This window comes from Salvelinus namaycush, chromosome 39 (assembly GCF_016432855.1).
Source record: "Salvelinus namaycush isolate Seneca chromosome 39, SaNama_1.0, whole genome shotgun sequence".
NCBI classification, from domain to species: domain Eukaryota; kingdom Metazoa; phylum Chordata; class Actinopteri; order Salmoniformes; family Salmonidae; genus Salvelinus; species Salvelinus namaycush.
In genome coordinates, this window is record NC_052345.1 from 20,602,456 (window position 1) to 20,674,544 (window position 72,089).

The window sequence follows — 72,089 nt, forward strand, 5'->3', positions numbered from 1 at the left end:
TTATAGCTGTGATGAATGTGGGAAGAGTTATGTTACATCTAGCAGTCTTACTAAACACCGGAGAACACACACAGGAGAGAAATCTTATATCTGTGATGAATGTGGGAAGAGATTTGTTACATCTATCAGTCTGACTAAACACCAGAGAACACACACATGAGAGAAACCTTATAGCTGTGCTCAATGTGGGAAGAGTTTTACTCAGTCAACCGGCCTGATATCACACCGTAGAACACACACAGGAGAGAAATCTTATAGCTGTGCTCAATGTAGGCAGAGTTTTACTACGTCTAGCAAGTGGACTACAAACCATATAACACATACAGGAGAGAAATCTCAGCTATGATCAGTGTGACCAGAGATAATCTGATAAAATACCTCTGATCAAACATCAGAAAATACATACATGAAGGACAGAAAACTTATAGCTGTGGTCAATGTGGGAAGAGTTTTGGTCAATCTAGCGATCTGACAGTGCACCAGAGAACACACACAGGAGAGAAGCCTCATAGCTGTGACCAGAGATAATCTGATAAAAGATCTCTGATCAAATATCAGAAAATACATACACGGAGGAGTTGTTTCATGATATCAATTAATTAATGTCACAATGTAGAATGTTTTAACATTGTAGTAGGAGTGTTTTAATAATGTCACAATGTAGAACCCTAAATGTTTGTCCCCTGTTCTATTGATTTCAGCATGATATGGATATTAGCCTCAGGGGGAAAATCCAGGCTCTGAATTGAAAGAGTACTATTTATGAGATTTAACAAAAAGTGACTAACAAAAAGAGTTGTGTTACACTTACCACGTTGGTGACCCACTTGAATCAAAATGCAACACTTCAAAATGTAGCGAGCTGTTTTCTACAAGTTGTCCTCTAACCAGGGATGTACACATTATTCCCAGATTCCGTGTGGTTTTTGAGTTGTTAGTTTTAACAGGACGTGCAACCTCATCTCCCTCCTCTCGCACAAATGATTTTAGCGATGAGTGATGACAAATAAGTGTTGCGTTCCTTTGTTTAGCGACCCCTAAATTGAAATGCATCACTCCAAAATGTAGCTGCCTGTCTTCTGCAGGTTGTCCTCTAACCAGTGGGGTAAAAGATATCTCCCATTTCCATGTGTTTTGTTTATCACAAACAGTTTCTGCATATTGGTTATTGATTAAACTGTACAAACTGTGTTTTAACATTGGGCTATCCCACCTAGCAAAATGTAATTGAAAATACTATGAAAATAAGACCATGCAACCAAATATTTCGTATTTACATTTCATGTAACATTTAGTAATGATAATTATTTATGCAACCAACTGACAATTTTTGGTACAATTATATTGACATTGTTTCCCTGCTTTTAGAATATCAGGGTTCATTCTCAGATGTGCCAACCCAAATGTACTAGAGCATGACATTGGGGACTGGGTCCCGATCCAACAGCAGGCCTATCAAGTGAACCCTGAAAAGAGAGAGAAGCTCTGCAGTGAGGTGGAAAGTTACTACGGATATTGCAGGAGTTTCCTTTTGAAACCATTCATGTCTGTGGTAAGGACAACTTGGTTGCTGATTGTCTCAAGGGTGGGCAGTCAAAATGTTTAGTGTTTTGCGTTTAGGTAGTGAATTGCCATGGATCACAATTTATTTTGACGGCACGCTTTGTCGTATTGGAGATGAGTTTTGTTTGGGCTCGTTCCAAGGGGAGAGAGGTCTAGAAGCTAGTGAGTTTTAGGAAGACGAGAGTTCTAGAAGCTAGTGGGGGAAAACGTTTTTTTTCTTGTTTTTAATTGTTGACAGCCAGTAGACACCATGTTTATATTGGTGAAGGTGAAGCATTGTAGTTGATTATAATGTGAAATGGAAGTTGTTTTCTGTCGGTGGTAAGCATTCTCTTAAGTGGGAAGGTGTTACAGTCTTTGGTTTTTCCATTTATGTTTTGAGGTTGGACTTTATCAGCACGTCCAGCTCGTTAGCATGTAGGGAGAACTGATTGGTGTCACCTCGTTAGTCAGTATGTGTTACACCTGTGCTGGCTTGTCCATCTCGTTAGTGGGAAGGTGTTTCACCTGAGCTGGTCCAGGTTCTATTTAAGAGTGTCTGGCCCAGTGCTCCAGTTGTCTTGATAGATGTGGAGAGTTAACACCTTTAGTTGCTCTACCTTTTTGGTTTACTTCCTGTGTTTAAGTTTGGTGTGGGTTTTTCTTTTGTTTTCCTCTTCTTGGGCAGATTTAGTGGCTCTCATGGTGGGTGTCTTTTAGGTCCCAGTTGTTGTTGCTAGTCAACTTTCAGTGGACACTGAGAGAGCAAAACTGCAAGATTGTTATAATACTTTTATTGCATCAAATGGTTGTTTTATGCAACAGAATAGAGGGTTCTTAGAACTATTGTGTCTGTGTGTTCTACTGAGGATGGGCCTCTGGGAGATGACACTGACAGGAACTTTACAATGTCTTTTGGGTGATTTAAACCTAACGAGACCGCATTCCAGAGCATGAGTTAATGTTTCTGTTCTATATGGTACCAGGGAGAGATGACCTCAGGGCCAGACCCTGGTCTCTACACAAAGAGTACTGTTTTTACAGCAGATACTGTCTGCTGAGAATTATAAGTATCTTTCATACAAATATTAATCTTGTGACCCATTCTATACATCTGTTGTTTGTCATGTAGATTGAAAGGGGTGTATCTTCGCTATAAAAGACCTTTGTACTTTTGTCTCAGGGCTCTCAACGAATCATCTGGGGGTGATTCATCGACCAGCCATCATTATCGTAGAGCACTCAATTGATCCACTTTATATGTGTGCGTTGTATTGACCTGCTCCCTTATTATTAAGTGAATAAAGATTTATTTTAAGATTAACTCTGACTTGTGTGATAAGTTTGTTTCTCCTCATTTGATATTAAAGAAATTACCCCCCACATTTGGCGATGGGGGTGTGAATCTTGACTTGGTGACCGCTCCTGACGACCTGGGTAAATGGTGCACGAGGGATTTCTCAAACTTGGGATCTCAGGGAGACCACACTTCGGGAACAGAGCAGATGGACCCACCTTTGTTCTGAGAGGCAGCGAGCCGAGTGGATAACACATCTCGAACGTAGTTTTAAAAAAAGAGGTGAGCGAAACACGCAAAGTGTTGTTTTTAGAAAACCCTTGTAGGCTCTGAGTGTGTTTTCCTGTGTGTGTGGGGGGTTGGCACCTTGGAGGTGTAAACAGGGCCGAGGATGATCTGAGAGTTAGTCGACTCAACGACACCTATCATTGGTCGGTTGCGTGCGATCTAGAGTCGTCCTGACTGAATTGATCAGTGGGGATTGGTGCGGTCTGTAGGGGTGAGGGGCCAGGGTGACTGTGGGTTCTGTGTGAAACCTGGTACCTGGTTCAACTCTATTGGAAGAAGGACCTCATTCTGAAAAGTGTCTGTGACCCTCAGAAGGTGAATTACAATGTGCTGGCCAGTATGCCCTGGGTTCGGTCATTTAGCGTTAAATATCTAGAATGTGTGAACTAGTTAAGACCATTTATGATATAGTATAAGATAGTAAGGTGCACCTGTAATTGTTTTAAACCTGGACCCCATTTTAGAAGTATTGAAAGATGTAAATGTAAGAGTTACATTATCCTAGGAACTAACCATGAGATAAAAATGTGAAAATATTCCTGCAGGTTAAAATATTGTTGAAAAACAACTAATTGATTATGTATGTTTGGGAATAGCATTGTGTGACTGTGATATGAGAGTTGTGTGACTGCGTTATGAGAGTTGTGTGGCTGCGATATGAGAGTTGTGTGACTGCGTTATGAGAGTTGTGTGGCTGCGATATGAGAGTTGTGTGACTGTGATATGAGAGTTGTGTGACTGCGATATGAGAGTTGTGTGACTGTGATATGAGAGTTGTGTGACTGTGATATGAGAGTTGTGTGACTGTGATATGAGAGTTGTGTGACTGCGATATGAGAGTTGTGTGACTGCGATAGGAGAGTTGTGTGACTGCGATAGGAGAGTTGTGTGACTGAGTCTTACGCATATAGAAGTATGACTAGTCTACCTGTCCTGCGTGCAAATGTAGGCCTATAAATGTGCCCATTTGGGGATGTCTGATAGTATTTATGATTGTCTTAACGCACTAATGAGTTGTGGATTTTCTCAAAGCACATTTTTTTTCAACTCAAACAGCAAGTGATTGCCCCCCATCTATCGTCAGAGATCGTGCTGCTAGGTGACCTAAACTGGGACATGCTTAACACCCCGGCCGTCCTACAATCCAAGCTAGATGCCCTCAATCTCACACACATTATCAAGGAACCCACCAGGTACAACCCTAAATCCATAAACATGGGCACCCTCATAGATATTATCCTGACCAACTTGCCCTCCAAATACACCTCTGCTGTTTTCAATCAGGATCTCAGCGATCACTGCCTCATTGCCTGCATCCGTTATGGGTCCGCGGTCAAAAGACCACCCCTCATCACTGTCAAACGCTCTCTCAAACACTTCTGCAAGCAGGCCTTTTTAATCGACCTGGCCCGGGTATCTTGGAAGGATTTTGACCCCATCCCATCAGTAGAGGATGCCTGGTTGTTCTTTAAAAGTAATTTCCTCACCACCTTAAATAAGCATGCCCCTTCCAAAAAATGTGTATCTATGAACATATATTGCCCTTGGTTCACTCCAGACTTGACTGCCCTCGACCAGCACAAAAACATCCTGTGGCGTACTGCACGAGCACCAAATAGTCCCCGCGATATGCAACTTTTCAGAAAAGTCAGGAACCAATACACACAGTCAGTTAAGAAAGCAAAGGCTAGCTTTTTCAAACAGAAATTTGCATCCTGTATCACTAATTCCAAAAGTTTTGGGACACTGTGAAGTCCATGGAGAATAAGAGCACCTCATCCCAGCTGCCCACTGCACTGAGGCTAGGAAACACTGTCACCACCGATAACTCCACGATAATCCAGAATTTCAATAAGCATTTCTCTACGGCTGGCCATGCTTTCCTCCTGGCTACCCCAACCCCGGCCAACAGCGCCGCACCCCCCGCAGCTACTTGCCAAAGCCTCCCCAGCTTCTCCTTCACCCTGTGTCCCACTATAATTGAGAATTTCAATATGCAGTTTTCTACGGCTGGCCATGCTTTCCACCTGGCTACCCCTACCCCGGTCAACTGCCCGGCACCCTCAACAGCAACCCGCCAAAGCCCCCACCATTTCTCCTTTACCCAAATCCAGATAGCTGATGTTCTGAAAGAGCTGCAACATCTGGACCCCTACAAATCAGCCGGGCTAGACAATCTGGACCCTCTCTTTCTAAAATTATCTGCCGAAATTGTTGCAACCCCTATTACTAGTCTGTTCAACCTCTCTTTCGTATCGTCTGAGATTCCCAAAGATTGGAAAGCTGCCGCGGTCATCCCCCCCTTCAAAGGGGGAGACACTCTAGACCCAAACTGCTACAGACCTATATCTATTCTACCATGCCTTTCTAAGGTCTTCGAAAGCCAAGTTAACAAGCAGATTACCGACCATTTCGAATCCCACCGTACCTTTTCCGCTATGCAATCTGGTTTCAGAGCTGGTCATGGGTGCACCTCAGCCACACTCAAGGTACTAAACGATATCATAACCGCCATCGATAAAAGACAGTACTTTGCAGCCATCTTCATCGACCTGGCCAAGGCTTTCGACTCTGTCAATCACCGTATTCTAATCGGCAGACTCAACAGCCTTGGTTTCTCAAAAGACTGACTCGCCTGGTTCACCAACTAACAAACCTCCAACGAGCTTCAATGCCATACAACACTCCTTCTGTGGCCTCCAACTGCTCTTAAAAGCAAGTAAAACTAAATGCATGCTCTTCAACCGATCGCTGCCCGCACCCGCCCACCCGACTAGCATCACTACTCTGGACGGTTGTGACTTGGAATATGTGGACAACTACAAATACCTAGGTGTCTGGTGAGACTGTAAACTCTCCTTCCAGACTCACAGTAAGCATCTCCAATCCTAAATTTAATCTAGAATTGGCTTCCTATTTCGCAACAAAGCCTCCTTCACTCATGCTGCCAAACACCCTCGTAAAACGGATCGGCGATGTCATTTACAAAATAGCCTCCAACACTCTACTCAGCAAACTGGATGCAGTCTATCACAGTGCCATCCGTTTTGTCACTAAAGCCCCATATACCACCCACCACTGCGACCTGTATGCTCTTGTTGGCTGGCCCTCGCTAACTATTCGTCGCCAAAACCATTGGCTCCAGGTCATCTATAAGTCTTTGCTAGGTAAAGCCCCACCTTATCTCAGCTCACTGGTCACCATAGCAACACCCACCCGTAGCACACGCTCCAGCACGTATATCTCACAGTTCATCCCCAAAGCCAACACCTCCTTTGGCCGCCTTTCCTTCCAGTTCTCTGCTGCCAATGACTGGAACTAATTGCAAAAATCGCTGAAGTTGGAGACATATATCTCCCTCACTAACTTTAAGCGCCAGCTATCTGAGCAGCTTACCAATCGCTGGAGCTGTACACAGCCCATCTGTAAATAGCTCATCCAACTGCCTACCTCGTCCCCATGTTTTTATTAACTTTTTTTGCTCTTTTGCACACCAGTATTTATACTTGCACATCATCATCTGCACATCTATCACTCCCGTGTTAATTTGCTAAATTGTAATTACTTCGCTACTGTCGTGACGTTGTATTAGTTAATGTGACGACTGTTGCTCATCGAATGATTACAAGTTTCTAATTACGTGATTAACTGAATCAAGCAATTATTAACTCATTAACCTGGGGCACCATGGGAAAACTAGTTTTTATTGAGTTTCTATTTCCCAAATTAACTCAAAGAATATCAGAATATCGATTTTACCACAGCCGCTAATTAAACAGTTGCCTCTAACAATCTCGTTCTGAACGTCGTATAGCCCGGGATTCTGCACGGACCCGAGTCTCACTAATGAATTCGTACCACACCAATCTTAGTTGAATGTTTATTTACTAAAAAGCTAAAATGATGATAAAAGATACACATACACAAAAACACATTCTAGGCTATTGATTAGAACTTAGTATAACGGGCCAACACACTATGGCGCGTGTTACCCAAAATGGGGATTTAAAAGAGAGAGAAAGAGAGAAAGTACACGAGAGGAATATACATTTGGGTGAAATTGTCAGCTATGCTCATTCTAACCCTAGCCTTGCCCCAAACTGCCGCTGTTATGAGTCAGAATATAATGATGTTATTACTTGTGGATGGTCTCCGTGGATTTTCCCGCGTGGACCGTTCAGGCTGCTCAATGACGCACTTCTCCTGTGCACCTCTCTAGGTGTCCTCAAGATGTCCGTGTCCTTTGGCTTACTGGCCTGTTCCCTTGCCCTTGCTCTGGAAGGGGTCTTCGGAGGACAGATAGCTCTGTAGCTCAGAGCTCACAGCGTCAAGATGAAAGAGTGTAGATACCACGATTCGATGGGGAGTGGAGGCTAGGTGGTTCGGCTTGAATTCACCCGCTTAGACACGCTACTCATCCGTAGCTTGGGTAGAAAAAGATTTCTTTGTCTTCAAACTTGTTGCGTTTTGGGTTCGTTGACCTTTTTAGACCTTTGGCTGCAGCTCGGGTCACTTAGTCTAATCTGTTAATTCTGCACTCACAGGTTTTATACCCTCGGGTCAGAAGTGGGCGTAACCACCTTCAGGGCAATTCTCTGGGCGTACCAAGTTTAAGGGGCAAGGTATAGATTTTACTCAAATCCAATTTTAGACAACTAACTTCACATTTCATTTTTACCGAAACATTCTCTTTGATTTGGACATTTTCCACACAACGTACAATGTATAAACATCAAGCATATACGAGGAAAACTCTTAACGTTACAATGTTTTCATAATAACGTCATCTATTAACCTTTAATAACAAAACAAAAATGACATACATTTTCATATTCCATCTATCGTCATGACCACCATTGTAGTTGACGGAAACCATTGTTCCAAAGTCCCTTTATTGCATGTTTACAGTTCTGAGGCTGGTTCTCCATAGTGAGAGGGACAAAGGAATGTTGTCTGTGGCCTCAGAATTACCATGGGTGTGAGGGGTCATAAAACCCCCACATCTTCAGACCCCTAGATCTCTCCTCCTCTGTTGGGGTTGAGAGATAATCTGTAGGGTTGTGGTCTCCTGTAACCTGACCTGATCAGGACAGTCATGACACTACTATGGCCTATTTATTGCCTTACCTCCTTACTCCATTTGCACACACTGTATATAGATTTTTCTATTGTGTTATTGACTGTACGTTTGTTTATCCTACGTGTAACTCTGTGTTGTTTTTGTCGCACTCTTTTGCTTTATCTTGGCCAGGTTGCAGTTGTAAATGAGAACTTGTTCTCAACTGGCCGACCTGGTTAAATAAAGGTGAAATAAATAAAAAATAAATAATAATAATCATAACTTTATTGACAACACCTAAATGGATACTGTCATTAATGTGGTTCTTCAATAATTACACATAATTCTTAATACTGTAGCTGTTTAGTTACAGTCACATGTTCAACTATCATCAGCTGATCCAGGAAATCATTTTCTGAATGCCAGTCAAATGACAAACATCACGACATGCAACAACAACCAAAGTGCTTCTTCATTCATTACTCTGGTCAAGACAGTTATGCTGTGCTCCACGTTGGATCCAACATCCCTAACAAATTGATGTTTATATTGTGTTATTGTCTGCTTGATTTACTGTAGGGTCTCATTAGTCTGTCTGGACACAGAGATACTTTGCTCATAATGTGTAGAGAACTGTTCCTTGATGGATAGGCTATTATACAACACACAGAGCTATTTTCCTATATTTGTTGTTAGGTGAAGTTATGGGTCCTACAGTAGGTCTATGTTATTGTTAGGTGAAGTTATGGGTCCTACAGTAGGTCTATGTTATTGTTATGGGTTCTACAGTAGGTCTATGTTGTTGTTAGGTGAAGTTATGGGTCCTACAGTAGGTCTATGTTGTTGTTATGGGTCCTAGAGTACACTATGTATGTCATGCAACAACAACCAAAGTGCTTCTTCGTTCATTACAGGTATATTTGTTGTTAGGTGAAGTTATGGGCCAATTTGGAAAACAGTGTACAAACCCTCATTGTCAGGTTGATGGAAAAGCTAGACAAAGAGCATTTTACTGGTTGAAGTGCTTTTTAAGTACAAAGCGGTTGATTTGCGATGATGACACAAACATTATATTAAGCAGGACATTCAAACGAGCGTTACAATTATAATCCAAAGTAGTGTGAAATGCACTCATATGCAACCTGGACATGGAGGTTACTCCCATTCACATTCAGAATACATTGGGGAAAAACTAACATTTTTGCTCACCATTTTTGCTCCTGGCAGATATAATACGTCCATAACTAGTGGTTTCCTCATTACCAGATATACTACATCCATAACTAGTGGTTTCCTCATTAGCAGTTATACTACATCCATAACTAGTGGTTTCCTCATTACCAGATATACTACATCCATAACTAGTGGTTTCCTCATTACCAGATACACTACGTCCATAACTAGTGTAAATAGTACATTTTATGTTTTCACTTTATCACAAACTGTTTCTGCATTTGGACACGTTTAAACTGTGACATTGGGGATATCCCACCTAGCAAAATGTCATTGAAAATAAGACTATGACCGACGTACAATATAAGTTTGGTTTTAGTTGAAAGTTGAAAAGAAAACTATTTAATTTCAACGTACTTGCAGCTTATACACATGGACGCTGTATAATAAATCGGTCTATATCAATTTTATTAACAATCCTAATAAATTGAGTCATAAATATAAAAAATATTTGTTGTCTTAAGGAGTTAGTCTTTAGTTTTTCCATTTATGTTTTGAGGTTGGACTTAAGCACGTCTAGCTCGTTAGCACGTAGGACGCACAGATTGATGTCACCTCGTTAGTCTGTATGTGTTACACCTGTGCTGGCTTGTCCATCTCGTTAGTGGGAAGTTGTTTCACCTGAGCTGGACCAGGTTCTATTTAAGAGTGTCTGGCCCAGTGGTCCAGTTGTCTTGATAGATGTGAAGAGTCAACACCTTTAGTTGCTCCACCTTTTTGGTTTGCTTCCTGTCTGTAAGTTTGGTGTGAGTTTTTCTTTTGTTTGCCTCTTCTTGGCAGATTTAGTGGGTCTCGTGGTGGGTGTCTTTTATGTCCCAGTTGTTGTTACTAGTCAACTTTCAGTGACTGCAACATTATGTTATAATACTTTTATTGGATCAAGTGGTTGTTTTATGCAACAGAATAGAGGGTTCTTGGAACTTTCGTGTCTGTGTGTTCTACTGAGGATGGGCCACTGGGAGATGACACTGACAGGAGATTTACAATATCTTTTGGGTGATAAAACCTAAAGAGACCGCATTCCAGAGCATGAGTTAATGTTTCTGTTCTATATGGTACCAGGGAGAGATGACCTCAGGGCCAGACCCTGGTCTCTACACAAAGAGTACTGTTTTTACAGCAGATACTGTCTGCTGAGAATTATAAGTATATTTCATACAAATCTTAACCTTGTGACCCGTTCTATACGTCTATTGTTGGTCATGTAGGTTGAAAGGGGTGTGTCTTGGCTATAAAAGACCTTTGTACTTGTCTCGTGGCTCTCAACAAATCATCTGGGGGTGATTTGTCGACCAGCCATCATTATCGTAGAGCACTCAATTGATTCACTTCATATGTGTGCGTTGTATTGACCTGCTCCCTTACTAAGTGAATAAAGATTTAGTTTAAGAATAACTCTGACTTGTGTAATAAGTTTGTCTCCTCATTTGATATTAAAGAAATTAACCACTTGGTGACGCTCCTGACGACCTGGGTAAAAGGTACATGAGGGATCCCTCAAACTTGGAATCTCAGGAGACCACACTTCGGGAACGGAGCAGATGGACCCACCTTTGATCTGAGAGGCAGCGAGCCGAGTGGATACCACATCTCAAACGTAGTTTAAAATTTAAAAAAAAAAAAAGGTGAGTGAAACAAGTGGAGTTTTTAGAAAATGCTCGTAGGCTCTGAGTGTGTACTCCTGTGTGAAGGAGGCACCTTGGAGGTGTAAACAGGGCCGAGTCAGCTATCTGTGTGAACTGGATGAAAACTAGAATCTGTGTTTACTAGTTAAGACCATGTATGATATAGAATAAGCTAGTAAGGTGTATCTGTAATTATTTTAAACCTGTAATTATTTTAAACCTGGATCCCATTTTAGAAGTATTGAAAGATGTAAATGTATGAGTTACATTATCCTAGGAACTAACCATGAGATAGAAATGTGAAAATATGCCTGTAGGTTAAAATATTGTTGAAAAACAACTAATTGATTAGGTATGTTTGGGAATAGCATTGTGTGACTGCGATATAAGAAGTGTGACTGCGATATGGGAGTTGTGTGATTGAGTCTTAATCTGAAGTTTGGATTGTAACAGAGATCTGTAGTTCCTCACAGAGATCTATAGTTCAGTTTATTTTTTGTTCTGCTGGGAGTATGTTTGGAGAGCTGCTTCGTGGCTATGGAGAGTCCTTGAAAAAGCAATGGAATGGTTGTCGTGAGTACCTGAGAATTTCTTACGTTTTATATGGATTCTGTGAATATATGATGAATTGTACGTGTGTATTATCGATTACTAGAAATTTGTTAAAAGTAATACTGGGAATATAATTAGAAACAATTTAAACAACCCATATGTAGACGAACGTAGGTTTTGAGTTGGTATCTTTAATGGATAATTTGATAAAGATGAGGTTTAAGCATTATTAAAACGTCTACAAAGTCTGGGCAGTTGTCTCAGAAACTGATGGGAGTGTCCACTTTAGGGCAAGTTACGATGTAACTATAAATATATATATAAAATATACGCTAAAGAGGAAACTATAAAACGCTTATTGGATTTTCTGATCATCTAAGATATGGGACGTTTACAAAATGGGATAGTATTGTCCATGTAACGTTATGCCCCCTTGTGAGTTAATAGTATTGCATGCTGTAGCAGGCTATATAAAGAGGAAGACCTCCATTGAAGAATCAATTCGTTGTAACATCTCGTCTGGACAGGTCACCGTCCTTAGTTAGTTAACATTAGCTAGTTAATTCTCACAAAAGTGAGAACTGCTCTAGATTGGAAACTTACGTTAATGAGTGTAAAGCCATGTTGGCTTTATGGAAACGATATATAATATAGTTCAGGGAAATAATCCAAACCTAGTTGTGAAATGGAACAGCAAGGCCACAGAACATGACATAAGCAGAGCTGTGGGAAACCACCTCAAGCCCCTGGTAGAGCCGGGGGTGGTGTTTACCACTCCACCACGCCTTCAGCAGGCTGGAAAAGTGGGATTGATCTGTTTGATCCCAGTTTTCAGTAGTTGAATCCTTTGACTTATTGTTGATTAAAAATTTTAATTGCATTTTCAACAAATGAACTGAGTTGGTTGAAAAGTGATATTAAACGTACATACCATGCACTATTTTGACAGGGGAAGATATACTGAATTTATACTGTTTTTCATACTAAGATGGACCAAGATATGTGTTGCTTTTGCACATATTTATTTATTAGTTGGTCATTGGGTTAATTTGTTTTGCAATATGTTCAAATCAAGCTTTATTTATGCAACACAATGGCTTCACAGGAAAAAACAAAGATAAATATTTAGTACACAAACATGAGCAGATAAAAAACAGAATAACAACTGAAAGACTAATGAGCATTGAAAGGAAATGCCATTGATTAAAATATTAATAGGATGCAATATCCAACCCAAAATACAAGCTGTTTTTTAGGAGGGGTTCTGATAGACACTATGGGGGTGTCCACTGAAAATTGACTAGTAACAACAACTGGGACGTAAAAGACACCCACCATGAGACCCACTAAATCTGCCCAAGAACAGGGAAACAAAATAATTACCCACACCAAACTTAGACAGGAAGCAAACCAATAAGGTGGAGCAACTAAAGGTGTTGACTCTTCACATCTATCAAGACAACTGGAGCACTGGGCCAGACACTCTTAAATAGAACCTGGACCAGCTCAGGTGAAACACCTTCCCACTAACGAGATGGACAAGCCAGCACAGGTGTAACACATACTGACTAACGAGGTGACACCAATCGGTGCATCCTACATGCTAACGTCCAACCTCAAAACATAACTGGAAAAACCAAAGACTAACACCTTAAGAGAATGCGCACCACCAACAGAAAACAACTTCCATTTCTCATTATAATCAACTACAATTCTTCACCAATATAAACATGGTGTCTACTGGCTGTCAACAATTAAAAACATATTTTTTCCCTTCCTAAAACTCACGAGCTCAAACAAAACTCATCTCTAATATGGAAAATCAAAATAATTTGTGATCCATGGAACGCACTGGCTAAACACAAAACACAAATCTTTTTGACAAGTAGCAATAAATCACTGATATCGATTAGGGTGGAAATCAGGTTGTACTTGCTGTTGAAACTAACAACTAAAAAAACACAACATAGAATGCCCACTCAGATCACACCCTGACCAAACAAAACATAAAACATACAAAGCAAACTATGGTCAGGGTGTGACAATCTCTGACAATATCTTTAACCTCACTGGTTAAAGGACAACCTGCAGAAGACAGTCAGCTACATTTTGGAGTGATGCATTTAAATGTAGGGGTCGCTAAACAAAGGAACGCAACACTTATTTGTCATAACTCATCGATACCATGCTAAAATCAATTGTGCGAGAGGAGGGAGATGAGGTTGCACATCCTGTTAAAACTAACAGCTCAAAAACCACACGGAATCTGGGAGAAATGTGTACATCCCTGGTTAGAGGACAATTTGTAGAAAACAGCTTGCTACATTTTGAAGTGTTGCGTTTTGATTCAAGTGGGTCACCAACGTGGTAAGTGTAACACAGCTCTTTTTTGATAAATCACATAAATAGTACTCTTCCATTTCAGAGCCTGGATTTTCCCAGAGGCTTATATCCATATAATGTTGAAATCAATAGAACAGGGGGCAAACGTTTAGGGTTCTACATTGTGACATTAATAAAAAAACTCCTACTACAATGTGTTAACATTCTACATTGTGACATTAATTCATAAATATCATGAAACATCTCCATGTATTTTCTGATGTTTAATCAGAGATCTTTTATCAGATTATCTCGAGATGTCTTTCCTGTGTGTGTTAACTGGTGTTGTACCACGCTGTTAGACTGAGTAAAACTCTTCCCACATTGATTACAGCTATAAGATTTCTCTCCTGTGTGTGTTCTCTTGTGAAGAGTCATATTGCCAGAAGTAGTAAAACTCTTCCCACATTTAGTACAGCTATAAGATTTCTCTCCTGTGTGGATTCTCTGGTGTGATATCAGGCTGCTTAGCTGAGTAAAACTCTTCCCACATAGATCACAGCGATACGGATTCTCTCCTGTGTGTGTTTTTTTGGTGTACAATAAGATGACTAGATGCATCAAAACTCTTCCCACATTGAGTACAGCTATAAGGTTTCTCTCCTGTGTGGATTCTCTGATGATTTATAATGCCTGCTGATGAGGTGAATCTCTTCCCACCGTCAGAGCAGCAGTGAGATTTCTTCCCTGTGGATCTCTGCGGGTGTTTCTTGAGGTGTTCTAATGTGGAGAGACTCTTCTCTGCCTCATCAGCATCATGAGGTTGTTGATGCTCCCCAGAGGACCCACGGTAGTCCCGTCTCTCTCCTGTGTGAACAACAAAGTCAGACAGATGGTTAAAGGCCCACAACAGCGGAAATCCACTGTAAAAAGTGATGCCAACAGCGTAGCCATGATGTTGTACAACAATTGACGTCTGTAATGAATGTAATGATTATTTGACATTTGTCTTAAAATGAGCAAGAAGTCATATTTTGTCTTGTTTTCACATTAGTAGTAACTGCTAAGCTTGTAGACTTGAAATAAGTATTTTGGTCTCCAATATAGGCCCCTTTCTGTGTTTAATAAAATTGCGGCACGAGGGCGATGCAAATGCAATTTGGTTGTAGAAACTCCTGCTATTGAGGAAACCACTAGTTATGGATGTAGTATATCTGCTAATGAGGAAACCACTAGTTATGGATGTAGTATATCTGGTCATGAGGAAACCACTAGTTATGGATGTAGTATATCTGGTAATGAGGATACTACTAGTTATGGATGTAGTATATCTGGTAATGAGAAAACCGATATTTATGGATGTGTTATATCTGGTTGTAGAAACTCCTCCCTGCTATTGAGGAAACCACTAGTTATGGATGTAGTATATCTGGTCACGAGGAAACCACTAGTTATGGATGTAGTATATCTGGTAATGAGGATACTACTAGTTATGGATGTAGTATATCTGGTAATGAGAAAACCGATAGTTATGGATGTGGTATATCTGGTAATGAGGAAACCACTAGTTATGGATGCAGTATATCTGCTAATGAGGAAACCGATAGTTATGGATGTGGTATATCTGGTAATGAGGAAACCACTAGTTATGGATGTAGTATATCTGCTAATGAGGAAACCACTAGTTATGGACGTAGTATATCTGCTAATGAGACTAGTTAATGGATGTAGTGTATCTGGTTGTAGAAACTCCTCCCTGCTAATGAGGAAACCAAACACTTCAGAACAAACTTCCTTTAGATGTTTTGGGGGAAACAATGTTATTATGGTTACTGTTGTTCCATGTTGTGAATGTTATCCAATGTGTTACTATGGGTTATAGCAGTATGGCCTAATAATTTGACATAAATTAACTTATGAATATTTTTGGTTGATACTTCAAGGAGTCTTACAATTCAAAATCATAAAGCCTAATTATCCTTGGTATAACCTTAAAACAGTACTATACTGGGGAAGCCCTTCATGTTGGAGGGTGTTTCTACAGTACTATACTGGGGAAGCCCTTCATGTTATTTAAACCTTCTTAAAACAATTCCATATAGCTTAGAAGGACCTCCCCCTCAGACAAGGCTTAGACTATAATGGGTTAAACTATCTGAAACTTACATTACTCTGAGACTAGTTATCCTGGGATCTAACATTACTCTGAGACTAGTTATCCTGGGATCTAACATTACTCTGAGTCTAGTTATCCTGGGATCTAACATTACTCTGAGACTAGTTATACTGGGATCGTAGATCTTACATTACTCAGACTAGTTATCCTGGGATCTTATATTACTCTGAGACTAGTTATCCTGGGATCTTATATTACTCTGAGACTAGTTAACCTGGGATCTAACGTTACTCTGAGACTAGTTATACTGGGATCGTAGATCTTACATTACTCAGACTAGTTATCCCGGGGAATAGTTTTAATACATTTGCAAAAAATCTAAACCTGTTTTTGCTTTGGCATTAAGGGGTATTGTGATGGCATTATGGGGTATTGTGATGGCATTATGGGGTATTGTGTGTAGATTGATGAGGATTTAAAAAATAATAATACATTTTAGAATAAAGGGATGCACCGATATCACATTTTTGGCCATTATTTTCCTTGTCCCAAAAAACGATACCGCTAACCGATATTTAAAATTTGAGCGGCCTTTTAAGCATTCTAGTACAATTAAAAAGTTAACAAACACACACACGGACGCAGCGGTCTAAGTCACTGCATCTCAGTGCAAGAGGCGTCACTACAGTCCCTGGTTCGAATCCAGGCTGTATCACATCCGGCTGTGATTGGGAGACCCACAGTAGTTGTCTGTTATTGGTGTAGAGAGGACAACAAAGGAGAGGGATCCCACATGTGGATAGGAAAATACAAAGTATCATTATTACTAGAAATTATTCATTAAAAATCCAGGAATTTTACAACTTTAGCTCTCTAGGTCAAGCCAGTAGGCTACAGTAGGTTGTATCTCTCTAGGTCATGCCAGTAGGTTACAGTATGCTGTGTCCAAGTGGTTGTATCTCTCTAGGTCATGCCAGTAGGTTACAATAGGTTGTATCTCTCTAGGTCATGCCAGTAGGTTACAGTAGGTTGTATCTCTCTAGGTCATGCCAGTAGGTTACAGTAGGTTGTATCTCTCTAGGTCATGCCAGTAGGTTACAGTAGGTTGTATCCAAGTGGAAACAATTATCAACCAAATGTGGAAAGTGTCGAATTTGGTCAACAAAATGAATGGCTTATCTGCTACGTAAGGTTTACTTGAACCAACAGAAGTTTCGTAATGCTTAAGTCGTTATGTGGACACGTGACATACCGACAACTTTGATAAAAAACACTATAGGAGTTGTCTCCAGATCGCTATGCATATTCGTGCTAGTAGCTTAGCATCTCTCTCCATTGAATACAGGCGGTTGACGTCAACAACCCTCATAGAATATAAACAATAGATTAAAATAAAAAATGAATACACCAATCCAAAGAAAGGATAGGCGGGAGAGAGACAACCCGCAGTGCCGCTTTGTGGACAACAACTCCCCTTGTTAGGGCGGAGAGACATCTTGTCAGTATATCCATAATCTTTGGTGTAGCCAACCCAACTCTCGCATGGCACTATTGGGGGGCACAGTGTGTAGTAAATCATCACTACATGACAATCACTACATGCAGTGCCCCCCAGTCTACGGTCAGCAGATAGACCCTTCTCAAATATATGTTAAGTCACTTTTTGGAAACGGAACAGAGAAAACAAGGGGTAGCTTGCTCTCTACGTCGTCTGACTCTAGACATATCAGTCATCATCCTAGGGCCCTCCGTTGAAGAGGTATTGACGAGCCAACTCCGAATATCCAAAGTTAAAAACAAATTTAAGGCAGTACTTACTGGTGTTAATCAGATCTCCTATCTCCACCTCTTCATCTTTCAATGTGACAGTAATCTCCCCTTCCTTCTTCACTCCAAAAACGGCATCCTCCTCTTTATCTTCCTCCTCTTCTTTCACAGTAACATCCTCCTCCTCTTTCACGACAAGGTTCAGCCCCAGAGCTTATTTCTCCGTCCAGCAGACCTCATCTTCTTTAACAGGAGGAGAGAAGTTTAGAGAGCTCATGTTCGGGGATGTTAGCTAGCTAGCTATCATTAGCGACTAGGCTGGTACTAACTAAACCAGCAAGCTACTATAGCTGACTAATACAAAATAACGTAATATTAAATTAAATAGGTTAACAAGTAGATACGATAGAAATGTGTCTAAAACAGAGCAGCTGATATACACCTAAAGCGTATGAATAGCTTGAATCTTTCGGCTATGTTGACTAACAAGCTACCGAGGTGGTTGACGAGCTGTTTATGAAGAACCGTCCACTAGATTATACGTCACGCTAGCAGCATCGCCTGAAAGACGCACATCGCCGTCTGGAGTGAGAAACGCAGTTGAGGAAATATCTTATTTTCAGACAAAGTTCATTTTAAATGTACTTAATAATAAAATAAATACTTTAGTTTACAGCGCATTCGGAAAGTATTCAGACCCCTTGGCTTTTTCCACATTTTGTTACCTTACAGCCTTATTCTAAAATGGATTAAATAGAAAATGTTCCTCATCAATCTACACACAATACCCCGTAATGATAAAGCAAAAGCAGGTTTTTAGAAATTATCATAAATTTATTATGAATAAAAAACAGAAATACCTCATTTACATAAGTATTCAGACCCTTTGCTATGAGACATATTAAGGACATATTCAATATCTCCCTATCCCAGTCTTCTGTCCCCACATGCTTCAAGATGTCCACCATTGTTCCTGTACCCAATATATATATAAACCCCAATCTCTCCCTATCCCAGTCTACTGACCCCACATGCTTCAAGATGTCCACCATTGTTTCTGTACCCAATATATATTTTTATTTAACCTTTATTTAACTAGGCAAGTCAGTTAAGAACAAAATCTTTATTTACAATTACGGCCTACCCCGGCCAAACCCTGACGATGCTGGGCCAATTGTGCGTCTCTATGGGACTCCCAATCACGGCCAGATGTGATTCAGCCTGGATTCGAACCAGGGACTGGAGTGAATCCTCTTGCACTGATATGCAGTGCCTTAGACCGTTGCGTCACTCGAGAGCCCGTAAAGCAAAGGTAATTGAACTAAATGACTATCGCCCCGTAGCACTCACTTCCGTCATCATGAAGTGCTTTGAGAGACTAGTCAAGAATCATAGCACCTCTACCTTACCTGATACCCTAGACCCACTTCAATTGTATTACCGCCCCAATAGATCGACAGACGATGCAATCACCATCGCACTGCCCATCTGGACAAGAGGAATACCTACATAAGAATGCTGTTCATTGACTATAGCTCAGCATTCAACACCATAGTACCCTCCAAGCTCTTCATTAAGCTTGAGGCCCTGGGTCTGAACCCCGCCCTGTGTAACTGGGTCCTGGACTTCCTGACGGGCCACCCCCAGGTGGTGAAGGTAGAAAAAAACACCTCCACTTCGCTGATACCCACAAGGAAGGGTGCTCAGCCGCCTCCTGTACTTCCTGTTCACCCATGACTGCATGGCCACGCAAGCCTCAATCATCAAGTTTGCAGAAGACACAACAGTAGTAGGCCTGATTACCAGCAATGATGAGACAGCCTACAGGGCGGAGGAGAGGGCCCTGGGAGTGTGGTGCCAGGAAAATAACCTCTCGCCCAACGTCAACAAAACAAAGGAGATGATCGTGGACTTCAGGAAACCGCAGAGGGAGCACTCCCCATATCCACATCGATGGGACCGCAGTGGAGAAGGTGTAAAGTTTAAAGTTCCTCGTCGTACACATCACTGAGAAACTGAAATGGTCCACCCACACAGAAACGTGGTGAAGAAGGCGCAACAGCAACTCTTCAACCTCAGGAGGCTGAAGAAATTTGGCTAGGCACCTAAAACCCTCACAAACATTTACAGGTGTACAATTGAGAGCATTCTGTCAGGCTGTATCTCCGCCTGGTATGGCAACTGCACTGCCCGTAACTGCACCCCCCCCCCCCCCCGGTGATGCGGTCTGCCCAACACATCACCGGGAGCAAACTACCTGCCCTCCAGGACATCTACAGCACCGATGTCACAGGAAGACCAAAAAGATCATCAAGGACAACAACCACCCGAGCCACTGCCTGTTCACCCCGTTATCATCCAGAAGGCGAGGTCAGTACAGCTGCATCAAAGCTGGGACCGAGAGACAGAAAAACAGCTTCTATCTCAAGGCCATCAGACTGTTAAATACTGTTAAATAGCCATCACTAGTACATTAGAGGCGGCTGCATTGACTTGGAATCACTGGCCACTTTAAAAATGGAACACTAGTCACTTTAATAATGTTGACATATTTTGCATTACTCATCTCATATGTATATACTGTATTCTATCCTATTCTACTGTATCTTATATATACTATATTCTATCCTATTCTACTGTATCTTAGTCTATGTATTACTCATCTCATATGTATATACTGTATTCTATCCTATTATACTGTATATTAGTCTATGTATTACTCATCTCATATGTATATACTGTATTCTATTCATTATCAAATACTAAGAGGGACCAAGAGTCTGTTGATTGGTCAGTCATTGGGTTCATTTGTTGAAATCTAATCAAGTTTTATTTATACAGCACATTTCAAACATGGATGCAACACAATGGCGTCAAAGGAAAAAACAAATTAAAAAATGAAATATTTAGTACACAACAAACAGAAGAATAACAACTGAAAGACTGATGGGCACCCTAAGGAAATGCCATTGATTAAAATATTAATTGGATGCAATATCCATCCCAAAATTCAAGCTTGTTTTTTTTAGGAGGGGCTCTGAAAGTCCAGTGAAAATTGACTGGTAACAACAACTGGGACCTAAAAGACACCCACCATGAGACCCACCTGGACCAGCTCAGGTGAAACACCTTCCCACTAACGAGATGGACAAGCCAGCACAAGTGTAACACATACTGACCAACGAGGTGACACCAATCAGTGCGTCCTACGTGCTAACGAGCTATACGTGCTAACGAGCTATACGTGCTAACGAGCTATACGTGCTAACGAGCTATACGTGCTAACGAGCTATACGTGCTAACGAGCTATACGTGCTAACGAGCTATACGTGCTAACGAGCTATACGTGCTAACGAGCTATACATTCTGAAGTCCAAACCTCAAAACCAAAGACTGTAACACCTTAAGAGAATGCGCACCACCAACAGAAAACAACTTCCATTTCACATTATAATAAACTACAACGCTTCACCTTCTACAATATAAACATGGTGTCTAACAACAATTAAAAACAAGATTTATTTTTCACACAAAGAAACCGAAAACTCACTAGCTTCTAGAACTCTCGTCCCCTTGAAACGAGCCCAAACAAAATTAATCTCCAATACGGAAAAACGTGAAGTCAAAATAAATTGTGATCCATGGCAACGCACTGGCTAAACTCAAAACACAAATCTTTTTGACTGCCCACCCTTGAGATAATCAGCAACCAAGTTGTCCTCACCACAGACATGTCTGATTTCAAGAGGAAAATCCTGCAATATCCATAGTAACTTTCCACCTAACTGCAGAGCTTCTCTCCCTTATCAGGGTTCACTCGAAAGGCATGTTGTTGGATCGGGGCCCAGTCCCCAATGTCATGCTCTAGTACATTTGGGTTGGCACATCTGAGAATGAATCCTGATATTCTAACATCAGGGCAACAATGTCAATATAATTGTATCCAAAAAATTGTCAGTTGGTTGCATGAATAAATATCACTACTAAATGTTATATGAAATATTTGATTGCATAGTTGCTAGGTGGGATAGCCCAATGTCAAAACACAGTTTTAACATCTCCAAATCAATAACCAATATGCAGAAACAGTTTGGGATAGGTTTTCAATTTAACATGTGGTATATACAAACATCTGCCACAATAATTGTATTTTTTAAAACAAGCTCCTTATAAACTGCACAAGCACCAAAAACGCTGTTGTTTTGACAAGTAGCAATAAATCACTGATATCAATTAGGGGGGAAATTAGGTTGTACGTGCTGTTGAAACTAACACAACAAAAAAAAACACATGGAAATGGGAGATATATTTAACCTCACTGGTTAGAGGACAACCTGCAGAAGACAGTCAGCTACATTTTAGTGATGCATTGAAATGTAGGAGACACTAAACAAAGGAACGCAACACTTATTTGTCATCACTCATCGATATCATGTTGAAATCAATTGTGCGAGAGGAGGGAGATGAGGTTGCACGTCCTGTTAAAACTAACAGCTCAAAAACCACACGGAATCTGGGAGAAATGTGTACATCCCTGGTTAGAGGACAATTTGTAGAAAACAGCTCGCTACATTTTGAGGTGTTGCATTTTGATTCAAGTGGGTCACCAACATGGTAAGTGTAACACAGCTCTTTTTGTGTTAGTCACTTTTTGTTAAATCAATAAATAGTACTCTTCCATTTCAGAGACTGGATTTTCCCCCTGAGGCTAATATCCATATCATGTTGAAATCAAATGATAAGGGGGCAAACGTTTACGCTTCTACATTGTGACATTATTCAAATACTCCTACTACAAATGTTAACATTCAACATTAATTCATTGATATCATGAAACAACTCCATGTATTTTCTGATGTTTGATCAGACACCTTTTATCAGAGTATCTCTTGTCACATTGATTACAGCTATAAGGTTTCTCTCCTGTGTGTGTTCTCTGGTGTAAAGTCAGCTGGCCAGATGTAGCAAAACTCTTCCCACATTGATCACAGGTATAAGGTTTCTCTCCTGTGTGTGTTCTCTGGTGTCGAGTCAGAATGCTGGATGTATTAAAACTCTTCCCACATTGACCACAGATATAAGATTTCTCACCTGTGTGTGTTCTCTGGTGTTGAGTCAGGCTGCTAGATGAGGAAAAACTCTTCCCACATTGACCACAGATATAAGATTTCTCTCCTGTGTGTGTTCTCTGGTGTACTTTTAGACTGCCAGACTGAACAAAACTCTTCCCACATTGACCACAGATATAAGATTTCTCTCCTGTGTGTGTTCTCTGGTGTGACATCAGGCTGCTTAGGCTAATAAAACTCTTCCCACATTCATGACAGCTATATGGTTTATCTCTTGTCTGTGTTATCTGGTGTGATACCAGGCTGCTTAGGTGAGTAAAAGTCTTCCCACATTCATTACAGCTATACGGTTTCTCTCCTGAGTGTGTTCTCTGGTGTGATATCAGGCTGCTTAGTTGAGTAAAACTCTTACCACATTGAGTACAGCTAAAAGATTTCTCTCCTGTGTGTGTTCTCTGGTGTATCTTCAGATGGTTAGATGTAAAAAATAAAAAAAACTCTTCCCACACTGAGTACAGCTATATGGTTTCTCTCCTGTGTGTGTTCTTTGGTGTACAATAAGATGGCTAGATGTATCAAAACTCTTCCCACATTCATCACAGCTATACGGTTTCTCTCCTGTGTGTGTTCTCTGGTGTGATATCAGGGTGCTTACCCGAGTAAAACTCTTCCCACATATACCACAGCTACAGATATAAGATTTCTCTCCTGTGTGTGTTCTCTGGTGTGATATCAGGCTGGTTGAATGAGTAAAACTCTTCCCACATTGAGTACAGCTATAAGGTTTCTCCACTGTGTGGATTCTCTGATGAATTTTAATGCCTGCTGAGGAGGTGAATCTCTTCCCTCCGTCAGAGCAGCAGCGAGGTTTCTTCCCTGTGGATCTCTGCGGGTGTTTCTTGAGGTGTTCTGATGTGGAGAGACTCTTCTCTGCCTTGTCAGCATCGTGAGGTTGTTGAGGCTCCCCAGAGGACCCACGTTAGTGCAGTCTCTCTCCTGTGTGAACAACAAAGTCAGACAGATGGTTAAACGCCCACAACAGCGGAAATCCACTGTAAGAAGTGATGCCAACAGCATAGCCATGAAGTACAACAATTGACGTCTGTAATGAATGTAATGACTATTTGACATTTGTCTTAAAATGAGCAAGAACAGTCATATTTTGTCTTGTTTTCACATTAGTAGTAACATCTAACCTTGTAGACTAGAAATAAGTTATTCATGTTGTTGAAACTGTAAGCGGTGTGCCAGACGACTTTTGGTCTCCAATATAGGCCCCTTTCTGTGTTTAATAAAATTGCGTCACGAGGGCGATGCAAATGCAATTTGGTTGTGGAAACTCCTCCCTGCTAATGAGGAAACCACTAGTTATGGATGTAGTATATCTCCAAATGAGGAAACCACTAGTTATGGGTGTAGTATATCTGCTAATGAGGAGAGGAAACCGCTAGTTATGGATGTAGTATATCTGCTAATGAGGAAACCACTAGTTATGGATGTAGTATATCTGCTAATGAGGAAACCACTAGTTATGGTTCTAGTATATCTGGTAATGAGGAAACCACTAGTTATGGATGAAGTATATCTGGTAATGAGGAAACCGCTAGTTATGGATGTAGTATATCTTGTTGTAGAAACTCCTCCCTGCTAATGAGGAAACCACTAGTTATGGATGTAGTATATCTGCTAATGAGGAGAGGAAACCGCAAGTTATGGGTGTAGTATATCTGCTAATGAGCAAACCACTAGTTATGGATGTAGTATATCTGCTAATGAGGAAACCACTAGTTATGGTTGTAGTATATCTGGTAATGAGGAAACCACTAGTTATGGATGAAGTATATCTGGTAATGAGGAAACCGCTAGTTATGGATGTAGTATATCTTGTTGTAGAAACTCCTCCCTGCTAATGAGGAAACCACTCGTTATGGATGTAGTATATCTGCTAATGAGGAGAGGAAACCGCTAGTTATGGATGTAGTATATCTGCTAATGAGGAAACCACTAGTTATGGTTGTAGTATATCTGGTAATGAGGAAATCACTAGTTATGGATGTAGCATATCTGGAAATGAGGAAACCACTATTTATGGGTGTAGTATATCTGCTAATGAGGAAAGGAAACCGCAAGTTATGGGTGTAGTATATCTGCTAATGAGGAAACCACTAGTTATGGATGTAGTATATCTGGTAATGAGGAAACCACTAGTTATGGATGTAGTATATCTGGTAATGAGGAAACCACTAGTTATGGATGTAGTATATCTGCTAATGAGGAAACCACTAGTTATGGATGTAGTATATCTGCTAATGAGGAAACCACTAGTTATGGACGTAGTATATCTGCTAATGAGGAAACCACTAGTTCTGGATGTAGTATATCTGCTAATGAGGAAACCACTAGTTATGGATGTAGTATATCTGCTAATGAGGAAACCACTATTTATGGGTGTAGTATATCTGCTAATGAGGAAACCACTAGTTATGGATGTGGTATATCTGCTAATGAGGAAACCACTAGTTATGGATGTAGTATATCTGCTAATGACGAAACCACTAGTTATGGATGTAGTATATCTGGTAATGAGGAAACCACTAGTTATGGATGTAGTATATCTGGTAATGAGGAAACCACTAGTTATGGATGTAGTATATCTGCTAATGAGGAAACCACTAGTTATGGATGTAGTATATCTGCTAATGAGGAAACCACTAGTTATGGACGTAGTATATCTGCTAATGAGGAAACCACTAGTTCTGGATGTAGTATATCTGCTAATGAGGAAACCACTAGTTATGGATGTAGTATATCTGCTAATGAGGAAACCACTAGTTATGGATGTGGTATATCTGCTAATGAGGAAACCACTAGTTATGGTTGTAGTATATCTGGTAATGAGGAAATCACTAGTTATGGATGTAGCATATCTGGTAATGAGGAAACCACTATTTATGGGTGTAGTATATCTGCTAATGAGGAGAGGAAACCGCAAGTTATGGGTGTAGTATATCTGCTAATGAGGAAACCACTAGTTATGGATGTAGTATATCTGGTAATGAGGAAACCAGAAGTTATGGATGTAGTATATCTGGTAATGAGGAAACCACTAGTTATGGATGTAGTATATCTGGTAATGAGGAAACCGATAGTTATGGATGTAGTATATCTGGTTGTAGAAACTCCTCCCTGCTAATTAGGAAACCGATAGTTATGAATGTAGTATATCTGGTAATGAGGAAACCACTAGTTATGGATGTGGTATATCTGCTAATGAGGAAACCACTAGTTATGGATGTGGTATATCTGCTAATGAGGAAACCACTAGTTATGGATGTGGTATATCTGCTAATGAGGAAACCACTAGTTATGGATGTAGTATATCTGCTAATGAGGAAACCACTAGTTATGGATGTGGTATATCTGCTAATGAGGAAACCACTAGTTATGGATGTGGTATATCTGGTAATGAGGAAACCACAAGTTATGGATGTAGTATATCTGGTAATGAGGAAACCGCTAGTTATGGATGTAGTATATCTGGTTGTAGAAACTCCTCCCTGCTAATGAGGAAACCACTAGTTATGGATGTAGTATATCTGCTAATGAGGAAACCACTAGTTATGGATGTAGTATATCTGCTAATGAGGAAACCACTAGTTATGGATGTGGTATATCTGCTAATGAGGAAACCACTAGTTATGGATGTGGTATATCTGGTAATGAGGAAACCACTAGTTATGGATGTAGTATATCTGGTAATGAGGAAACCACTAGTTATGGATGTAGTATATCTGCTAATGAGGAAACCACTAGTTATGGATGTAGTATATCTGCTAATGAGGAAACCACTAGTTATGGACGTAGTATATCTGCTAATGAGGAAACCACTAGTTATGGATTTAGTATATCTGCTAATGAGGAAACCACTAGTTATGGATGTAGTATATCTGCTAATGAGGAAACCACTAGTTATGGATGTGGTATATCTGCTAATGAGGAAACCACTAGTTATGGATGTAGTATATCTGGTAATGAGGAAACCACTAGTTATGGATGTAGTATATCTGCTAATGAGGAAACCACTACTTATGGATGTAGTATATCTGGTAATGAGGAAATCACTAGTTATGGATGTAGCATATCTGGTAATGAGGAAACCACTATTTATGGGTGTAGTATATCTGCTAATGAGGAGAGGAAACCGCAAGTTATGGGTGTAGTATATCTGCTAATGAGGAAACCACTAGTTATGGATGTAGTATATCTGGTAATGAGGAAACCACAAGTTATGGATGTAGTATATCTGGTAATGAGGAAACCACTAGTTATGGATGTAGTATATCTGGTAATGAGGAAACCGATAGTTATGGATGTAGTATATCTGGTTGTAGAAACTCCTCCCTGCTAATTAGGAAACCGATAGTTATGGATGTAGTATATCTGGTAATGAGGAAACCACTAGTTATGGATGTGGTATATCTGCTAATGATGAAACCACTAGTTATGGATGTAGTATATCTGCTAATGAGGAAACCACTAGTTATGGATGTAGTATATCTGGTAATGAGGAAACCACTAGTTATGGATGTAGTATATCTGGTAATGAGGAAACCACTAGTTATGGATGTAGTATATCTGCTAATGAGGAAACCACTAGTTATGGATGTAGTATATCTGGTAATGAGGACACCACTAGTTATGGATGTAGTATATCTGGTAATGAGGAAACCGATAGTTATGGATGTAGTGTATCTGGTTGTAGAAACTCCTCCCTGCTAATTAGGAAACCGATAGTTATGGATGTAGTATATCTGGTAATGAGGAAACCACGAGTTATGGATGTGGTATATCTGCTAATGAGGAAACCACTAGTTATGGATGTAGTATATCTGCTAATGAGGAAATCACTAGTTATGGATGTAGTATATGTGGTAATGAGGAAACCACTAGTTATGGGTGTGGTATATCTGCTAATGAGGAAACCACTAGTTATGGATGTAGTATATCTGCTAATGAGGAAACCACTAGTTATGGACGTAGTATATCTGCTAATGAGGAAACCACTAGTTCTGGATGTAGTATATCTGCTAATGAGGAGAGGAAACCACTAGTTATGGATGTAGTATATCTGGTAATGAGGAAACCACTAGTTATGGATGTAGTATATCTGGTAATGAGGAAACCACTGGTTATGGATGTAGTATATCTGGTAATGAGGAAACCACTAGTTATGGATGTAGTATATCTGGTAATGAGGAAACCGATAGTTATGGATGTAGTATATCTGGTTCTAGAAACTCCTCCCTGCTAATTAGGAAACCGATAGTTATGGATGTAGTATATCTGGTAATGAGGAAACCACTAGTTATGGATGTGGTATATCTGCTAATGAGGAAACCACTAGTTATGGATGTAGTATATCTGCTAATGAGGAAACCACTAGTTATGGATGTAGTATATCTGGTAATGAGGAAACCACTAGTTATGGATGTAGTATATCTCCAAATGAGGAAACCACTAGTTATGGATGTAGTATATCTGCTAATGAGGAAACCACTAGTTATGGATGTAGTATATCTGGTAATGAGGAAACCACTAGTTATGGATGTAGTATATCTGGTAATGAGGAAACCGATAGTTATGGATGTAGTATATCTGGTTGTAGAAACTCCTCCCTGCTAATTAGGAAACCGATAGTTATGGATGTAGTATATCTGGTAATGAGGAAACCACTAGTTATGGATGTGGTATATCTGCTAATGAGGAAACCACTAGTTATGGATGTAGTATATCTGCTAATGAGGAAACCACTAGTTATGGATGTAGTATATCTGGTAATGAGGAAACCACTAGTTATGGATGTGGTATATCTGCTAATGAGGAAACCACTAGTTATGGATGTAGTATATCTGGTAATGAGGAAACCACTAGTTATTGATGTAGTATATCTGCTAATGAGGAAACCACTAGTTATGGATGTGGTATATCTGCTAATGAGGAAACCACTAGTTATGGATGTAGTATATCTGGTAATGAGGAAACCACTAGTTATGGATGTAGTATATCTGGTAATGAGGAAACCACTAGTTATGGATGTAGTATATCTGGTAATGAGGAAACCACTAGTTATGGATGTAGTATATCTGCTAATGAGGAAACCACTAGTTATGGATGTAGTATATCTGGTAATGAGGACACCACTAGTTATGGATGTAGTATATCTGGTAATGAGGAAACCGATAGTTATGGATGTAGTGTATCTGGTTGTAGAAACTCCTCCCTGCTAATTAGGAAACCGATAGTTATGGATGTAGTATATCTGGTAATGAGGAAACCACGAGTTATGGATGTGGTATATCTGCTAATGAGGAAACCACTAGTTATGGATGTAGTATATCTGCTAATGAGGAAATCACTAGTTATGGATGTAGTATATGTGGTAATGAGGAAACCACTAGTTATGGGTGTGGTATATCTGCTAATGAGGAAACCACTAGTTATGGATGTAGTATATCTGCTAATGAGGAAACCACTAGTTATGGACGTAGTATATCTGCTAATGAGGAAACCACTAGTTCTGGATGTAGTATATCTGCTAATGAGGAGAGGAAACCACTAGTTATGGATGTAGTATATCTGGTAATGAGGAAACCACTAGTTATGGATGTAGTATATCTGGTAATGAGGAAACCACTGGTTATGGATGTAGTATATCTGGTAATGAGGAAACCACTAGTTATGGATGTAGTATATCTGGTAATGAGGAAACCGATAGTTATGGATGTAGTATATCTGGTTCTAGAAACTCCTCCCTGCTAATTAGGAAACCGATAGTTATGGATGTAGTATATCTGGTAATGAGGAAACCACTAGTTATGGATGTGGTATATCTGCTAATGAGGAAACCACTAGTTATGGATGTAGTATATCTGCTAATGAGGAAACCACTAGTTATGGATGTAGTATATCTGGTAATGAGGAAACCACTAGTTATGGATGTAGTATATCTCCAAATGAGGAAACCACTAGTTATGGATGTAGTATATCTGCTAATGAGGAAACCACTAGTTATGGATGTAGTATATCTGGTAATGAGGAAACCACTAGTTATGGATGTAGTATATCTGGTAATGAGGAAACCGATAGTTATGGATGTAGTATATCTGGTTGTAGAAACTCCTCCCTGCTAATTAGGAAACCGATAGTTATGGATGTAGTATATCTGGTAATGAGGAAACCACTAGTTATGGATGTGGTATATCTGCTAATGAGGAAACCACTAGTTATGGATGTAGTATATCTGCTAATGAGGAAACCACTAGTTATGGATGTAGTATATCTGGTAATGAGGAAACCACTAGTTATGGATGTGGTATATCTGCTAATGAGGAAACCACTAGTTATGGATGTAGTATATCTGGTAATGAGGAAACCACTAGTTATTGATGTAGTATATCTGCTAATGAGGAAACCACTAGTTATGGATGTGGTATATCTGCTAATGAGGAAACCACTAGTTATGGATGTAGTATATCTGGTAATGAGGAAACCACTAGTTATGGATGTAGTGTATCTGGTTGTAGAAACTCCTCCCTGCTAATGAGGAAACCAGACACTTCAGAACAAACTTCCTTTAGATGTTTTGGGGGAAACAATGTTACTTTGGTTACTGTTGTTCCATGTTGTGAATGTTTTCCAATGTGTTACTATGGTTACTGTTGCTCCATGTTGTGAATGTTATCCAATGTGTTACTATGGGTTATAGCAGTGTGGCCTAATAATTTGACATAAATTAACTTTGATACTTCAAGGAGTCTTAAAATTCCCTTCATGATGTAGGGTGTTTCTACAGTACTATACTGGGGAAGCCCTTCATGTTGGAGGGTTTTTCTACAGTACTATACTGGGGAAGCCCTTCATGTTGGAGGGTTTTTCTACAGTACTATACTGGGGAAGCCCTTCATGTTGGAGGGTGTTTCTACAGTACTATACTGGGGAAGCCCTTCATGTTGGAGGGTGTTTCTACAGTACTATACTGGGGAAGCCCTTCATGTTATTTAAACCTTCGTAAAACAATTCCATATAGCTTAGAAGGACCTCCCCCTCAGACAAGGCTTAGACTGTAATGGGTTAAAACTATCTGAAACTTACATGACTCTGAGACTAGTTATCCTAGGATCTAACATTACTCTGAGACTAGTTATCCTGGGATCTAACATTACTCTTAGACTAGTTATCCTGGGATCGTAGATCTTACATTACTCAGACTAGTTATCCTGGGGATTAGTTTTAATACATTAGCAAAAAAATCTAAACCTGTTTTTGCTTTGGCATTAAGGGGTATTGGATTGGCATTATGGGGTATTGGATTGGCATTGTGGGGTATTGTGATGGCATTGTGGGGTATTGTGATGGCATTATAGGGTATTGTGATGGCATTGTGGGGTATTGTGATGGCATTATGGGGTATTGTGATGGCATTATGGGGTATTGTGATGGCATTATGGGGTATTGTGTGTAGATTGATGAGGATTTAAAAAATAATAATACATTTTAGAATAAAGGGATGCACCGATATCACATTTTTGGCCAATATTTTCCTTGCCCCAAAAAACGATACCGATAACCGATATTTAAAATTTTAGCGGCCTTTTAACATTCTAGTACAGTTAAAAAGTTAAACACACACACGGACGCAGCGGTCTAAGTCACTGCATCTCAGTGCAAGAGGCATCACTACAGTCCCTGGTTCCAATCCAGGCTATATCACATCAGGCCGTGATTGGGAGACCCATAGTAGTTGTCTGTTATTGGTGTAGAGGGAACGACAAAGGAGATGGATCCCACAGTAGTTGTCTATTATTGGTGTAGAGCGGACAACAAAGCAGAGGGATCCCACAGTAGTTGTCTGTTATTGGTGTAGAGAGGAAGACAAAGGGAGAGGTATCCCACATGTGGATAGGAAGACACAAATTATCATTATTACTGGAAAATATTCATTTAAAATCCAGGAATTGAACAACTTTAGCTCTCTAGGTCATGCTAGTAGGCTACAGTAGGTTCTATCTCTCTAGGTCATGTCAGTAGGTTACAGTAGGTTGTAACTCTCTAGGTCATGCCAGTAGGTTACAGTAGGTTGTATCTCTCTAGGTCATGCCAGTAGGTTACAGTAGGTTGTATCTCTCTAGGTCATGCCAGTAGGTTACAGTAGGTTGTATCTCTCTAGGTCATGCCAGGATGCTACAGTAGGTTGTATCTCTCTAGGTCATGCCAGTAGGCTACAGTAGGTTGTAACTCTCTAGGTCATGCCAGTAGGTTACAGTAGGTTGTATCCAAGTGGAAACAATTATCAACCCAATGTGGAAAGTGTCAAATTTGGTCAACAACAAAATGAATGGCTTATTTGCTACGTGAGGTTTACTTGATCCAACATACGTTTCGTAATGCTTAAGTTGTTATGTGGACACGTGACATACCGACAACTTTGACAAAAACACTATAGGAGTTGTCTCCAGATCGCTATGCATATTCATGCTAATAGCTTAGCATCTCTCTCCACTGAATACAGGCGGTTGACGACAACAACCCTCATAGAATATAAACAATAGATTACAATAATAAGATTAATCCACCAATCCAAAGAAAGGATAGGCGGGAGATAGACAACCCGCAGTGCCGCTTTGTGGACAACTACTCCCCTTGTGAGGGCGGAGAGACATCTTGTCAGTATATCCATAATCTTTGTTGTAGCCAATCCAACTCTCGCATGGCACTATTGGGGGGCACGGTGTGTAGTAAAACATCACTACATGACAATCACTACATGCAGTGCCCCTCAGTCTGTGGTCAGCAGATAGACCCTTCTCAAATATATATGTTAAGTCACTTTTTGGAAACGGAACAGAGAAAACAAGGGGTAGCTTGCTGTCTAGTCGTCTGATTCTAGACATATCAGTCATCATCCTGGTTCCTCCGTTGAAGAGGTATTGACGAGCCAACTCCGAATATCGAAAGTAAAAAACGAATTTAAGGCGGTACTTACTGGTGTTAAACAGATCTCCTATCTCCACCTCTTCATCTTTCAATGTGACAGTAATCTCCCCTTCCTTCTTCACTCCAAAAACTGCATCCTCTTCTTTTACTGTAACATCCTCCTCCTCTTTCACTCTGAACGCATCTTCCTTTCTTTCACTGAAACGTCTTTCTCCTCCTCTTTCACTCTGAACGCGTCTTCCTCTTCTTTCACTGAAACGTCTTTCTCTTCTTCTTTCAGGGTAACAGCCTCACCCTCTACTTCTTGTTTTACTGTGACATCCTCCTCCTCTTTCACGACAATGTTCAGCCCCAGAGCTTCTTTCTCCGTCTCTTCTTTAACAGGAGGGGAGAAGTTTAGGGAGCTCATGTTCGGGGATGTTAGCTAGCTATCATTAGCGACTAGGCTAGTGCTAATTTAACCAGTCAGCTACTATAGCTGACTAATACAAAATAACGTAATATTAAATTAAATAGGTTAACAAGTAGATACGACAGAAGTGTGTCTAAAACACAGTAGGTAATATACACCGAAAGCGTATAAATAGCTTGAATCTTTCGGCTATGTTGGCTAGCAAGCTACCGAGGTGGTCGACGAGCTGTTTCTGAAGAACCGTCCACTAGATTATACGTCACGGCAGCAGCATCGCCTGAAAGACGCACATCGCCGTCTGCTGACTGGAGTGGGAAACGCAGTTGAGGATCATATTTTATTTTCAAAGATTATTTTAGATGGATTTAATTAAATAATACTATTATATTGAGACATACAAAGACAGGAATGTGTTGATTGATTAGTGCGAATAAAAAATGTTTACCACAGCATATTTAAGGCAGTTTCATTAAGTTATACTACATCTAAATTAGCAGCTAGCTACTGTAGGTCTATACTGCTCCGACATGGTGTAATAATACATCATATAGATGTTTATAATGAACAGACTAGGTCTATACTGCTCCTACATGGTGTAACAATACATCATGTAGATGTATATAATGAACAGACTAGGTCTATACTGCTCCTACATGGTGTAACAATACATCATGTAGATGTATATAATGAACAGACTAGGTCTATCCTGCTCCTACATGGTGTAACAATACATCATGTAGACGTACACTACCGTTCAAAAGTTTGGGGTCCTTGTTTTTACCTGTTTTTGCTTTGTCATTATGGGGCAATGTGATGTCTTATGGGGTATTGTGATGTCATTATTGGGTATTGTGTAGATTGATGAGGGGGAAAAACGATTTAATCAATTTTAGAATAAGGCTGTAACGTAACAAAATGTGGAAAAAGTGAAGGGGTCTGAATGCTTTCCGAATGCATTATATATATAGGGGCAGTACTTAGTGACATCACTTCATGAAACAGGGGGTACAAATATATAACATAGATTCACAATATCAACATTCAATGTATCAAAATATATGACCCAGCTGGAAGTGGAAACGCCAGCCCAGTCACAATCCTAGAGGTTCACTGATGATCAACCTCCTCCTTCACATCTGACTCCTGATAATCAAACTCCTCCTTCACATCTGACTCCTGATGATCAACCTCCTCCTTCACATCTGACTCCTGATGATCAACCTCCTCCTTCACATCTGACTCCAGTGATCAATCCAGAGCGTCTTCTTTTGGGGGGAATCCCGATGGACGACGTCATCCAATAGGCCGTCATCACCACCACCGCCCACAAGTTAATTGTCATTGAGGTTATTAATGGGAAGAACATTAGCAATATGTCCTGTCTGGTAACTTGTCTCGTTCAATGGATTTACATTGGCAGGTGCACAGGGAGAAACCCCATAAAAAAAACTCAGTTGATTTCAAACGGAGGAAAAACTTTAAGTCTTTAACTGTAAGTCTTTAACTGTATCAAAGTCTGTGGCCTGTGATGTTGGGACAAATGATAGTCCCTTATTATACAAGAGACAAAATTCACAAATTCTACAGCACAATGGCAGAGTCATGTCTTCAGTGTAAAACTAACAATGACTCAAAAATCCTTCTTGGATTGTTATGATGTCATAAAGTTATGGGCGGAGTTAGAAAGTTGGCTGTCAGAAGTACAGTTATACAATGTAAAATTACTTTTAATCTGTCTGTCTGTATATTTCAAAACATGGCATTTGAGGGTGTAGTGAGATACCCCAGAGTTGGACGATACTTTTCTCATCAATCATCTTAAATATTATACTTAATTAAAACCTGGAAATCAACCAATCCTCTGTTGTTAATTCAATGGAAACGTAAAATGCTTTATTATCTAAAAGTTGAAAGTTGCAATGGAGAGAAATAAAATGGTGCTGATGCGGGCGCTGGAGATGGAGGTGTGTTCTAGTGGGTCTGGGCAGGTGTGATGTAGTTAATGTTTCTATGATGTTGTTTGTATGTGTATGTTTTGTATTGTTTATAAAATATCAAATAAAATATGAAAACATTTCCAATGCAAAATAACACCTCACAGTTGTATTTTTGGAGTTATTACATTAAACCAATCAGAATTTAGAAGAATTCCAAAGTCAGGTGTGAAGTAATATGGAGGACCAGCCTATGATGTATACTACAACAGAAATAACTTAAAATATATAACTTTATATTAAACCAATAATTTGCACTCATGACTTGAGTGATTAAAGTAAACCACAGTTTTTAAATACATAATGCCATCTAACCAAATATCAAAGAATGTTAGCTATATGCAGTTATCTTAGCCAGCCAGCTAACGTTAGCTATATGCAGTTATCTTAGCCAGCCAGCTAACATTAGCTATATGCTGTTATCTTAGCCAGCCAGCTAACGTTAGCTATATGCAGTTATCTTAGCCAGCCAGCTAACGTTAGCTATATGCAGTTATCTTAGCCAGCCAGCTAACATGACCTGAATGCAGTTATCTTAGCCAGCCAGCTAACATTAGCTATATGCAGTTATCTTAGCCAGCCAGCTAACATTAGCTGTATGCAGTTATATTAGCCAGCCAGCTAACATTAGCTATATGCAGTTATCTTAGCCAGCCAGCTAACATTAGCTTTATGCAGTTATCTACATGCAGTTAGCCAACCAGCTAACGTTGGCTATTTAGCCAACTAGCTATTAGCCTAACCAGCGTAGCCAACCAGCATGGTTATTGTCAGCGAGACCAACTAACGTTACCGGGGGAAAAAGTTACAAAACTCCCGTAGTCTAATTCACAGAAAACATGCTGAAAAGTAGTGATGGGGAAACAAAGCTTCCTGAATCATTGGCTCTTTCCAGCCAATTGTGTCAAAAATAGGTTCATTACTCAAGGTTTTGAGCGAAACAGAATTTAGAACAGCCACATTTTTATAGATGACGTCCCACACCGTAGCAGCGTAGCCTTCATGTCTTCTACTAAACCACTGGCCTTGATCGAGAGCATCAAATCCATGCTGCATTGTGGGTAAATTGACTGGCTGACTGATTTATAAATAATAATGAGTAGTTATTTATGATGTATAGTGATTTGTAGATCAGTCAGTTGGCAGTCGCCTGCAGTGTCGAACAAGCCCAATACCAAACCAATCAGGTGGTTGTTCGACGAAATGTAGCTTCAGACGTCATTGATGACGTGCTGCTGATAAAGTGATACAGGCATCAGCACACTGCTTTGAATGATTGGTTAGTGATTTGGACGCATGGCTCGTAGCTCCGGTATCAAACGTAACATATCGACAAGTTGACAAAACATAAAGGCTATCAAAATATATCAAATTAACCTGGGAAATTACTCAATGTCCCCCTCTGGTGGCGAAGAAGTATAATACACCTAAACTAACAAAACCGGGCAAATAAACTGGCTGGTGTTCATGAGTTTATAAAACATATACTTTATACATTTGTCATAAATGACCTGCATTGATGGAACACACAGTGTGGATGAATGATCAGTAGTCGACAGGGTAAAAATAGCACTCCTAAAGAAGATGCATTTTCCAGTTAGATACCAACTTGAAAGAGGGAACTTTAGCATAAAACCCACATGGAAAACTGAGATTCGGCAAATAACGTATAAAGAGGCTTATTTGACGCCAAACCAACAACAGTAGTTACTAAAACATAAATTGCTAATGTACGATGTAAAAGTATACTATTATAGTTGACTATTCAATTTTCAACACACCCACAGCAATTCTCCATAAATCTGCTGTGGATTACCCAGAATCCCGAAATAAATTAATACATATGTGATAATTCAAAAACATAACTGGTTGTGCTTATAGAGAACCAGATCGTGACTACAACTAAGTTACTATTAAGCATTTAACCACACTGTGTTGTTACACTGGTGAGTAAAAACTCATGCTTCCTACACTAACTTTTTGGCTGAACATTGTAATATATATTTTACGTCACACTAGCGTCATTGTCTTAAAGTCGCACATCTCCATCGCAGTCAGAGGTTCAGACAACTGCGTTACCCACTCCAGTCAGCAGATGGCGGTGTGCGATTTTAAGGCAATGCTGTTAGTGTGACGTATAATCTAGTGGACGGAACGCTTCTTCAACAGCAACAACAGTTAGTCAGCCACCTCGGTAGCTTGCTAGCCAAAATAGCCGAACCAATAAAGCTCTTTAGACGCTTTCGTGTATATTAGCCACTGTGTTTTAAACCCACTTCTGTCCTCTAGTTAGTTATCCGATTTAATTTTATATTTACGGTGTTATTATTTAGCTAGTGGTCTGGTTAAGTTAGCATTAGCCTAGCTAACATCCCGACCATGCGGTCACTAAGCTACTCTCTTCCTGCTACAGAAGAGGAGGATATCACAGTAAAACAAGAAGTAGAGGGTGAGGCCGTTACTGTGAAAGAAGAGGAAGACGCGTTCAGAGTGAAAGAGGAGGAGGATGTTACAGTAAAAGGAGAGGAGGATGCAGTTTATGGAGTGAAAGAGGAGGAGGGAGAGATGACTGTTACATCGAAAAAGGAGGAAGAAGAGGAGGAAACTGGATATCTGGTCCCGGTTTCCCAAACGCATCTTAAGGCATCCAATGGTTCTAACGGTGAACTTACCAAGAAGATGGTTTTGAGAAACCGTTCCCTGATTAACACTAGTAAGTACTGTCTTAAAAACAGAGGCACAAACTCTGCAGTTGTTCAACTGATGTTTGGTGTTAAAGGGGAAATCTGCAATTGCTACATCCATATTGTGACTTTTTAATTATTTATTTATAGCCATTGATTCTTGAAGAATATAACACATGCTTCATGAGCTTAGTTCAACTGTTGTACCCCATCAGAACCCAAATAAGCTTTTTTTACTCAAATGTTTAGAAACAATGTAAATCAACACTGTATAGCCTCAACATGGTTAAAACATGGTTAAAACTATAATGTTGATATCATGGATGGTCAGTCCTTGCATCCATATGTCTGTCTGTAGTTACATTTCTCCAACCCAATAATCATCTTATTACCAAAACAGTGGTGGAATGACAGATTTGTTATTGTTTGAACTGCAGATTGCTGGGTTGTATGGGTTTTTTAAACCGCAACAAAATGGCTGTCCAGAGACCTGGTTTGGTAAACAGCTGAGGGATGGGGGAAGGAGAAGTGTAACCACTCTCAAATTCATAGAAAACGATATTGTAGAAACTGTAACCCAACACCTAGCGACCTCGTCAAGAAGTTCAGACATCTTGGCGTAACAGTTATAAGGTGTTGACTTGACAGTCACTGGACCCAGGTTTGAGTTCAGCTCAGGGCTACCGCCTGAATTCACTACACTATGAATACAATGACTGGCCATCCATGATGTCATAATGATAGTTTAACCAGGTTTCTAGGCTATATAGTATATTCCAGAATTCATCCATGATGTCATAATGATAGTTTAACTTCTTTGATATAGGGGGCAGAATTTTCACTTTTGGATGAATTGCGTGCCCATAGTGAACTGCCTCCTACTCTGTCCCAGATGCTAATATATGCATATTATTATTACTATTGGATAGAAAACACACTGAAGTTTCTAAAACTGTTTGAATGATGTCTGTGAGTATAACAGAACTCATATGGCAGGCAAAAACCTGAGAAAAAATCCAAACAGGAAGTGAGAATTCTGAGAGTGGTCGATGTTAACTTGTTTGGGCTGCAGGGGCAGTATTGAGTAGCCTGGATAAAAGGTGCCCATTTCAAACGGCCTCGTACTCAATTCTTGCTCGTACAATATGCATATTATTATTACTATTGGATAGAAAACACTATCTAGTTTCTAAAACCGTTTGAATTATATCTGTGAGTAAAACAGAACTCATTTTGCAGCAAACTTCCTGACAGGAAGTGGAAAATCTGAAATCGATGCTCTGTTCTAGGGCCTGCCTATAAATGTCCTTGATATATATCAGTATACATGCACTTCATACGTCTTCCACTAGACGTCGACAGGCAGTGAGAGAAGAAATGGAGTGTATAACTTGATCTGGGGTCGAATAAAAGCTCTTTGTATGACGTGTCACCAGTTTCCTGTTTTCTGGAGAGCGCGTGAAGGGACCTGGTTTTGCCTTCTGTAAAGCTGCCGTTATAGAAGACTAATATCTCCGGCTTTGATTTTATTTGATACATGTGACAATATCATCGTAAAGTATGTTTTTTCAATATAGTTTTATTAGATTATTGAAATTTTTTCGGGACGTTAGGCGTGTTGCTTTGTCTGCGTATGTTCTGGAAGGAGAGCTTCGCGCCACTTTGCTAGCTTTCCGTGCTAATTGACTGGAGAAGAGGACATTCTAAATCCAAACAACGATTGTTCTGGACAAAGGACCCCTTGTACAACATTCTGATGGAAGATCATCAAAAGTAGGACCCATTTTATGATGTTATTTCATATATCTGTCGTACATGTGTACTAGTAGTTTGCGGCCAGGTTTTGGGCACGCTCTCGCCATAACGTATTTTTAGAATTCTAACACGGCGATTGCATTAAGAACTAGTGTATCTATCATTTCCTATACAACATGTATTTTTTAGTTATGTTTATGAATAGTTATTTGGTCAGAATATGTGAGTGTCAGAAAAATATCCGGACGTTGTGGGAAAAAGTAGCTACGTTAGCACAATGTATAACCACTGATTCCAGCTCTAAATATGCACATTTTCGAACAAAACATAAGTGTATGTATAACCTGATGTTAAAGGACTGTCATCTGATGAAGCTTATCAAGGTTAGTCAAAAAGTATATATCTTTTGCTGGTTTGTTACGATCGCTAACTTTTGCTGCTGGGGAATGGCTTGTGTTTCTGGCTATTGTGGTAAGCTAATATAATGCTATATTGTGTTTTCGCTGTAAAACACTTAAGAAATCGGAAATATTGTCTGGAATCACAAGATGCCTGTCTTTCATTTGCTGTACACCATGTATTTTTCAGAAATGTTTTATGATGAGTATTTAGGTATTTGACGTTGGTGTCTGTAATTACTCTGGCTGCTTCGGTGCTATTTCTGACGGTAGCTGTGATGGTAGCTGCAATGTAAAACTGATTTATAGCTCAAAGCTGTTGATAAGTCATTGTATAATATTCAGCCAATTTTTGTTCATGCCCTTACATTAAATGCAAGACATACCTAGATTCAATTACATTCATGAATTGGTTTGAAACCTTTGTTTTAAACCCTTCTCAAAGTTGGTACCTTGACGGATTTGTAAAAAATGGTTTGTCATGAAACAATATTTTGTATTTATTTAAATGTAACCTTTATTTAACTAGGCAAGTCAGTTAACTTCTCTAGGGTATGTGGGACGCTAGCGTCAACAGCCAGTGAAACTGCAGGGCGCCAAATTCAAAACAACAGAAATCCCATAATTTAAATTCCTCAAACATACAAGTATTTTACACCATTTTAAAGGACAGAGGGCGCTGTTTTCACTTTGGGGGAAAATCGTGCCCAATTTAAACGGCCTCGTACTCAATTCTTGCTCGTACAATATGCATATTATTATTACTATTGGATAGAAAACACTCTCTAGTTTCTAAAACCGTTTGAATTATATCTGTGAGTAAAACAGAACTCATTTGGCACAAACTTCCTGACCAGGAAGTGGAAAATCTGAAATCGATGCTCTCTTCTGGGTCCTGCCTATAAATGGGCATGATACGTATTAGTATACATGCACGTCATACACCTTCCCCTGGATGTCAAGAGGCAGTGAGAGAAGAAATGGAGTGTTTATCTTGGTCTGAGATGGAATAAATCCTCTTGGAATGACGTGTCACCCATTTCCTGTTTTCTGGAAAGCGCGAGGTTGGACCTGGAATTGCCTTCTGAAAAGCTTTCGTTATAGGCGACTACTATCTCCGGCTTTGATTTTATTTGATACATGTGACAATATCATCGTAAAGTATGTTTTTTCAATATAGTTTTATTAGACTATTGAAATTTATTCGGGACGTTAGGCGTGTTGCGTTGTGTGCCTTTGTTCAGAAAGGAGAGCTTCGCGCCACTTGGCTAGTGCGCTTGCTAATTCAAGAGGGAAAAAGGACATTCTAAATCCAAACAACGATTGTTCTTGACAAAGGACATCTTGTACAACATTCTGATGGAAGATCAGCAAAAGTAGGACCTATTTTATGATGCTATTTCATATATCTGTCGAACTGTGTACTATTAGTTTTGCGCCCAGGTTTTGGGCACTCGGTCGCCTTAACGTAAGCCTTATGTCGTAATGAAGTTATTTTTAGAATTCTAACACGGCGATTGCATTAAGAACTAGTGTATCTATCATTTCCTATACAACATGTATTTTTTAGTTATGTTTATGAATAGCTATTTGGTCAGAATATGTGAGTGTAAGAAAAATATCCGGACGTTGTGGGAAAAAGTAGCTACGTTAGCACAATGTATAACCACTGATTTCAGCTCTAAATATGCAAATTTTCGAACAAAACATAAGTGTATGTATAACCTGATGTTATAGGACTGTCATCTGATGAAGCATATCAAGGTTAGTCAAAAATTATATATATTTTACTGGTTTGTTACGATCGCTAACTTTTGCTGCTGGGAAATGGCTTGTGTTTCTGGCTATTGTGGTAAGCTAATATAACGCTATATTGTGTTTTCGCTGTAAAACACTTAAGAAATCGGAAATATTGTCTGGAATCACAAGATGCCTGTCTTTCATTTGCTCTACACTATGTATTTTTCAGAAATGTTTTATGATGAGTATTTAGGTATTTGGCGTTGGTGTCTGTAATTATTCTGTCTGCTTTCGGTGCAATTTCTGATTGTAGCTGCAATGTAAACTATGATTTATACCTGCACATATGCACATTTTTCGAACAAAACATAGATTTATTGAATAACATGTTATAAGACTGTCATCGGATGAAGTTGTTTGTTGGTTAGTTTGGTTGGTTCTTGGTTAGTTAGGTTGGCTTTGTGCATGCTACCTGTGCTGTGAAAAATGTCTGTCCTTTTTTGTATTTGGTGGTGAGCTAACATAAATATACGTGCTGTTTTCGCTGTAAAACATTTTAAAAATCGGACATGTTGGCTGGATTCACAAGATGTGTACCTTTCATTTGCTGTATTGGACTTGTTAATGTGTGAAAGTTAAATATTTCTAAAAAATATATTTTGAATTTCGCGCTCTGCCTTTTCAGTGGAATGTGGGAGGAGTTCCGCTGGCGGAACGCCAGAGCAGTACAGGTTAAAGATACACTTGTTGTAAATCCAGCCACAGTGTCCGATTTCAAAAAGGTTTTACGACAAAAGCACACCAAACGATTGTTAGGTCAGAGCCAAGTCACAGAAAAAGCCAGCCATTTTTTCCAGCCAAAGAGAGGAGTAACAAAAAGCAGAAATAGAGATAAAATTAATCACTAACCTTTGATGATCTTCATCAGATGACACTCGTAGGACTTCATGTTACACAATACATGTATGTTTTGTTCTGTAAAGTTCATATTTATATCCAAAAATCGGAGTTTAGGCGGGACACTACTGTTTCACTTGGCCAAAAGCCAGAGAAAATGCAGAGCGCCAAATTCAAACGCTGCTTCGATGGTGGCTGTTGTCGTTGTGTTGCTGGTTCGAGCCCAGGGAGGAGCAAGGAGAGGGACGGAAGCTATACTGTTATACTTGCAATACTAAAGTGCCTATAAGAACATCCAATAGTCAAAGGTGTCACGAATACTACCGAAGGTGGCTCCCCTTCCTGTTCGGGTGGCGCTCGGCGGTCGTCGTCGCCGGTCTACTAGCTGCCACCGATCCCTTTTTCCTTTTCGTTTATGTCTGTCTAATTGTTTTCACCTGTTCCTTGTTGGGGTTTTGGGATGGGTACTATTTAGGTTCGTTTTGCCCGCTAGTGTTTGTGCGGGCTTATTTAGTTGTTACGTGTGGTGATGTTGCATGTCTGTTTTTGGGGTTTCGCTGTCCAGTGTTGGTAACAAGGTTTTGGGGTTTGTGTTGCGCCAGTGTTTTGGCATTCACCCATGTTTGGACCTGTTACGTTTTTCGAAGGACATTAAAGCGTTTTCCCGTACATTTCGCTCTCTGCAGTTGACTCCTCATTCCCTTCACTCACCCGTCGTTACAGAAGCCCGCACCTCCAGATGGAGTCAGCAGGAGCAGCGACCACCCCTCTCCCCACGATGGAGGAGAGAGTCCTTCATCATACGTCCATCCTCCATCGCATTGGATCAGCAATGGATCAGATGATGGAGAGGATGGACCGTTGGGAGAGGAGTGGTCTCCCTACTACCCCACCTACCCTCCCACCAGCAACTCTACCATCTCCTCCAGCGGGATCCGGTGCCAGCGCCCTGCGCATCACGCCTCCGAGGGAGTACGATGGAGCAGCGGTTGGGTGCCAGGGATTTCTGCTACAACTTGATCTCTACCTGGCCACCATTCGGCCTGCTCCCTCGGACGAGGGGAGCGTGAGTGTCCTCATTTCCTGTCTGACGGGTAGGGCCCTGGAGTGGGCCAACGCTGTCTGGAATGGGCCCGACTCAGCGAGGGGTCACTACCTGGAGTAGTGAGAGGTTGAGAGGTTGTTCCATCTCCGGCAGGGGACGAGGAGCGCGACTATACGACACTGATGACCGGTCCATCGATCCTACTCCCATCATTCCGGCGTCCAAGCTGGTAGCACCGGTAGTATGGGAGGTGGACGCGGACATCGAGCGGGCACTAAGAGAGGAACCTGCGCCTCCACAGTGCCCGGAGGGTCGTAGGTATGTGCCGCTCGCTGTTCGTGATCAATTGATTCGATGGGCTCATAGTCTACCCTCCTCAGGTCACCTGGGTATTTCAAGGACAGTGCGAAGTCTTAGAGTGAAGTACTGGTGGCCTACCTTGGTGAGAGACGTGCGATTCTATGTCTCCTCCTGTTCGGTTTGCGCCCAGAGTAAGGCTCCTAGGCATTTGCCACGAGGGAAATTACAACCCCTCCCCGTTCCACAACGGCCGTGGTCCCATCTATCGGTGGATTTTCTTACTGATCTTCCCCTGTCTCAGGGGAACACGACGATCCTGGTCGTTGTGGATCGGTTCTCTAAGTCCTGCCGTCTTATCACGTTGCCCGGTCTCCCTACGGCCCTGCAGACTGCGGAGGCACTATTCACCCATGTCTTCCGGCACTACGGGGTGCCCGAGGATATCGTTTCTGATCGGTGTCCCCAGTTCACGTCCAGAGTATGGAAGGCGTTTATGGAGCGTCTGGGGGTCTCGGTCAGCCTGACCTCGGGTTATCACCCGGAGAGTAATGGGCAGGTGGAGAGAGTGAACCAGGAGGTGGGTAGGTTTCTGCGGTCGTATTGCCAGGACCGGCCAGGGGAGTGGTCAAGATACATCCCCTGGGCAGAGATGGCCCAGAACTCACTAAGCCACTCCTCTACCAACATGTCACCATTTGAGTGTGTGTTGGGGTACCAGCCGGTTCTGGCACCATGGCATCAGAGCCAGACCGAGGCTCCTGCGGTGGAGGAGTGGGTGCAGCGCTCTAAGGAGACCTGGAGAGCCGTCCAGGAGTCATTGCGTCAGGCGAGTGGACGGCAGAAGAAGAGCGCTGACCGTCACCGCAGTGAGGCTCCCGTGTTTGCACCGGGGGACAGGGTTTGGCTCTCGACCCGAAACCTGCCCCTCCGCCTGCCCTGCCGGAAGCTGGGTCCGCAGTGTGTAGGGCCATTTAAAGTCCTGAGGAGAATAAACGAGGTGTGTTATCGATTGTTACTTCCTTCGTATTATCGTATTAACCCCTCGTTTCATGTGTCTCTCCTCAGGCCGGTGGTAGCTGGTCCCATGCAGGAAGGTGAGGTTCCGGAGGTCCCTCCGCCCCCTCTGGACATAGAGGGGTCCCCGGCGTACACGATACGGTCCATTCTGGACTCCAGACGCCGGGTGAGGGGCCTGCAGTACCTCGTGGACTGGGAGGGGTACGGGCCGGAGGAGAGGTGCTGGGTCCCGGTGGGGGATATATTGGATCCAACTATACTAAGGGAATTCCATCGCCTCCATCCGGATCGCCCTGCACCTCGCCCCCGGGGTCGTCGCACTGCGGGGGCCGTGCGTCAGGAGGGGGGTACTGTCACGAATACTACCGAAGGTGGCTCCCCTTCCTGTTTGGGTGGCGCTCGGCGGTCGTCATCGCCGGTCTACTAGCTGCCACCGATCCCTTTTTCCTTTTCGTTTATGTCTGTCTAATTGTTTTCACCTGTTCCTTGTTGGGGTTTTGGGATGGGTACTATTTAGGTTCGTTTTGCCCGCTAGTGTTTGTGCGGGCTTATTTAGTTGTTACGTGTGGTGATGTTGCATGTCTGTTTTTTGGGTTTCGCTGTCCAGTGTTGGTAACAAGGTTTTGGGGTTTGTGTTGCGCCAGTTTTTTGGCATTCACCCATGTTTGGACCTGTTACGTTTTTCGAAGGACATTAAAGCATTTTCCCGTACATTTCGCTCTCTGCAGTTGACTCCTCATTCCTTTCACTCACCCGTCGTTACAAAAGGTTAATGAAATACAAATGGTATAGAGGGAAATAGTCCTATAATTCCTATAATAACTACAACCTAAAACTTCTTACCTGGGAATATTGAAGACTCGTGTTAAAAGGAACCACCAGCTTTCATATGTTCTCATGTTCTGAGCAAGGAACTGAAACGTTTGCTTTCTTACATAGCACATATTGCACTTTTACTTTCTTCTCCAACACTTTGTTTTTGCATTATTTAAACCAAATTGAACATGTTTCATTATTTACTTGAGGCTAAATTGATTTTATTGATGTATTATATTAAGTTAAAATAAGTGTTCATTCAGTATTGTTGTAATTGTCATTATTACAAATATATAAATAAAAATCGGCCGATTAATCGGTATCGGATTTTTTGGTCCTCCAATAATCGGTATCGGTATCGGCGTGGAAAAATCATAATCGGTTTCATATATTGCTGTTCACTGGACCCTACGATCACTTGGCTACATAGCTGATGCCTGCTGGACTGTTCATTAATCACGGTACTCCATTTTGTTTGTTTTGTTTAACTGTCAGCCCCAGCCTCGAACTCAGGCCCTGTGTGTAGTTAACTGACCCTCTCTGCCCATTCATCGCCATTTTACCAGTTGTTGTTGTCTTAGCTGATTAACTGTTGTTGTCTTACCCGTTGTTGTCTTAGCTAGCTCTCCCAATCAACACCTGTGATTGCGTTATGCCTCACTTTATGTCTCCCTCTAATGTAAATATGCCTTGTATACTGTTTAGGGTAGTTATCATTGTTTTATTTTACTGCAGAGCCCCTAGTCCCACTCAACATGCCTCAGAGAGCTCTTTTGTGCCACCTCCCACACATGCGGTGACCTCACCTATCATAACTAGTGCCTCCAGAGATGCAACCTCTCTTATTGTCACTCAATGCCTAGGTTTACATACACTGTACCCACACCCTATAAATACCCCTGTCTGTACATTATGCCTTGAATCTATCCTACCCAGAAATCTGCTCCTTTTATTCTCCGTTCACAACGCACTAGACGACCAGTTCTGATAGCCATACCTTCATCCTACTCCTCTGTTCCTCTGGTGATGTAGAGGTTAACCCAGGCCCTATGTGTCCCCAGGCGCTCTCATTTGTTGACTTCTGTAACCATAAAATCCTTGGTTTCATGCATGTTAACATCAGAAGCCTCCTCCCTAAGTTTGTTTTACTCACTGCTTTAGCAACCTTGATGTCCTTGCCGTGTCTGAATCCTGGATTTGGAAGGCCACCAAAAATTCTGACATTTCCATCCCCAACTACAACATTTTCCGTCAAGATAGAACTGCCAAAGGGGGAGGAGTTGCAATCTACTGCAGAGATGGCCTGCATAGTTCTGTCATACTTTCCAGGTCTATGCCCAAACAGTTCGAGCTTCTAATTTTTTTAATTCATCTCTCCAGAAATAAGTCTCTCACTGTTGCCACCTGTTACAGACCCCCCTCAGCTCCCAGCTGTGCCCTGGACACCATATGTGAATCGATTGCCCCCCATCTATCTTCAGAGTTCGTTCTGTTAGGTGACCTAAACTGGGATATGCTTAACACCCCGGCCATCCTACAATCCAAGCTAGATGCCCTCAATCTCACACAAATTATCAAGGAATCCACCAGGTACAACCCTAAATCTGTAAACATGGGCACCCTCATAGATATTATCCTGACCAACTTGCCCTCCAAATACACCTCTGCTGTTTTCAATCAGGATCTCAGCGATCACTGCCTCATTGTCTGCATCCGTTATGGGTCCGCGGTCAAACGACCACCCCTCATCACTGTCAAACGCTCCCTAAAACACTTCTGCCAGCAGGCCTTTCTAATCGACCTGGCCCGGGTATCCTGGAAGGATATTGACCTCATCCCATCAGTAGAGGATGCCTGGTTGTTCTTTAAAAGTAATTTCCTCACCACCTTAAATAAGCATGCCCCTTTCAAAAATGTAGAACTAAGAACAGATATTGGTTCACTCCAGACCTGACTGCTCTCGACCAGCACAAATACATCCTGTGGCGTACTGCACTAGCGTCGAATAGTCCCCGCGATATGCAACTTTTCAGAGAAGGAAAGGCTAGCTTTTTCAAACAGAAATTTGCATCCTGTAGCTCTAACTCCAAAAAGTTTTGGGACACTGTAAAGTCCATGGAGAATAAGAGCACCTCCTCCCAGCTGCCCACTGCACTGAGGCTAGGAAACACTGTCACCACCGATAACTCCACGATAATCAAGAATTTCAAAAAGCATTTCTCTAAGGCTGGCCATGCTTTCCTCCTGGCTACCCCAACCCCGGCCAACAGCTCCACACCCTCCGCAGCTACTTGCCCAAGCCTCCCCAGCTTCTCCTTCACCCAAATCCAGATAGCTGATGTTCTGAAAGAGCTGCAAAACCTGGACCCGTACAAATCAGCTGGGCTAGACAATCTGGACCCTCTTTCTAAAATTATCCGCCGCCATTGTTGCAACCCCTATTACTAGTCTGTTCAACCTCTCTTTTGAATCGTCCGAGATTCCTAAAGATTGGAAAGCTTCCACAGTCATCCCCCTCTTCAAAGGGGGTGATACTCTAGACCCAAACTGTTACAGACCTATATCCATCCTGTCCTGCCTTTCTAAAGTCTTCAAAAGCCAAGTTAACAAACAGATCACTGTCCATTTCGAATCCCACCGTACCTTCTCCGCTGTGCAATCCGGTTTCCGAGCTGGTCACGGGTGCACCTCATCCACGCTCAAGGTACTAAACGATATCATAACCGCCATCGATAAAAGACAGTACTGTGCAGCCGTCTTCATCAACCTGGCCTGTTGTCTGGACCTCTGGCAGTCTCTATGGGGTTACCACAGGGTTCAATTCTCAGGCCGACTCTTTTCTCTGTATATATCAACGATGTCGCTCTTGCTGCGGGTGATTCCTTGATCCACCTCTACTCAGATGACACCATTCTGTATACTTCTGGCCCTTCTTTTGACACTGTGTTAACAACCCTCCAGGCGAGCTTCAATGCCATACAACTCTCCTTCCGTGGCCTCCAATTGCTCTTAAATACAAGTAAAACTAAATGCATGCTCTTCAACCGATCGCTGCCTGCACCTGCCCGCCTGTCCAACATCACTACTCTGGACGGCTCTGACTTAGAATATGTGGACAACTACAAATACCTAGGTGTCTGGTTAGACTGTAAACTCTCCTTCCAGACTCACATCAAACAACTCCAATCCAAAGTTAAATCTAGAATTGGCTTCCTATTCCGCAACAAAGCATCCTTCACTCATGCTGCCAAACATACCCTTGTAAAACTGACCATCCTACCTATCCTCGACTTCGGTGATGTCATTTACAAAATAGCCTCCAAAACCCTACTCAATAAATTGGATGCAGTCTATCACAGTGCCATCCGTTTTGTCACCAAAGCCCCATATACTACCCACCACTGCGACCTGTACACTCTCGTTGGCTGGCCCTCGCTTCATACTCGTCGCCAAACCCACTGGCTCCAGGTCATCTACAAGACCCTGCTAGGTAAAGTCCCCCCTTATCTCAGCTCGCTGATCACCATAGCAGCACCTACCTGTAGCACACCCTCCAGCAGGTATATCTCTCTGGTCACCCCAAAACCAATTCTTCCTTTGGCCGCCTCTCCTTCCAGTTCTCTGCTGCCAATGACTGGAACGAACTACAAAAATCTCTGAAACTGGAAACACTTATCTCCCTCACTAGCTTTAAGCACCAGCTGTCAGAGTAGCTCATAGATTACTGCACCTGTACATAGCCCATCTATAATTTAGCCCAAACAACTACCTCTTTACCTACTGTATTTATTTATTTTGCTCCTTTGCACCCCATTATTTCTATCTCTACTTTGCACATTCTTCCACTGCAAACCAACCATTCCAGTGTTTTTACTTGCTATATTGTATTTACTTCGCCACCATGGCCTTTTTATATTTTTATTTATTTATATATATATTTTGTTTGCCTTCACCTCCCTTATCTCACCTCACTTGCTCACATTGTATATAGACTTATTTTTCACTGTATTATTGACTGTATGTTTGTTTTACTCCATGTGTAACTATGTGTTGTTGTGTGTCGAACTGCTTTGCTTTATCTTGGCCAGGTCGCAATTGTAAATGAGAACGTGTTCTCAACTTGCCTACCTGGTTAAATAAAGGTGAAATAAAAAAATTATTAAAAAAAATAAAAACTTTTAGGGGTTCCCCCAGTTTCAATTTGAAGAACCCCTAAAGGATAATCCAGGAACCTCTACTTTTAGAGTGTATATGGATAAAAGTCACCTTGTCCGAGAGACATTTACATAGTTATACACAGCCCAATTTGGGATGACGTCACGGGCTGAGTGGGTATGACCAAAGTTATTGTATTTAGCTACTCTTTGTAGTACATTTTTACACTGTAATAAATGTTTGATGCCACATCGCCCGTTTTCAAAGGGAGTTGTTGGTTTTTTGGGGCAGTCGCTTTTGAGTGTTTCCTCAACTGCGATACCAACTCCAGTCAGCAGATGGCGATGTAAGTCTTTCAGGTGATTCTGCCACTGTGACGTTTAATCTAGTGGACGGGACGATTCTTCAACATCAACAGCTAGTCAGCCACCTTGGTTCTCTCTAACTTTATGGAAAAAGGTTTATTCAATAAATCTAGCAACTCCTCTCATACTGGGAAGAACCCCCCCACAGGCCTTAAGGGTAGTTTTATTTCAATTGTAGTACCCGGACGTTCTATAGTTACATCGTTAGGGTAACTTACCCTAAAGTGGACACTCCCATCAGTTTCTGAAACAACTGCCCAGACTTTGTAGACTGTTTAATAATGCTTAAACCTCATCTTTATCAAATTATCCATTAAAGATACCAACTCAAAACCTACGTTCGTCTACATATGGGTTGTTTAAATTGTATCTAATTATATTCCCAGTATTACTTTATCAAATCTCTAGTAATCGATTATAGACACATACAATTCATCATATTTTCACAGAATCCATATAAAACGTAAGAAATTCTCAGGTACTCACGACAACCATTCCATTTGCTTTTTCAAGGACTTTCCATAGCTACGAAGCAGCTCTCCAAACATACTCCCAGCAGAACAAAAAATAAACTTTTGTTTCCCGGACAATGACCATGGGATCCCCAACAGTTCTCTAACCTCCCAGAGACCACGGCAAAATCAAGCCTCCCAGGAACTATAGACCTTCCGCTGCTTTCTAAAATATCATCTCGCTTACTATCCAAATTTCAATCATCTGATTAAGCATATTTCTATATGTTACTATCCAAACGTCAGATTAAGACTCATTTCCATATTCACATAACTCTCATATCACAGTCACACAATGCTATTCTCAAACATACCTAATCAATTAGTTGTTTTCAACAATATTTTAATCTGCAGGAAAATTTTCACATTTCTATGTCATGGTTATTAGTTCATAGGATAATGCAACTCTTACATTTACATCTTTCAATACTTCTAAAATGGGGTACAGGTTTAAAGCAATTACAGGTTTAAAACAATTACAGGCGCACCTTACTATCTTATACTATATCATAAATGGTCTTAACTAGTAAACACAGATTCTAGTTTTCATCCAGTTCACACAGATAGCTGACTCAGCCGCAGAGCCTCCTGACTGGGCCCTGTTTACACCTCCACACAGGAATACACACTCAGAGCCTACGAGGCTTAACTCCACTTTGCGAGTTTCCTCTTAATTAAAAAAAATATACTTTTGAGATGTGATATCCACTCGGCTCGTTGCCTCTCAGATCGAAGGTGGGTCCATCTGCTCCGTTCCCAAAGTGTGGTCTCCCTGAGATCCCAAGTTTGAGCGATCCCTTGTGCACCATTTACCCAGGTCGTCAGGAGCCAGGTCATTTACCCAGGTCGTCAGGAGCCAGGTCATTTACCCAGGTCATCAGGAGCCAGGTCATTTACCCAGGTCGTCAGGAGCCAGGTCATTTACCCAGGTCATCAGGAGCCAGGTAATTTACCCAGGTGGTCAGGAGCCAGGTCATTTACCCAGGTGGTCAGGAGCCAGGTCATTTACCCAGGTCGTCAGGAGCCAGGTCATTTACCCAGGTCATCAGGAGCCAGGTCATTTACCCAGGTCATCAGGAGCCAGGTCATTTACCCAGGTCGTCAGGAGCCAGGTCATTTACCCAGGTCATCAGGAGCGGTCACCAAGTGAAGATTCACATCTCCAAATGTGGTGGTTAACTTCTTTAATATCAAATGAGGAGAGAAACTTACCACACAAGTCAGAGTTATTCTTAAACTAAATCTTTATTCACTTATTAATAAGGGAGCAGGTCAATACAACGTACACATATAAAGTGAATCAATTGAGTGCTCTACGATAATGATGGCTGGTCGACCCACAGGACAAAAGTACAAAGGTCTTTTATAGCCAAGATACTCTCCTTTCAACCTACATGACGAACAATAGATGTATAGAACGGGTCACAAGATTAAGATTTGTATGAAAGATACCTATAATTCTCAGCAGACAGTATCTGCTGTAAAAACAGTAGTATTTGTGTAGAGACCAGAGTCTGGCCCTGGGGTCATCTCTCCCTGGTACCATATAGAACAGAAACACTAACTCATGCTCTGGAATGCGGTCTCTTTAGGTTTTATCACCCAAAAGACATTGTAAATCTCCTGTCAGTGTTATCTCCCAGAGGCCCATCCTCAGTAGAACACACAGACACAATAGTTCTAAGAACCCTCTATTCTGTTACATAAAACAACCATTTGATGCAACAAAAGTATTATAACATAATCTTGCAATTTTGCTCACAGTGTCCACTGAAAGTTGACTAGTAACAACAACTGGGACCTAAAAGACACCCACCATGAGACCCACTAAATCTGCCCAAGAAGAGGCAAACAAAAGAAAAACCCACAACAAACTTAAAGACAGGAAGCAAACCAAAAAGGTGGAGCAACTAAAGGTGTTGACTCTCCACATCTATCAAGACAACTGGAGCACTGGGCCAGACACTCTTAAATAGAACCTGGACCAGCTCAGGTGAAACACCTTCCCACTAACGAGATGGACAAGCCAGCACAGGTGTAACACTAACGAGGTGACACCAATCAGTGCGTCCTATGTGCTAACGAGCTATACGTGCTAACGAGCTATATGTGCTAAATGTAAGATGCTATACGTGCTAAATGTAAGATGTAAGATTGTTAATACGATTGATTATAGACTAATTTATTATACTGCGTCCATGTGTTTAGGCTGCAAGTATGTTGAAATTAAGTCATTGAAAAAACAACCCGAAAACTACAACTACAACCGAACATATATTGGACGTCGGGCATAGTCTTATTTTCAACTCTTTTCAATTACATTTTGCTAAATTGGAATATCGCAATGTCAAAACACAGTTTTAACGTGTCCAAATCAATAACCAATATGCAGAAACAGTTTGGGATATATTGAAAACGTAAACATGTTGAAGTGTTGCGTTTTGATTCAAGTGGGTCACCAACGTGGTAAGTGTAACACAAATTCTTTTGCCTCTTCCTGGGCAGATTTAGTGGGTCTCAACGTTTAGGGTTCTACATTCTGATATTCATTCAAATACTGCTACTACAATGTTAAAACATTCTACATTGTGACATTATTTCATTGATATCATGAAACAACTCCTTCATGTATGTATTTTCTGATGTTTAATCAGAGGTCTTTTATCAGAGTATCTCTTCCCACATTGATCACAGCTATACGGTTTCTCTCCTGTGTGTGTTCTCTGGTGAATAGTTAGATAGCTAGATGTAGAAAAACGCTTCCCACACTGATCACAGCTATAAGGTTTCTCTCCTGTGTGTGTTCTCTGGTGAATAGTTAGATAGCAAGATGTAGAAAAACTCTTCCCACACTGATCACAGCTATAAGGTTTCTCTCCTGTGTGTGTCCGCTGGTGTACTATCAGGCTGCTTGGGTGAGAAAAACTCTTCCCACATTGATCACAGCCAAAAGATTTCTCTCCCGTGTGTGTTCTCTGGTGTTTAGTTAGACAGCTAGATGTAGTAAAACTCTTCCCACATTGATTACAGCTATAAGGTTTCTCTCCCGTGTGTATTCTCTGGTGTGATTTCAGGGTTTGTAGCCCAGTAAAACTCTTCCCACAGTGATCACAGCCATAAGGTTTCTCTCCTGTGTGTATTCTCTGGTGTATAGTTAGATAGCTAGATGTAGTAAAACTCTTCCCACATTGATCACAGCTATAAGGTTTCTCTCCTGTGTGTGTTCTCTGGTGTACTACCAGGTTGCTTAGCTGAGTAAAACTCTTCCCACATTGATCACAGCCATAAGGTTTCTCTCCAGAGTGTATTCTCTGGTGTATTTTAAGTTTTACTGAAGAGTTGAATCTTTTCCCACAGTCAGAGCAGCAGTGAGATTTCTTCCCTGTGGGTCTCTGCTGGTGTTTCTTGAGGTGTTCTGATCTGGAGAGACTTTTCTCTGCCTCATCAGCATCATGATGTTGTTGAGGCTCCCCAGAGGATTCACGATAGTCCCGGCTCTCTCCTGTGTGAACAACAAAGTCAGACAGATGGTTAAAGGCCCACAACAGCAGAAATCCACTGTATATTTGAGGTAAAGGGTGATGCCCAGAGCGTACCCATGAAGGTGTACAACAATTGACGTCTGTTGTATTTAACAATTAAGACAGTCAAGATAGTAACAATAGCCAGATTTAGTCTTGTTTTCACATTAGTAGTAACATCGATGATTGTAGGCTAGAAATAAGTTATTCAAGTTGTTCAAATCCTAAGCAGTGTGCCAGATGACTTTTGGTCTCCAATATAGGCCCCTTTCTGTGTTTGCTAAAATTGCGGCACGAGGGCATAGCACACACAATTTGGTTGCAGAAACTCCTCCCTGCTAATGAGGAAACCGCTAGTTATGGATGTAGTATATCTGCCTGGAGCAAAAATAGTGAGCGAAGATTTTAGATTTTCACAATGTATTCTGAACATTACAGTGCAAGATCAGGAGTGCTACTCAAGGAAACTCACATTAAGTTCTGTGTCTATTCACTAATTCACCACCGTGGGAGAAAACTCAGGGGAGTTCTCATAGGCTGACAGCAATAATATCCACCATTTCCAGGTTGCTTATAAGTGCATTTCACATTAAATATGGATTATAATTGTAGGGCTTGAATCACCTGCTTCAATTGATTTATACTTAAACACTTCAACCAGTAAAATGCTCTTTGGCTAGCTTTGCCATCAGCCTGACAATGAGGGTTTGTACACTAAGTGTTCAACAAATTGGCACATAACTTCACCAAACAACAACATAGACCTACTGTAGGACCCATAACTTCGCTTTAGCAATCTCACTAGGATAAAGACCTCCTCCATTCCTGCCATTATTGAAAGAGATCGTGATACCTCACATCTCAAAATAGGGCTACTTAATGTTAGATCCCTCAATTCAAAGGCAGTTATAGTTAATGAACTAATCACTGATCATAATCTTGATGTGATGGGCCTGACTGAAACATGGCTTAAGCCTGATGAATTTACTGTGTTAAATGAGGCCTCACCTCCTGGTTACACTAGTGACTATATCCCCCGTGCATCCCGCAAAGGCGGAGGTGTTGCTAACATTTACTATAGCAAATTTCAATTTACCCCCCCAAAAATGACGTTTTCGTCTTTTGAGCTTCTAGTCATGAAATCTATGCAGCCTACTCAATCACTTTTTATAGCTACTGTTTACAGGCCTCCTGGGCCATATACAGCGTTCCTCACTGAGTTCCCTGAATTCCTATCGGACCTTGTAGTCATAGCAGATAATATTCTCATTTTTGGTGATTTTAATATTCACATGGAAAAGTCCACAGACCCACTCCAAAAGGCTTTCGGAGCCATCATCGACTCAGTGGGTTTTGTCCAACATGTCTCTGGACCTACTCACTGCCACAGTCATACTCTGGACCTAGTTTTGTCCCATGGAATAAAAGTTGTAGATCTTAATGTTTTTCCTCATAATCATGGACTATCAGACCACCATTTTATTACGTTTGCAATCGCAACAAATAACCTGCTCAGACCCCAACCAAGGAGCATCAAAAGTCGTGCTATAAATTCTCAGACAACACAAAGATTCCTTGATGCCCTTCCAGACTCCTTCTGCCTACCCAAGGACGTCAGAGGACAAAAATCAGTTAACCACCTAACTGAAGAACTCAATTTAACCTTGCGCAATACCCTAGATGCAGTTGCACCCCTAAAAACTAAAAACATTTGTCATAAGAAACTAGCTCCCTGGTATACAGAAAATACCCGAGCTCTGAAGCAAGCTTCCAGAAAATTGGAACGGAAATGGCGCCACACCAAACTGGAAGTCTTCCGACTAGCTTGGAAAGACAGTACCGTGCAGTATCGAAAAGCCCTCACTGCTGCTCGATCATCCTATTTTTCCAACTTAATTGAGGAAAAGAACAATCCAAAATGTCTTTTTGATACTGTCGCAAAGCTAACTAAAAAGCAGCATTCCCCAAGTGAGGATGGCTTTCACTTCAGCAGTAATAAATTGAACTTAAAAATGAAAAATGAAACTTCTTTGAAGAAAAGATCATGATCATTAGAAAACAAATTACTACGGACTCCTCTTTGAATCTGCGTATTCCTCCAAAGCTCAGCTGTCCTGAGTCTGCACAACTCTGCCAGGACCTAGGATCAAGAGAGACACTTAAGTGTTTTAGTACTATATCTCTTGACACAATGATGAAAATAATCATGGCCTCTAAACCTTCAAACTGCATACTGGACCCTATTCCAACTAAACTACTTAAAGAGCTGCTTCATGTGCTTGGCCCTCCTATGTTGAACATAATAAATGGCTCTCTATCCACCGGATGTGTACCAAACTCACTAAAAGTGGCAGTAATAAAGCCTCTCTTGAAAAAGCCAAACCTTGACCCAGAAAATATAAAAAACTATCGGCCTATATAGAATCTTCCATTCCTCTCAAATTTTTTAGAAAAAGCAGTTGCGCAGCAACTCACTGCCTTCCTGAAGACAAACAATGTATACGAAATGCTTCAGTCTGGTTTTAGACCCCATCATAGCACTGAGACTGCACTTGTGAAGGTGGTAAATGACCTTTTAATGGCGTCAGACCGAGGCTCTGCATCTGTCAGACCGAGGCTCTGCATCTGTCCTCGTGCTACTAGACCTTAGTGCTGCCTTTGATACCATCAATCACCACATTCTTTTGGAGAGACTGGAAACCCAAATTGGTCTACACGGACAAGTTCTGGCCTGGTTTAGATCTTATCTGTCGGAAAGATATCAGTTTGTCTCTGTGAATGGTTTGTCCTCTGACAAATCAACTGTACATTTCGGTGTTCCTCAAGGTTCCGTTTTAGGACCACTATTGTTTTCACTATATATTTTACCTCTTGGGGATGTCATTCGAAAACATAATGTTAACTTTCACTGCTATGCGGATGACACACAGCTATACATTTCAATGAAACATGGTGAAGCCCCAAAATTGCCCTCGCTAGAAGCCTGTGTTTCAGACATAAGGAAGTGGATGGCTGAAAACTTTCTACTTTTAAACTCGAAACAGAGATGCTTGTTCTAGGTCCCAAGAAACAAAGAGATATTCTGTTAAATCTGACAATTAATCTTGATGGTTGTAAAGTCGTCTCAAATAAAACTGTGAAGGACCTCGGCGTTACTCTTGACCCTGATCTCTCTTTTGACGAACATATCAAGACTGTTTCAAGGACAGCTTTTTTCCATCTACGTAACATTGCAAAAATCAGAAACTTTCTGTCCAAAAATGATGCAGAAAAATTCATCCATGCTTTTGTTACTTCTAGGTTAGACTACTGCAATGCTCTACTTTCCGGCTACCCGGATAAAGCACTAAATAAACTTCAGTTAGTGCTAAATACGGCTGCTAGAATCCTGACTAGAACCCCAAAATTTGATCATATTAATCCAGTGCTAGCCTCCCTACACTGGCTTCCTGTTAAGGCAAGGGCTGATTTCAAGGTTTTACTGTTAACCTACAAAGCGTTACATGGGCTTGCTCCTACCTATCTTTCCGAGTTGGTCCTGCCGTACATACCTACACGTACGCTACGGTCACAAGACGCAGGCCTCCTAATTGTCCCTAGAATTTCTAAGCAAACAGCTGGAGGCAGGGCTTTCTCCTATAGATCTCCATTTTTATGGAATGGTCTGCCTACCCATGTGAGAGACGCAGACTCGGTCTCAACCTTTAAGTCTTTACTGAAGACTCATCTCTTCAGTGGGTCATATGATTGAGTGTAGTCTGGCCCAGGAGTGTGAAGGTGAACGGAAAGGCTCTGGAGCAACAAACCGCCCTTGCTGTCTCTGCCTGGCCGGTTCCCCTCTCTCCACTGGGATTCTCTGCCTCTAACCCTATTACAGGGGCTGAGTCACTGGCTTACTGGTGCTCTTTCATGCCGTCCCTAGGAGGGGTGCATCACTTGAGTGGGTTGAGTCACTGACGTGATCTTCCTGTCTGGGTTGGCGCCCCCCCTTGGTTTGTGCCATGGCGGAGATCTTTGTGGGCTATACTCGGCCTTGTCTCAGGATGGTAAGTTGGTGGTTGAAGATATCCCTCTAGTGGTGTGGTGGCTGTGCTTTGGCAAAGTGGGTGGGGTTATATCCTTCCTGTTTGGCCCTGTCCGGGGGTATCATCGGATGGGGCCACAGTGTCTCCTGACCCCTCCTGTCTCAGCCTCCAGTATTTATGATGCAGTAGTTTATGTGTCGGGGGGCTAGGGTCAGTTTGTTATATCTGGAGTACTTCTCCTGTCTTATCCGGTGTCCTGTGTGAATTTAAGTATGCTCTCTCGATGGTGCAGCTGTAGAACTTTTGAGGATCTGGGGATCCATGCTAAATATTGTCAGTCTCCTGAGGGGGAAAGGTTTTGTCGTGCCCTCTTCACAACTGTGTTGGTGTGTTTCGACCATGATAGTTTGTTGATGATGTGGACACCAAGGAACTTGGAACTCTCGACTCGCTCCACTTCAGCCCTGTCGATGTTAATGGGGGCCTGTTCGGCCCTCCTTTTCCTAAAGTCCACGATCAGCCCCTTTGTCTTGCTCACATTGAGGGAGAGGTTGTTGTCATCAGGCCAGGATGTACTGAGGCATGGTTCCAGGGCTCATGTCCTCTGGGAGGGGAGGGAGAGGGAGAGAGAGAATCACAGGGTGCATGAGACAGGAGAAATACTCCAGATATAACAGATTGACCCTAGCCCTCTGACACAAATTTTGCAGCATAAATACTGGAGGCTGAGATACGAGGGGTAGGGAGACACTGTGGCCATGTCCTATGATTCCCCCGGACAGGGCCTATGATTCCCCCGAACAGGGCCTATGATGTAGTGGACCCTACCAGAAAACATTTAGTTACTTTTTGCATTTATTATGATTTAAGTCTTACATATACACAAGAACAACACATTTCTACATTTTGGTGAATATTTGGCCATTAGCTAACCACAACTTTCCTGTCAAAGACATTCATGAACTACAACTTGATGATCTGACAGTGTGGGGTAGAGAAATTCCAACTAACGGGTGAAAAATTCACCAGGTTCTTTCTGTGTATATGCAGAACAGTATACAAATACACTAATAATACATCCAGTCTCTGGTTATTGGTGATACTTTCCATTCTGCCCTATTGTGACCTTTGACCCCTTGCAAAGGGCCTTAAATTTCCACATTCTGGATGACATCCTGTTGAACTTTCATTGTTTGATCTAGCGTGTGAAAAAAAATGTCCCTCTCACTTGTCCCATGTGGGCTGACCTACGGTGCAGTTAGATGGAAAGGTGCTACTTGATGTAGACATGACATGTGATTTGGGATGAGGGGAAATGTCAATCAATGACAATTGAAATTGCTAATTTATTCTGCACATTGCTATATTTGTTCATGTAGACATTGAATATGTTTCATATGTGGGTGATGCATTTCATTTGTAGTCTTTCTTAATTTGTCCTTTTGAAATATATTTAACATCATTTGGTGGGATGTCTGTAAGAAATCACTTATGATGATCAATATTTCAATTTAGTGTAATGACATCAAACACTCACTTCTCCTGAAGGGCGTACATAATATGATTCACTATTCGCCATAAATGTAAAAGCAATAGATTGGCGTATGCATGGCCCAAAAGGAGTTGCCACCATATTTCCTGTTCATGCAGAGAATTGAAAGGGGGCACTTTGGGAGAACTGAGATGTTTGATACAAATTACTGAGCAACTCCTTCCTCCCTCCTTGAAGTAATCATTGCTTAGACAGGAATGGGCAGGTGAAACCAAGGGCTCCACTACATGGCATTAACCTGTCTAGTCATTTCTAATCAGTGATTACTCCTTAGGAGGACAAAAGGAGGGATATATGTAAAGATTGAGCGAGCCACTACTGTCAGCTACACAACCCAATCCTGTTATTTGCATATAATATACTTTTGACCTCTCACCTGTATATTGTCTTTAACCATTCCACAGATATCTTGTACAGTGGAAACACTTGAGCCTCTGCCTCGTCCACATCAGCAATATCTCATCACTCCTACTCCAGATAAATTCATTAGCATGAAGTTTGATACCCATATGACCCCACTCAACCCCAGGGGCCAAGTGTTAACATTCCATCTAACCTGGGGCCTTACGTATCAAGTGTCTCAGAGTAGGAGTGTTCCTCTCGGATCAGTTTTGCAGTTTACAACAAGAATTAGATTATAGACACATCCTAGATTATAGACAGATCCTAGATCAGCACTGACTGTGATATGATTTCTGGATGAAGTCCCAGGTCCCCCTCTGTCCATGTTATGTTGTTCATTTGGATCTTAACATGGCTTTTGGGGGCCCTAACCAATATTTGGTTTGGGGGCTGCCCACCTCGCTGGCAAAACGTTGTAGTGCCCTCCCCCCTCTTGACGGTGGAGAGAAATTGAAATTTTTGAATTATTTACATTTCAATTGTGGCCATTTTGCCATTGTGCAGGGAAAGGTTTAGCAATTTTGAATACATTACATGCAATTAGACTCATTTTGCCATGGAGCAGAGAAAAGGTGCAGTATTACAGTGAATTTGCTGCAATTCTACACATTTTGCCAAGATTTATGCAATGTTAACCATGTCTGAGTGAGAGTGACTAACACAATCATTGGGGGCCTACTGGAGGTCAGGGCCCTTGGGCACATGCCCCTGCGTGCCCAGTCGGTATCGGGCCATTATTACAAGAAGTTTAGATAACTGGCTAGACTAACTTACCAATCTACATTTTTGTAGCTGACATGGCTAATTGTGACTCGGTGACTGGCAATATTTGTTCTGATATTTACTATATACATTTTTAGGATTGTGTGTTTTATATTGTTAGGTATTACTGCATTGTTGGAGCTAGAAACCAACATTTTGCTGCCCGTACGATAACATATGTGTATGTGACAAACTTTTATTTGCTAACCAACTGCTGATGCACAACCAAATCTCTAAATTTCACCTTGTGTATTTTACTATTGTAGCACAACAGTAAGTGACCGCTGTTAAAAAACAAATAATAATGATAATAATGGTCGGTGGCCTTCTAGCTACTGCTTATGTGGATTATGCCTGCAGCCCACTGTGGTTATGCGTCATAGCGCAATTCCATCCTCACTGGAAGTAATCATTGCTTAGACATGATTGGGCAAGTCACGTATTTAGAAATGATCATTGATTACAGGGGGGATATGGTTAAACAAAATACTATTGTAATTCACTTTCAATCCATGTTCTTTACATTCAATGTCAAATTCTGTATACTGATTATTTCCATTTAAAAAGAAGTAACTGACGTAGAATGTAACAGGTCTCAATTTAATTCTGAATGGACCCCAATCTAGCTTGGAAAACTATTTGAAGCACTAGGGGACATTTCTTCATATAACATTCCATATAGTTAGCCTGTAACTGTCTGGAAAACTTGTCCTATGTGTCATCTCCATACTTATCAGAATGCCAAAAAGAAAGAGGGCCCCAACTTTTGATGACATTGCCTCAGTTGCCTCAGAGAGGCTAGGCCTCTCACCAGACGAAGTTAGAGCAGCGTGCTACCATCAAGAAAATGATTATTTTCTGTGCTGGTCATTGAACTGGAAAGGTCTAACACCCTCAGCTATCATCGTCAACTCTACGACGTGTGGAGGAAGGGAAGGATAGCCAATGCGCAATCCCCCTCCGTCTCCCAGATTGCCCCTACACTACCCCAGGTCCCTTAATCAATACCCCAGCAAGAATGCACCACATGCCTGCTGCCTTTAACACCAGCACAAGCAGCTGAAATGGTTGAAACGGTTGATCCCGCTAACATATCCCACCTTCCACCACTCCACCCCAAGCCTGGAGACATTTTTATGTTTGGAAGGCGGACCAAAAGCGATGGATTCAGAAGGGATCCCACAGCCTTCCGCGCCGTTCACCAAAACTAAGGGTGCGATAGTATGCAGGGAAGGAAGCACCAGGGCTCCAAAAAAAGGGAGTATGAGTTGCTGCATCAGCCTCATACTGTGCTAGTTCACTACTTTGCTTTCCGCTGTCCCCCACGGCAACAGCCAACAGCAGCAAGCAAGGGATTTCATCTGATTGGCTCCCTCAATTACAGATGAAATGTCCAGGCGAAAGACTGAAACACCTGGAAAAGTACACTGACATGACCAATAACCCACCACCACCCCCAAATACATCATTCATGCCAGAGTACCAACCTCGCAACTTGGCACAAGTGAAGGACACAATTCGTCGAGCAAGGGACATTACTGTTTTGGACCAGGACGAGTTGGTGGCACAACACATATGATGGGTGACATTCTCCCCGGATTTGTCACCCGCAACCCTTCTGGTGGTGGCAGCACCAGAAATGGTTGAAGAGGCTTTTTGATGGCATGCTGGTAATCGGCCACAGCTTGGGCACCCTATGACCCCATCTTGTACTTCACATTGTTCGAGATGAGGTTCCAGCAATTGACAATCCTGGCTTGCGGCAGCACAGACTGGATTGCTCCCTCAATAGCTGCCTCACGGTCTGTGCAGAAGATTGCTGTTGATAGTTGGGGAAGGAGTTAAAGGATGGTGCGAAATAACCCATGTGCCGGGTGGTGTGAATGAAAAAGGCCAGGGGAAGGACAGGTGCCTCTTGAAATGCTACATGACGGAAAACAAGGGGCGAAACATAAAAATTGCCCAGGTCAAACGTGGTGTCATAGTGAAAAATGTGTGCTTCTTGGTTTGCATTTAATGACTGCCTTGGCCTCTTCAACCATTTCTGCACAGAAAATAATCATTTTCCTGATGGTAGTACGCTGCTCTAACTTCGTCTGGTGAGAGGCCTAGCCTTTTAACAACTGAGGCAATGTCATCAAAAGTTGGGGCCCTCTTTCTTTTTGGCATTCTGATAAGTATGGAGATGACACATAGGACAAGTTTTCCAGACAGTTACAGGCTAACTATATGGAATGTTATATGGAGAAATGTCCCCTAGTGCTTCAAATAGTTTTCCAAGCTAGATTGGGGTCCATTCAGAATTAAATTGAGACCTGTTACATTCTACGTCAGTTACTTCTTTTTAAATGGAAATAATCAGTATACAGAATTTGACATTGAATGTAAAGAACATGGATTGAAAGTTAATTACAAAAGTATTTTTTTTAACCATATCCCCCCTGTAATCAATGATCATTTCTAAATACGTGACTTGCCCAATCATGTCTAAGCAATGATTACTTCCAGTGAGGATGGAATTGCGCTATGACGCATAACCACAGTGGGCTGCAGGCATAATCCACATAAGCAGTAGCTAGGAGGCCACCGAACATTATTATCATTATTATTTATTTTTTAACAGCGGTCACTTACTGTTGTGCTACAATAGTAAAATACACAAGGTGAAATTTAGAGATTTGGTTGTGCATCAGCAGTTGGTTAGCAAATAAAAGTTTGTCACATACACATATGTTATCGTACGGGCAGCAAAATGTTGGTTTCTAGCTCCAACAATGCAGTAATACCTAACAATACAAAACACACAATCCTAAAAATGTATATAGTAAATATCAGAACAAATATTGCCAGTCACCGAGTCACAATTAGCCATGTCAGCTACAAAAATGTAGATTGGTAAGTTAGTCTAGCCAGTTATCTAAACTTCTTGTAATAATGGCCCGATACCGACTGGGCACGCAGGGGCATGTGCCCAAGGGCCCTGACCTCCAGTAGGCCCCCAATGATTGTGTTAGTCACTCTCACTCAGACATGGTTAACATTGCATAAATCTTGGCAAAATGTGTAGAATTGCAGCAAATTCACTAATACTGCACCTTTTCTCTGCTCCATGGCAAAATGAGTCTAATTGCATGTAATGTATTCAAAATTGCTAAACCTTTCCCTGCACAATGGCAAAATGGCCACAATTGAAATGTAAATAATTCAAAAATTTCAATTTCTCTCCACCGTCAAGAGGGGGGAGGGCACTACAACGTTTTGCCAGCGAGGTGGGCAGCCCCCAAACCAAATATTGGTTAGGGCCCCCAAAAGCCATGTTAAGATCCAAATGAACAACATAACATGGACAGAGGGGGACCTGGGACTTCATCCAGAAATCATCTCACAGTCAGTGCTGATCTAGGATCTGTCTATAATCTAGGATCTGTCTATAATCTAATTCTTATTGTAAACTGCAAAACTGATCCGAGAGGAACACTCCTACTCTGAGACACTTGATACGTAAGGCCCCAGGTTAGATGGAATGTTAACACTTGGCCCCTGGGGTTGAGTGGGGTCATATGGGTATCAAACTTCATGCTAATGAATTTATCTGGAGTAGGAGTGATGAGTTATTGCTGATGTGGACGAGGCAGAGGCTCAAGTGTTTCCACTGTACAAGATATCTGTGGAATGGTTAAAGACAATATACAGGTGAGAGGTCAAAAGTATATTATATGCAAATAACAGGATTGGGTTGTGTAGCTGACAGTAGTGGCTCGCTCAATCTTTACATATATCCCTCCTTTTGTCCTCCTAAGGAGTAATCACTGATTAGAAATGACTAGACAGGTTAATGCCATGTAGTGGAGCCCTTGGTTTCACCTGCCCATTCATGTCTAAGCAATGATTACTTCAAGGAGGGAGGAAGGAGTTGCTCAGTAATTTGTATCAAACATCTCAGTTCTCCCAAAGTGCCCCCTTTCAATTCTCTGCATGAACAGGAAATATGGTGGAAACTCATTTTGGGCCATGCATACGCCAATCTAATGCTTTTACATTTATGGCGAATAGTGAATCATATTATGTACGCCCTTCAGGAGAAGTGAGTGTTTGATGTCATTACACTAAATTGAAATATTGATCATCATAAGTGATTTCTTACAGACATCCCACCAAATGATGTTAAATATATTTCAAAAGGACAAATTAAGAAAGACTACAAATGAAATGCATCACCCACATATGAAACATATTCAATGTCTACATGAACAAATATAGCAATGTGCAGAATAAATTAGCAATTTCAATTGTCATTGATTGACATTTCCCCTCATCCCAAATCACATGTCATGTCTACATCAAGTAGCACCTTTCCATCTAACTGCACCGTAGGTCAGCCCACATGGGACAAGTGAGAGGGACATTTTTTTTCACACGCTAGATCAAACAATGAAAGTTCAACAGGATGTCATCCAGAATGTGGAAATTTAAGGCCCTTTGCAAGGGGTCAAAGGTCACAATAGGGCAGAATGGAAAGTATCACCAATAACCAGAGACTGGATGTATTATTAGTGTATTTGTATACTGTTCTGCATATACACAGAAATGAATTTTTCACCCGTTAGTTGGAATTTCTCTACCCCACACTGTCAGATCGTCAAGTTGTAGTTCATGAATGTCTTTGACAGGAAAGTTGTGGTTAGCTAATGGCCAACTTTCACCAAAATGTAGAAATGTGTTGTTCTTGTGTATATGTAAGACTTAAAGCATAATAAATGCAAAAAGTAACTAAATGTTTTCTGGTAGGGTCCACTACATCATAGGCCCTGTTCGGGGGAATCATAGGCCCTGTCCGGGGGAATCATAGGACATGGCCACAGTGTCTCCCTACCCCTCGTATCTCAGCCTCCAGTATTTATGCTGCAAAATTTGTGTCAGAGGGCTAGGGTCAATCTGTTATATCTGGAGTATTTCTCCTGTCTCATGCACCCTGTAATTCTCTCTCTCCCTCTCCCTCCCCTCCCAGAGGACCTGAGCCCTGGAACCATGCCTCAGTACACCCTGGCCTGATGACAACAACCTCTCCGTCAATGTGAGCAAGACAAAGGGGCTGATCGTGGACTTTAGGAAAAGGAGGGCCGAACAGGCCCCCATTAACATCGACAGGGCTGAAGTGGAGCGAGTCGAGAGTTCCAAGTTCCTTGGTGTCCACATCACCAACAAACTATCATGGTCGAAACACACCAACACAGTTGTGAAGAGGGCACGACAAAACCTTTCCCCCTCAGGAGACTGACAATATTTAGCATGGATCCCCAGATCCTCAAAAAGTTCTACAGCTGCACCATCGAGAGCATCCTGAGAGGTTGTATAACCGCCTGGTACGGCAACTGCTGGGCATCTGGCCATAAGGCGCTACAGAGGGTAGTGCGTACGGCCCAGTACATTACTGGGGCAAAGCTTCCTGACATCAAGGACCTATATACTAAGCGTTGTCACAGGAAGGGCCAAAAAAATAGTCAAAGAGCCCCCACCCCCCCAGTGTTTTTACACTGCTGCTACTCACTGTTAATTATAAATGCAAAGTCACTTTACAAATGACCTCAACTAACCTGTACCCCCGCACATTGACTCGGTACCGGTACCCCATGTATATAGCCTCGTTATTGTTATGTAATTGTCTTGTGTTACTTATGGATTTAATAAAAAAAATTGACTTTAGTTTATTAAAACTTTTCTTAACTCTATTTCTTGACCTGCATTGTTGGTTAAGGGCTTGTAAGTAAGACCTTCACGGTAAGGTCCACAGCTGTTGTATTCGGCGCATGTGACAAATAAAATTTGATTTGATTTGGCTTGGTTTTTGCTCTGGCATGCACTGTCAACTGTGGGACCTTATATAGACAGGTGTGTGCCTTTCCAAATCATGTCAAATCAATTGAATTTACCATAGCTGTACTCCAATGAAGTTGTAGAAACAGCTCTAGGATGATCAATGGAAACAGGATGCACCTGAGCTCAATTTGAGACTCATTGCAAAGGGGGAGAATCATTATGTAAATAAGGTATTTCTGTTTTTTATTTGTAATTAATTTGCTAAAATGCATAAACCCGATATTCACTTTGTCATCATAGGGTATTGTGTGTAGATTGAGGGAAAATATTAACGTAATCGATTTTAGAATAAGGTTGTTAGGTTATAGCATGTGAAAAAGAAAAAGGAGTCTCTGCATGTGAAAAAGTAAGAGGAGTCTGTCTGTCTGGTAGAGTAGTGGTTATGGTGTTTGCTTCCCAAACCAGAGTTTGAGAGTTCAAATCTGAGAAGAGCAATTCTTAGAGAGACATTTTTGATGTTGCCTTTTGTTGGCATGAAAGAGCTAATTTGAGGTGTGTAGGGGGTAGGGGCTAGTTCCCATCAAGTAGAAGGACTGAAGTGACACCTTGTATAGAACGTCCTTTTAATAGAGTTGTGATAACGTGGAGTGGAGTAACAATATAATCCTTGTCTGCAAAAAGCCAACTTTGACCTGGGGGCATGCTTTGTAGACCATTCAAAAGCGTTCCGATACCTTGTCCCCAAGAAAAAAAACCACATGTCATGATAGCTTATAGAAAGTAGTAGGCAAATGAAGGGACAAAGTTCCAATATTAAGATGTTGGAATAACATTTCTAGGGTCTATTTGCTGGTAATTGGAAACACGTCCCTTTCGAATTTCGTCCCCCGTTCCTAAACACATCCATCCTATAGTGTAGGTTTTGAAGATTCATAATCTATGTTTGTAATCATCAGAGGAAGATTGAGGAACGGTTGGTGGACCCAAGAAGTACAAGCCCCCACGCCATTCTCCAACCTCTGAAATGTTGTCTTTGATGTGTGCATTTTCATGTTCCCCGTAATATTTAGTCTCTGTCTGTCCTGTAGAGTAGTGGTTATGGTGGTTGCTCCCCGAAACAAAGTTTGAGAGTTCAAATCCCAGAGAAACATTTAATGTAGCAACTTCTATCTTGTTGCCTTTGTGGGTCTGAAAGAGCAAACAAGAGGTATGTAGGGGAAAAGGGGCTAGTTCCCATCAAATAGCAAGAATGAAGTGACACCTTGTTTCAAATGTCATTTCAATAGAGTTGTGATAACATACTATGCTGTGGAGTAACAATACAACCATACTCTGCAAAAGCCAACTTTTACCTGGGGCCATTCTTTGTAGACCATTCAATGGTGTTCCTAGTCTTGGTCCCCCTGAAGAAAGCCACATGTTAAGATAGTTTAAAAATAGTTGTAGTAGCAGTTATGGTGGTGAATTCCCAAAGGAGAGGTTGTGAGTTAAATTCCTTTCAAGAGCATGCCAACTTGCTTTTGTTGCCTTGACAGAACAATGTTGAGGTGGGGTTCCGGAAGGACATAGACAGCAAGGGAAATTGGATTATAAAATGTTAGGGTACAGCAACTGGTGTTGAGTAGGAGTGCTGATCTATGATCAAACCCACCCCTGTCCATATAATCTTATTCCAGAGACAACTGATTCAGAATGATCTAGGCAAAGCTGATCGTAGAAAAGTGCTCCTCTGTACGCATTTATGAAATGTCTCAGGCTAAGAGTGCTGAACTGGAATCAGTACCCCCCCACCCCCCGTCAAAGTAATACTCCGGCTTAGCATTCAAAATGCAAAAAGTACTTTTGGGTGCCAGGGAAACTGTATTGAGTAAAAAAAAATAGTATTTTCTTTAGAAATGTGGTGAAGTAAAATTTAATATTGTAAAGAAACAGAAAGCGTAAAAGTACAGATACAAAAAAAAAACAGATAAACAGAATGTAGTGGAGTAGTTTAAATACATTTTTGTTAAGTAATTTACACCACTGGACTTGAAAGGAACACCTCAATTACCTCGACTAACAGGTGCCCCGACACATTGACTCTGTACTGGTACCCCATGTATATAGGCTCGCTGTTTTTATTTTACTGCTGATCTTTAATTATTTGTTACTTTTATTTCTTATTTTTCTTACAACTAAATTGTTGGTTAAGGACTTAATTTCAGCATTTCACTGCAAGGTCTACACATGTAGTATTCGGTGCATGTGACAAATACAATTTGATTTGTGACACATGAAAACATGTTGTGAACCTGGTGTGACATTATTGAAGCTGTGCTGACACTTAGTGGACATCAAGAGGACCTACACTACACACACACTATAACCTTAAAACAGATAGGATGCTTTACATAAGTTGCTCTTTTTTATTAGACACTAATATATATGTCCAATAAACAGACGTTCAAAAGACGGAATGTAAAGCAAAAACGACTGGAAAGTTATTCAAAAGCAGGTGTAGTGAATCAAGCATCTTGGGGTTACCTGAAATAGGTCAAAGTATATATTTTAAATATTCTAATTTATTTAATCTTTATTTAACTAGGCAAGATGAACTCAACAACATCGACAGACACAAGTTACCTGCTATATTTGGGAAACAGGATTAACACAGAGAGAACTTGGCAAAATGCATGTTTCTGTAGTATCAAATCAAATCAAATTTTATTTGTCACATACACATGGTTAGCAGATATTAATGCGAGTGTAGCGAAATGCTTGTGCTTCTAGTTCCGACAATGCAGTAATAAACCAACAAGTAATCTAACCTAACAATTCCACAACTACTACCTTATACACACAAGTGTAAAGGGATAAAGAATATGTACATAAAGATATATGAATGAGTGATGGTACAGAACGGCATAGGCAAGATGCAGTAGATGGTATAGTGTACAGTCTATAAATATGAGATGAGTAATGTAGGGTATGTAAACATAAAGTGGCATAGTTTAAAGTGGCTAGTGATACATGTATTACATAAAGATGGCAAGATGCAGTGGATGATATACAGTACAGTATATACATATGAGATGAGTAATGTAGGGTATGTAAACATTATATTAAGTGGCATTGTTTAGAGTGGCTAGTGATACATTTTTACATGATTTCCATCAATTCCCATTATTAAAGTGGCTGGAGTTGAGTCAGTATGTTGGCAGCGGCCACTAAATGTTAGTGGTCGCTGTTTAACAATCTGATGGCCTTGAGATAGAAGCTGTTTTTCAGTCTCTCGGTCCCTGCTTTGATGCACCTGTACTGACCTCGCCTTCTGGATGATAGCGGGGTGAACAGGCAGTGGCTCGGGTGGTTGTTGTCCTTGATGATCTTTATGGCCTTCCTGTGACATTGGGTGGTGTAGGTGTCCTGGAGGGCAGGTAGTTTGCCCCCGGTGATGCGTTGTGCAGACCTCACTACCCTCTGGAGAGCCTTACGGTTGTGGGCGGAGCAGTTGCCGTACCAGGCGGTGATACAGCCCGACAGGATGCTCTCGATTGTGCATCTGTAGAAGTTTGTGAGTGCTTTTAGTGACAAGCCGAATTTCTTCAGCCTCCTGAGGTTAAAGAGGCACTGCTGCGCCTTCTTCACAACGCTGTCTGTGTGGGTGGACCAATTCAGTTTGTCCGTGATGTGTACACCGAGGAACTTAAAACTTTCCACCTTCTCCACTACTGTCCCGTCGATGTGGATAGGGGGGTGCTCCCTCTGCTGTTTCCTGAAGTCCACAATCATCTCCTTTGTTTTGTTGACGTTGAGTGTGAGGTTATTTTCCTGACACCACACTCCGAGGGCCCTCACCTCCTCCCTGTAGGCCGTCTCGTCGTTGTTGGTAATCAAGCCTACCAGTGTAGTGTCGTCCGCAAACTTGATGATTGAGTTGGAGGAGTGCATGGCCACGCAGTCGTGGGTGAACAGGGAGTACAGGAGAGGGCTCAGAACGCACCCTTGTGGGGCCCCAGTGTTGAGGATCAGCGGGGTGGAGATGTTTTTACCTACCCTCACCACCTGGGGGCGGCCCGTCAGGAAGTCCAGGACCCAGTTGCACAGGGCGGGGTCGAGACCCAGGGTCTCGAGCTTGATGACGAGTTTGGAGGGTACTATGGTGTTAAATGCTGAGCTATAGTCGATGAACAGCATTCTCACATAGGTATTCCTCTTGTCCAGATGGGTTAGGGCAGTGTGCAGTGTGGTTGCGATTGCGTCGTCTGTGGACCTATTGGGTCGGTAAGCAAATTGGAGTGGGTCTAGGGTGTCAGGTAGGGTGGAGGTGATATGGTCCTTGACTAGTCTCTCAAAGCACTTCATGATGACGGAAGTGAGTGCTACGGGGCGGTAGTCGTTTAGCTCAGTTACCTTAGCTTTCTTGGGAACAGGAACAATGGTGGCCCTCTTGAAGCATGTGGGAACAGCAGACTGGGATAAGGATTGATTGAATATGTCCTTAAACACACCAGCCAGCTGGTCTGCGCATGCTCTGAGGACGCGGCTGGGAATGCCGTCTGGGCCTGCAGCCTTGCGAGGGTTAACACGTTTGAATGTTTTACTCACCTCGGCTGCAGTGAAGGAGAGCCCGCAGGTTTTGGTAGCGGGCCGTGTCAGTGGCACTGTATTGTCCTCAAAGCGAGCAAAAAAGTTATTTAGTCTGTCTGGGAGCAAGACATCCTGGTCCGCGACGGGGCTGGTTTTCTTTTTGTAATCCGTGATTGACTGTAGACCCTGCCACATACCTCTTGTGTCTGAGCTGTTCAATTGCGACTCTACTTTGTCTCTATACTGGGACTTAGCTTGTTTGATTGCCTTGCGGAGGGAATAGCTACACTGTTTGTATTCGGTCATGTTTCCGGTCACCTTGCCCTGGTTAAAAGCAGTGGTTCGCGCTTTCAGTTTCACGCGAATGCTGCCATCAATCCAGAAACATGACCGAATACAAACATTCCCTGGTTTGGGAATGTTTTAATCGTTGCTGTGGGTACGACATCGTCAATGCACTTTCTAATGAACTCGCTCACCGAATCAGC

At 41.4% G+C, this 72,089-nt stretch overlaps 2 protein-coding genes across 2 annotated transcripts; both read right to left on the reverse strand.

The window, feature by feature from the left end:
- Positions 1-22,773: 22,773 nt before the first annotated feature.
- LOC120032753 (zinc finger protein 180-like) lies at positions 22,774-44,052 on the reverse strand (the record flags this gene model as incomplete). Its single annotated transcript, XM_038978939.1, has 3 exons — positions 43,900-44,052; positions 23,427-23,831; positions 22,774-23,334 (listed from the first exon to the last, which is right to left on the reverse strand). Coding segments are annotated over exons 1-3 (1,119 nt in total), but the record flags the coding sequence as incomplete, so codon positions are not given.
- Positions 44,053-52,979: 8,927 nt separating this feature from the next.
- LOC120032556 (zinc finger protein 2 homolog) lies at positions 52,980-54,273 on the reverse strand (the record flags this gene model as incomplete). The annotated part of the gene is made up of 1 exon (XM_038978698.1): positions 52,980-54,273. A coding segment is annotated over one exon (696 nt), but the record flags the coding sequence as incomplete, so codon positions are not given.
- Between the last annotated feature and the right edge of the window lie 17,816 nt (positions 54,274-72,089).